This window comes from Malus domestica, chromosome 15 (genome assembly GCF_042453785.1).
Source record: "Malus domestica chromosome 15, GDT2T_hap1".
Classification (NCBI taxonomy): Eukaryota; Viridiplantae; Streptophyta; class Magnoliopsida; order Rosales; family Rosaceae; genus Malus; species Malus domestica.
Window position 1 is genome coordinate 40,617,518 of NC_091675.1, and position 72,089 is coordinate 40,689,606.

General features: G+C 37.1%; 4 protein-coding genes and 1 long non-coding RNA gene across 11 annotated transcripts; 1 reads left to right on the forward strand and 4 right to left on the reverse strand.

Annotated features, from left to right (window-relative positions):
• Positions 1 to 23,006: 23,006 nt before the first annotated feature.
• Positions 23,007 to 27,721, reverse strand: LOC139192523 (uncharacterized). 6 transcript variants are annotated; one of them, XR_011576724.1, is made up of 7 exons: positions 26,005 to 27,721; positions 25,341 to 25,396; positions 24,631 to 24,890; positions 24,290 to 24,526; positions 23,825 to 23,944; positions 23,575 to 23,703; positions 23,007 to 23,433 (listed from the first exon to the last, which is right to left on the reverse strand). XR_011576724.1 is itself a non-coding variant. In XM_070814740.1 (7 exons), exons 1-7 carry the CDS (start codon positions 27,719 to 27,721, stop codon positions 23,413 to 23,415), a joined length of 2,454 nt encoding a protein of 817 aa, XP_070670841.1. In that variant the 3' UTR covers positions 23,007 to 23,412. The 6 variants fall into 6 exon arrangements, 3 of the variants coding, with proteins under 3 accessions (XP_070670841.1, XP_070670840.1, XP_070670839.1); XR_011576723.1 differs by having other exon boundaries at positions 24,290 to 24,440; positions 24,621 to 24,890; XR_011576722.1 differs by having other exon boundaries at positions 24,290 to 24,446; positions 24,621 to 24,890.
• On the forward strand, positions 27,696 to 30,266 carry LOC139192525 (uncharacterized). 2 transcript variants are annotated; one of them, XM_070814743.1, is made up of 5 exons: positions 27,696 to 27,920; positions 28,285 to 28,446; positions 28,550 to 28,601; positions 29,658 to 29,724; positions 29,981 to 30,266. In XM_070814743.1, exons 1-5 carry the CDS (start codon positions 27,696 to 27,698, stop codon positions 30,069 to 30,071), a joined length of 597 nt encoding a protein of 198 aa, XP_070670844.1. In that variant the 3' UTR covers positions 30,072 to 30,266. The 2 variants fall into 2 exon arrangements, with proteins under 2 accessions (XP_070670844.1, XP_070670845.1); XM_070814744.1 differs by having other exon boundaries at positions 27,785 to 27,920; positions 28,281 to 28,446.
• Positions 30,267 to 31,356: 1,090 nt separating this feature from the next.
• LOC139192524 (amino acid permease 3-like) lies at positions 31,357 to 33,843 on the reverse strand. The gene is made up of 6 exons (XM_070814741.1): positions 33,605 to 33,843; positions 33,273 to 33,511; positions 33,072 to 33,166; positions 32,764 to 32,978; positions 32,322 to 32,461; positions 31,357 to 32,234 (listed from the first exon to the last, which is right to left on the reverse strand). The coding sequence occupies exons 1-6, from the start codon at positions 33,726 to 33,728 to the stop codon at positions 31,974 to 31,976; spliced, it is 1,074 nt and encodes a 357-aa protein (XP_070670842.1). The 5' UTR covers positions 33,729 to 33,843; the 3' UTR covers positions 31,357 to 31,973.
• Positions 33,844 to 35,099: 1,256 nt separating this feature from the next.
• Positions 35,100 to 37,329, reverse strand: LOC103401733 (probable receptor-like protein kinase At1g11050). The gene has a single exon (XM_008340456.4). The coding sequence runs from the start codon at positions 37,224 to 37,226 to the stop codon at positions 35,388 to 35,390; it is 1,839 nt and encodes a 612-aa protein (XP_008338678.3). The 5' UTR covers positions 37,227 to 37,329; the 3' UTR covers positions 35,100 to 35,387.
• Positions 37,330 to 49,540: 12,211 nt separating this feature from the next.
• Positions 49,541 to 51,059, reverse strand: LOC139192526 (uncharacterized). Its single transcript, XR_011576725.1, has 4 exons — positions 50,935 to 51,059; positions 50,462 to 50,766; positions 49,930 to 50,072; positions 49,541 to 49,797 (listed from the first exon to the last, which is right to left on the reverse strand). It is a non-coding gene; the product is annotated as an uncharacterized lncRNA (long non-coding RNA).
• Positions 51,060 to 72,089: the final 21,030 nt, after the last annotated feature.

Below are 72,089 nucleotides of genomic sequence, written 5' to 3' on the forward strand. Positions count from 1 at the left end.
ATAAGTTGATTACTTCCAGTTATCGTTGCATAAGTCGTGAATACAATTTGCTTAACCGTTTGATTTAGAACTTGTTCTTGTATGTTGATTGAGAGTGCACGCTTAATTTGCATGCTTGACTTTGGTGCTAGGATATAAGTTTGTTTCACCTAATCGTTATGAATTTATATTCACAAGTAGTGAAGGTCGCTAGTCACAATCATGTTAAGTAGATTCCTGGCAAGAGTATCATGTTTTTCATAGTTACAATTGCCTTGTCGATGCTTATGATTTCCAAGGAACGTAATGATTCTAACTTGTTTCTTTATCATGCTGTTCATATAGAGAACTTGTTAGGAATAATTTGTTTGCGATGCATATTCATCCAATTCAATGATTCTAGTGAAATCTGAAGGTTAATTTAAGCGGACCTAATTAACTTGGAGTGTCGAGGTTCACAACTTATTAAATTGATAACTGGAAATTGATTTACGTTGCATATATTTCATGTGTGGAGAAGAACCCCTTAGCTATTCCATCATCCATTGATTCATCACAATTTTGTCTTACAATCTGTTTTCTTTTCAATCTGCCCATTTAATTATTTTCGTCCAAAATCAATCCCACCTCATTTCTTTAAGTCATATTAACTAGAAGTTGTCTTAGAATATGTTTTTAGGTGTTTTAGGTCATTAGAAAACCAAAATTCGTCCAAGTTGTGTTAGAGTCCCAAAACTGCCCAGAAAATGGTTTTTAGGCAGTTTTGAGTGTTTGTTTGCTGTTTTGAGTCTTTTGGTTTGTTTTAGTGTTTTAGATTTTAGTTTTGCATTCTTTGAGTCTAGTTTAGTATTTTAAACTTTGTTTTACAGATTTGAGTCAGTTTAGAGTGTTTTAGCAATCCCTCCTAATCCCTGGTTTAAGAACGATCCCTACTTATCCATACTACAATTGTCAACAAGAGGGTTAATTTGTGTGTTTAGTTATTTTACGCATCAACTCACCTATGAATGGATGGTGCACTCACATAACCTACCAGCAATTGAATGGATGATGTACTCACCTAACCTACCAGAAATTGAATGGAATGTGCACTCACCTAACTCACCTAATCCATCATCCCCCTATAAATACCCATTGCCGTGCATCTCAATGGGGGGAGACCCATCCACCCTTCACCATAACTCACCTACATCCATCCACCACCACAATTCACCACTCATCCATCATCACAACCCAATTTGTGCCGCAACTTTGGAGAAGAAGATACTCTTTCCGTGCATTCCATTGGAGAAACAGGAACTTGTGCACATGCCACATGCATCCGTGGGAGTTCTAAGAGTTCTTTCTTCCCTCGTTTTAGTTTCAATATTTATTTCAGTTTGTTTTTCAATTGCTATGAACATGTGTAACTAAGTTTTTCTTGGAGGTGAATTCGAAGCCATGAACATATTTGCAATATGAATTGATTAATTCCAATTGTGATTTCATAAAGTGTGGATGCAATTTGCTTAACTATTTTATTCAAAACTGATTCTTGTATGTTGATTAAGGATGCATACTTAGTTTTCATGCATGAATTTGATGCTAGAATATAAGGGAGTTTCACATAATCGTTACAAACTTATTTTCACAAGTAGTGAAGGTTGCTAGTCACAATCGCATTAATTGAATTCTTGGCAAACGTATCATGCATTCATAGTTACAAATGTCTCGTCAACACTTATGATTTTAATGGAACGTAATGATCTCTGATTGTATCTCTATTATGCATTCATGTAGGGGACCTTTGGAGAATGATTTGGGTTGTCACATGCATTCATCGAATTCAATGAGTAAATCTGAGGGTTAATTAGTGCATCACGGTTAATCTGGGGTGTTGAGATTCATAATTTATTGAAAAGCAATTGGAGATTGATTTGTATGCAAGTGTGTCATGTTTGGAGAAGGACCCTCTAGCTAGCCCATAATCCATTCAAATCACCAATTCGTACCAAACTTTATTTAGTTTAGTTTCTGTCTTGTTTTAGTTCAAATTCATCAAAACCAAAACCCCCCTTTGTTTTAAGTGTTAATTAGGTTAGAATATGTCTTAGTTTGTGTTTTTAAGTGTTTTGAGTCAAGTTAAAAATCAATTTTCGTCCAAAGTCATTCCTAGTGTCTAGTTTGAGTCTATTTAGTTGTTTTTAGCTGTTTTGAGTCTTTTAAGTTTGTTTTGAGTCATTAGAGTCTAGTTAAGTGTTTTTAAGTTTATTTTTGTGTTTTTGAGTCAGTTTAGAGTAGATTAGCAATCCCTCCTAATCCCCGGTTTAGAACGATCCCTACCTATCCATACTACAATTGTCAACAAGAGGGTTTAATTTGTGTGTTAAGTTAATTTTTGCATCAGAGTTTTGGTCCAAAATGCAGATAAGGTTTAAGTTGTGTGATAACTAAAACAAAATGAGCAAATTAACCTAATTAACTAAGTGTGGCCGGCCATAAAGAGAAATGATGGTGTTGGTGGACTTATTCCAAGTTTGCCACTCATTTGGAATGACTTTAAAAGCAACTTTATAACTCCATCCCTTATTAGGGTTTCTTTCAGGAAAGATGAGCGAACATTTTGCTCTTTTTTCTCTCTAGAAGGTCAGTCACATAGGAGGGATTTAGCTAGCAATCTCCTTCCTATATGTCACTCATCTTCTTCCTTCATCATCCTTGGTGTCGGAACATAAAGGCCTCCAAATTGGAGACTTTTGGAGAATCCATTCATCCATCCTTCTCCAAGAAATCCATGGAGCAAAGAAGTAAGGAATGAAGACCCTCTCTTTTGGATGATTAGCCTTTGCTCATGCAAAAAGGATTCATCAAAGGTATAATGTGTCCTGGAAGCAAAAACTGTCTATGCGGATCAGCCAACTTGATGAAATAAACTGTGCTTGCTCAGAAGGAACTAGTTGTTCTACCTTATTCCATTGGAAATATATGGATGTTAGCTTTAAGAGGAATTTTACGGATTGTGATTTCAAGTTTTCTAGACGATGTTTTGATGATTTTCGTACAGGACGCTAGTCAGCCAAGTCTACTCGGAAATCGTAAAGTCTGTTGGGATAATTCAGTTGAAGCCAAAGCCCAAGATCGAATGTGTTCAGTTGACTTTAATCCTCTTTCAAATGGGTCTGAAGTAATTACTTGGGAAGTTTACTCGCCACATCATCAATCGTGCAACACAAATGATGAAAGGATATCACAGGAACTAATTATGATAGGATTTGTCTATTATATAAAGTAGAGGTTTTTGGAGAGACCAAAGGGGGGTGTGTTTTGAAGAGGATAAGCAGCAACTATAGACCATCGCTCGATTCTTCTATATTTCAATATCGTTCATAAGTTTTCGTACACTATGAATAACTAAACCCTTTTCTAGGGCTAGGATGATGCCCTAGCATGAATCTTTATGGTTTTCAATGACTATTTGATGGATATTTAGTTTTATTGGATGAATTCTTATTCGCTACAAGAATCGAATGCTTTGTGTTGAAGTGCTTTGATTGATCACCTTAGGGCTTTGCATATAGTAATTTGAAGACGGATTTGAGGTGTAATTGCAATATAATTTGAACTAGCTTCTTGTGAATAAGGGTTGTGAATTACATAGATGTTGTAACAAGATTTATGGTTGCATGATTCTCTAGTTCTCTTGTATGTAATGACTTCTACATGTTAAATTGATGCCCTAACTGGATAAACCGCATGTTAGGATATACGACCTCTGCCCTAACCGGAGAGAATCATATACTTAAGGAGAACTATGGTCTATAGTGCCTTAACCGGACTTAGATACGGGAATTGTCATCTAAGAGACGAAATATTCCATTGAATGCATTGAACCTGAATCAGATTGCTTATGGTTCATTCTGAATCCCTAGATTTTCATTACTTACCTTAAAACTCAACTTTTTATTCTCTTTAATCTTAGTTTTAGTTTTATGTTCTGTTTTTGTTCACTTATAAAATTATCACAACAAACTCTTCACGTTCTTTGATTGAATTATTAATGAAGATCGAGTCTAGTTTGTTGTTTGGGTTTATATTTTTGTGTTTGCATGTTTTTAATATAATTAGATTTAATTTAGTTTATCAAATTGGAGGTTGAACTAGAATTCTCATGGGAACGATACTTGTACTTGCAAAACGCTATATTACGACTATCTTGTGCACTTGCAAGTTTACACCAACATGATCTTCGCAGATGGTTTTCCTATCGATCCTAAAAGGTTGCAACACTTGAAAATTGGGAGCATTCACAATATGTTATGGAGATATGAAGTTTCCTTGGCCTTGTTGGCTACTATCGGTGCTTTGTGAATGATTTCTCAGCCATAGCCTTACGTTCACAAAGTTAACCCAAAAAGGAGTCAAAGTTGATTTGGAAGATGAATGTGATCAGATTTCCAACAGCTGAAGTACTGTCTCACTCAAGCCTATATCCTTGCACTTCTTGACAACAACGGTAATTTCAAAATCTAGATGATGCTTCACTGAATTGTCTAGGCTACATGCTGATGCAGCATGGTAGAGTCATTGCCTATGCCTCCCGTTAGTGACTACGACTATACCATCAAGTACGACCCTGGTTGTGCTAATGTAGTGGCAGATGCCCTTAATAGAAAACCCTTTGAAAGAGTGAACACTTTTCAAGCTAGTCAGTTTCCAATTCCAATAGAACTCTGGAATATAAATTTGGCGTTGGATATTGATCATTAGGGAGCTATACTGACCAATTTTCATATTTGACTAGTCCAAGTGGATCATGTCTAAACTTTTCAGTTTAGCGATCCGAAGTGCTTAGAATTGATGCAGGCTTTGATGAACGAAAAAAGAAGGGACTTGAGACTACGAAGAACAGATGGACTACTCATGCAGGGTAATCAGATGCATGTGCTGCATAGTGATAAGCTAAAAAGATCCTTGACGAGGCACACATCTCAGCTTATACTATGCATTCATGTAACATGAAAAAGGTACCATACCATCCGACCTTTCTACTATTGTCTTAGGATGAAAAGGGAGATCGCCGAGTACGTAAGAAAATGCCTAATTTGTTAGCAGATCAAGGCAGAGAGGAAGAAATTCAGGTTACTTTGGTCACTTCATGTACCTGAGTGAATATGGGAATATATTACCATGAAATTCCTATAAAAGTTACCTTGTAAACTAAAGGATATAATGGTATTTGGGTAATTTTTCTGACTCACCAAATCTACACATTTTCAGCTCGTCTGCGAAAACTACACCCTAGATTGCTTGGCAAAGCTTTTCATTACTAAGTTTGTCAAATACCATGGTGTTTCAGTCAACATCATCCTTGATCATGACCCTAGGTTTACTTCTAAGTTTTGGAAAGCCCTTCACAAAGCCTTGGGCTTACACCTACTTTACACTATTGTTTACCATCCTTAGACAGACGAATAGTACAAGAGAACTATTTAAATGCTTGAAGATGTGCTCTTATCCTTACTCATCCAATTTATCGATCAATGGCACAAACACTACCTATGATTGAGTTTGCCAACAACAACTTCCATTCGAGCATTGGTATGACATTGTTTGAGGTGCAGTATGGTAAACCTTGCTAAACACCTTTATGTTGGTCGAAAGTCGGTGAAAGAGCTCTAGTAGGTCCAGAGTTGGTGGACGTTATGACACCGAACATTCAGGCAATCATGATGAATCTAAAGGCTGCCCAGGATAGACAGAGGAGCATCGCAGTTGGTCATTGACTATTTCTAAAGTTATCATCGTGAAGAGGCGTTGTGCACTTCGGCAATAAGGGAAAGTTAAATTCCTGATACATCAGTTCTTACTAAATCATTGAACGAGTCAAAGATGTAGTCTACTGACTCGACTTCCCTCCGTAGTTATCAAAAGTGCAAAATGTCTTCCACGTGTCCATGCTTCGGAGATACACATCGGATCCTTCCCACGTCATTCTACTATAGCCACTAGATCAATGCGAACTTGACGTGCAATGAAAGACCAACGAATATCCTAGGTTGGAAGGAGAATACTCTGAAGAACAAGACTATCACTTTGGTGAAGGTATTGTGGGGAAACCATTTAGTTAAAGAGGCGACATGGGAGACTGAGAAAAGCATGAAAGCCATCTACTCCCATTTGTTCTTTATTTGAATCTTGTTGTTGAATTTTGAGGATGAATCTTTTTAAGGGATCTAGATTGTGATGTCCTGTCCCAAATTTTATTTTATTTTATTCTAGAAGCAATGAAATTACAAAAATTCCCTTAAATGCCACGTGGAATTCCTACGTGTACAGTTATTTTCATTACATAATTTACCATTTTATCATCCTATTTAATTAGTACTCATCAATACAAACACATGTGCACAAACATGATGTAATTTAGATGTACGAACAAGTTATGCACATTTTAAGATGAAGGATAAAAACATTATTTTACACCCTCCGGAAATTTCAAAAGTGTTTTCGAGTTATGCGCATTTTATGAGGAATTAACCCACACAAACCGAACCCCTCTCACTTTCTCCTTCCCCCGAGCTCTGTTTGCACACTCTCTCTATTGCATTGTGCAACATCGAGACCGTCCCCACCACCCATCTTGCTATCTATGGCGAAACAACCATCGCCAAATAACCATCACTCTATCCTTCTCTATGCCCCGAACACAGGAACATCAAACAAACACTCGAGTTCGCACGTAAACCCGAGAACCCAACGAGTTCTATTTGCATCCGAGAGCTCCGGTGAGATTCCCGACGACTCCGCCCAAGGTGTCACATCCCAACACGGGGTGGATCGCTTCCCAGGCCCGCTCCACCACCGTAGCATAATAATGTCCGCTTTGGGATTACCATTCCCTCACGGTTTTGTTTTTGGGAACTCACGAGTAACTTCCCAGTGGGTTACCCATCCTGGGAATGCTCTGGCCTCCTTCTCGCTTAACTTCGGAGTTCCTACAGATCCTGAAGCCAGTAAGCTCCCAAAATGCCTCATGCTAGGTAAGGATGGGAATATACATTTAAGGATCACTCCTCCGGGCGATGTGGGATGTTACAGAGGTTATTCTTCAGCATAATCCAACCAAATCTCATCGATTTGTTCAAGGTTTAGACGGCCTCCTCACAACTCCCACGACCCAGATTCAAACTTGCATGCTCGAATATGGCTTTATTCCAACAAAACCAAATTGGGCCGAGCCTTTCCAGCTAATTTTTTAGCATCTCTGACTAGTTTTTGGTGAAATTCCAACTAGCGAACGGCGATTGACTCAACGAGGAAGAAAAAGGTGACATATTATGTCCATCTTAACAGAATGTTCCTAACGGCATTAACGACTTCAACATATAACTTGAACCGAAGGAGAAGCTATCCGGAGGAATTTCATGGGAAAGCTAGGCAAGACGGTGATGCGAAAATTGTTGGAAATATACCCTGAAAGTCAATCTTTGGAAAAAAACCTTTCAGGACAATAAATGGATGTATAGATGACTCTTATACATCAAATGGCAAAGATACTATTTAGGACTATCTCTATAAACGATATATGTCCTAAATGGTGAATCCATGGACAATGGATCGATTAAAGAAGTAATCTAATGAAGTTAGACTACAAAGACCTTCTTCACATAACCATCATGTCCAAAAGGTTCCTGGTCATAGGATTGTCGGAGGGATACTGACAATGCATAGACCGGTACATACTATGTCCGCTTCAATTAGAAGGATGGAAAGTCTCATCCCATTCGTGTAGTGACACTAAGACAAGTATGTAGGTGCTCATTAAGAGAATGAGTTCACTGAACACAATCGAACGAGAGTACTTGCATGGAGGTCTACTCACATGTCAAGCAAATAACTCTAATAGTTGGAATAATGTAAGTAGTCCTTTGACCTGAGGCATCATCATTGTCTTGTGGTTAAGTACTTGATCTTTGATTATGTCAAAGTCACTCCATCCGCGGGTGTCCACAGCATAGTCGGGGTTAAGCCACTTAGTCATGAAGGCAAGTGAATGTGCAACAAGGAATCTCTAATCCTCGTTAAGAGAGGATGAATACTCTAAGATATGATTCTGGAATCTTCGGCCGAAGTATCGAGCGTAATAAAGGAAAGCGTTCCTATACGACTCAATTGAATCATATAAGAAGGAATAATCACATTAGGGGTTTGACATAATATATCCATACCCTAGTGATGTGATTGAGAGTATTGTTTTAGAGAAGGATCGAATTGCATTGTAATTCCAACTGAATAGGTTCTCCGAACAACTTCTACATTAGCTTGGGTAGCCATGATATATGGTTAGATGTCACTCATGGCTTGTGAGTTCTTCTAGATGATTAAATGTAGTCGTCAAAGAAGAAGGTGAATTAAAAGTAAGTTTTAATTCACTAAGTGATTGGATTAAATATAATCAATTGGATTGGTGCCAATCACCTCGCTGCCTTGCTAATTAGAACCTAAAACGATTGTTCACCAATACACTCTTGTAGTGAGTAACTAATGGATGATGGAAATAATTAATTGGATTAATTAAGTGTTGTGATTAATTAGAAAGTCTAAAGAAATCTTAAAAGCGATATAAGATCGTTTTGGGCTTAAAGAAACGTTCGGGTTTAATTGGGCCCATTGGGCCTAAACCCATTGGGCTTTTATTCAAGCATTGGATGACTTGAAATAAATAAAAGCCCAAAGCCCAAACAACACAAAGGGGCCAGCCAAAGGAGGGAGAGAAAGGTCAAATGTTGACTTGTTTCTTTTTGGCTATGAAAGGAACTTGATAGCAAATGTTTCATTAGGGTTTTTTGAAGTGTTAAAAGAACAAAAGAGAAAAAGAAAAATATCTCTCTAACACTCAAAGGGCCGGCCACCATAGGGGGATTTTAGTTAATCATCTTTTCACCCCTTTGGTTATTCCTTCATCCTTCTCACTACACTAGTGGGTGAGGATCTTTAGAGGTTTTCAATTTTGAAAACTTGAAGAGAACCTAGGAGCACTCATACTAAACAAAGTGGAGGAGGCAAGGAAGGAGGCTAGGCTCAAGGAGTTCAAGGAGCAAAGGGCTTGGAGGTGGTCCATCCTTGGTCTAAGATCTAGATCAAGAGGTATAAAACTACTCCTAAACTTTGTTCTTATATAAATTTGTTTTTGATGCATCTTACATAAACCTATGCATCTTGAAGGGGATTTACATGACTAGAGCTTTGATATTATTTGATAACATGCTTCCGTTGCTTTCGTATATAAATCTTGAATTGTATATGCATGCTAGTCACTAGAAATCCCACATGAAATCTCATAGTTTTCCCTTCAAAAATTAACTTAACACACAAATTTAACATTCTTTTGACAACTGTAATATAAGTATAAGTAGGGATCGTTCTGGACCGGGGATTGGGAGGGCTTGCTAATAACCTCTAAACTGACTCAAAAACATAAAACTAAACTTAAAAATACTTAACAAGACTCACATGACTCAAAGCAAACTTAAAATACTCAAAACAGCTTAAAACAACTAAATAAACTTAAAATAGACACTAGGAATGACTTTGGACGAAAATTGACTTTTACTTGAATCAAAACATTTAAAAACACAAATTAAAACAGATTCTAACTAATTAGACACACTAAAGTAAAGGGGGATTGAGTTTTGGACGAAGTTGAAACAAACAAACAAGTATGAAAAGCTAGACAGATTGTAAAACAAATTTGAGAAATAAGATGATAGATGGGATAGCTAGAGGCTTTTTCTCCACACTTGATATGTAAGCAAACAACTTGATTTCCAGTTACTACTTCATTGAATTATGAACGACAATGCTCCAAATTAACCGTGACATCACTAGTTAACTCTCAGATTTTCCTTGTTTTATTGGATTGGATGATATCATTCGACAACCCAAAACATTCTTCTAAAGTTCCCTACATGACATCATAATAGAGATACAATCAAAGATCATTATGTTTAATGAAAATCATAAGCATTGACAAAGCACTTGCAACTATGACATCATGTCACTCATGCTAGGAATTGAACTTAACGCGATCGTTTATAAGCGACCTTCACTACATGTGAATATAAGTTTGTAACGATTATGTGAAACTTCCTTATATTCTAGCAACGGATTTATGCATGCCAATTAAGTGTCGACCCTTAATTATCAAATACAAATAAGTTATCAATCAAATAGTTAAGCCAATTGCATTCACGATTCAAGAGTTCATAACTGGAATTTATCAAATTATATTGCACACATAATCATGGCTTTGAAATCACCCCTAGCCAAGAGGGGTTTAGCCACTCATATTTACAACAAAACGAAAGGAAATGAATTTAAACATTAGAAACAAAAGAAAGAAAACACCTAAACGCTCCAACGATCCAAGTTGGACAGCAAGCACGTCCAAGCACTTTCCTTCCCTTCCTTTGCTACGGCACAAGGTGTTGGTGAGTGTTTGAAGGTTTATTTGTATAGAGGAATGGATGTGAAGATGAATGGATGTGTTTGGATGAAGGTTGTGTTGAAATGGGAGTGAATGATCTAACCAAGTATGTACTCAATTTATGTTACACACACTTCCTTTTATAGAGGAAGTGCATGGCAATGGAGGGGAACATGGAGTGGTGTAGCAATTGAGTGCAATGATTCAATGTAATGATGCATGAAATCTGAAATGATGGAGGGAACAAGGAATGGTGTAGCAATTAAGTGCAATGAGTGGTGTTTGAAATGATTCAAAGGTGAAAGTGAAGTGATGATGCAAAGCATGGGGGTAAAATAGAGTGGTGTTACAGCTAGGGAACATGAATGATTGTGCACATGGTATAGAAAGGAAAGGGAGGTGGAATGATGCAACAAATGAGTCAATGGAGGGAACATGGATGATGATGCACGGCATAGGAATCCAAAGGGAGTGCAATGGTGGTGCACGGCAATGATGGAAAGGTGAATGGTGGAGTGACACCCCTTTGTGGCTGAGCTCTTTGTCCTTTTTACATTAATTCTTCTTTCTCTTTAACACATTCCTAGCCTCTTTAGTCTTCAATTTCGTCCACCACCTTGCTCCATGCATGTGCTATTCATTCCAAGCCCAAAACTGCTCCAAAATGCACCAAAATGCATCTTATTGCTTCATAAGGCCTATGGACCTACAAACACACAAAAATAGCTTAAAATACATAATTAACTAAGAAATAACAACATAAATACCTGAGAACAAGCTAACTCAGTCGCATAAGGCCTATCAGACGGCTACGACACTGCGGCTTACTAGGGGGTGGGTATTTTCTTTCAAAAGTATTATTATATTATAGTTTACCTACTTATGAGTGTGACCTATAAATGGGTCGGTTTTACTGGGTTTGGGTCGAGTTCAACCTGACCCGTTAATTTAATGGGTCATCTGAACCCAACCCGTTAAGCTAACGAGTGACCCGAACCCAACTCGTTAAGTTAATGGGTCATCTGTTTCAACCCGTTAACCCTTTTTTTTTCGTAACATTTCATCCAAATTAATTACAGGCTTACAGCTTCGTTCGTGAGCATCCTCATAGATTTCCTTAAGCTTGAGGCATTCTTTGGTCTGTGCATTCGAGATAACCATGTCGGAGACGATGGGGAGCAAACCTGGCATTTTGTTTTGCTTCGGCAGGATTGTGGGCTTCAAGAGCCTCCAAAATTAGCAAAAAACAAGGATCAAAACCCCAAATTGATGACATGGGTAAGCATTAATTTTTGTGTGAAATGGGTGATTTAATTGGTAATTAATGGATTAATTATGAATAAATCCATTAATTAGCCAATTAACTCAATTTATATGGAATGTTTTGAAGGTTATGAAATAATTACCTTGTGGAAAATATAGGATGAGGATGGATGAAATAACTTTGAATTTGTTACCTATTTTGGGCATTTTTGACTTGATTAAATAATGGTTGTCCACTGCTCATGCGTAGGAATCCCGATGTGCATCAAGGGTAATTTTGTCCTTTTAACCCCAAAAATCCACGTGTCGCCTCTTGATTATTTTTGGCTCCACAAATGCCCCCACACCTGTTGGGCTGCTCGCAAGAAAGGGCAGCAGGTGTAGAGATCTTCTTGCTTGAGGAGACATAAGATTGTTTCCTATTTTGATGTAGATTCCCTTTTTAATTGGAAATTAGATCCTTCTAGGAAAGGGAAATAAATTTCTCTCAAAGCCTATTTAAGTCCATCTTAAGTGGGTTATTAAATTAACTTTGGAGAGCAATTTATTCTACCCTACAAGAGAGATAGAGCTTAGAGGATATTTGTTCCCTCTCCTCTAGCAATCTTTTACATCTTGCCCGTGCAAATGACCGTCTTTTGTTGCTTTCTTCATCTTCTCCACATCACACCGAAGTAAGAAAAATTTAATTTTCCTTGTTTTCTTCTTGGATAGTGCTGTCACGGGGCAGCCATCGAGGTGGTGCGGCAGGTCGGCTGGCAAAGGCTAGGAGTCAGCTCGGCATGGGCCAATGAGGTGTTATGGCAGGGACCACTGCTTGGGCCTCTTGGCATGGCTAGTCTCAAAGGCAGCTTGTGCTGCTGGGCTGCGGATTGAGGCACTGGGGTGCAATGCTAGGTGAGTCGCATAGTTCTTTTTGGGCTCTTGGTCCTGATGCGGGCTAGGCCAGTTAATGAGAGAAATGAAAAGGTTGCAGGCTTCATGGGCTGCTAGGATGATGAACATGCAGGCTTCATGCCTGCTGGTCCGAGAGAAAAAATGAGGGAAAAGCCAGTATGGGTTGAGCTTCCCTGTTGAGTACCATGAATGATGTTGACTACTTAGTTCTCTTCATCGGGAAAAAGGTGGGCTGCTCCCGAGAGAAAAGGTAAAGTGGTTCGAAACGGATGCATTGGCTCGTCTGATCGCTGTCGTGGAGCCTATTATGAATGAAGGTGGAAAGAAAAGATCTTCCTCACCTGCTCAAGAGATGCTAGTTGAGAAAAATGAAAACTTCATCCGCTTCTTGTGAGGGTCCGCCTGTTGCCAAAAGTCCTATGATTGACATGACTTATTCCAATAGGAAGAAAAATAAAGCTGCTAGATCTGAGCATGTTGTTGGAAATGTGCCCTAAAACCAATCATATGATGATACTTTACGTTCATTTCACATGTTAAACTAATCTAGTTTAATATCAAGGGCAAAGATTATTGTTTTAAGCCGTCTCATATAAATGTTATATGCTTAAATGATAAGTCCAAGGAATATGTAATTAGGAGAATGTAATTTAAAGAAGTTAGATTCATGAGACCATTCTCTTTCGTATACATATCCTAAACGTTCCTGATCATAGGATTGCCAATTAGGCATTGACAGTCCGTTAAGATCAGTACGTGCTGTGTTTTCTCTCAGGGAAAGTGACTGGTCTCGAGTCATTGGTGTGATTGACACCAAGACAAGCATGTAGGTGATCAATAGAGAATGAGTCAACTGAACACGATCAACGAAGAGTTTTCATACTCATGTCACATGAGAACTTATGGTTGGGATAATGCAAAGTAGTCATTTGACCTGAGGCATCATAGTTGTCTTGTGGTTAAGTCCTGGATCTTTGACTATGTCAAAGTCACTCTGTCAGATGGTGTCCACGACATAGTTGGGGTTAAGCCACTTAGCCATGGAGGCAAGTGAATGCGCAACAAGGGATCTCTAACCTTCAAACCGCTTGAGGGAGAATACTCTATGATATGATTAAGAATCTCTGGCCAGAGTATGAATGAGATTTAGGAAGTCGTTCCATATCACATTCAAAGTAATCATATAAGTAAATGAATCACATTGGATAGTAGACATGAATAAACTATCAAACCAAACAATGTGGTCAAGAGTATTGTATTAGAGAAAGACCGTATTGCATTGTAATCCTAAACTAAATAGGTTCTCCACCTCTTCTGATTAGCTTGGGTAACCATGACATACTGCTAGGTGTCACTCATGGTTTGTGGAAGCCCATTGACTTAAGTTGTATGACAACTTAATGACTAAATATTCACAAAAGCCCAAACAGCCCAATAACACCCTATGGCCGGCCATATTGATGAAGGAGTGGGTTTTGGACTTATTACAAGTTTGCCACTCCAATGAAGGTAGGTATAAACATGACTTTATAGCCTTTTCTTTATTAGGGTTTCTTTTAGAGAAAAGATGAGAACACAATGTCTCTCCCTTTCTCTCTAAGAGGTCGGCCCCCTTGGAGAAGATAAGCTAGCAATCTCTCATCCTCCAAGGTCACTCATCTCTTCTTCAAGTCCTTCCTTGGTGTGGAAAAATTAGAGGTTCTCAATTTTGGGAACTTGGAGAATCCTTTCAACCATCCTCATCCAAGAAATCCCATGGATCTAAGACGCAAGGAATGAAGGCCCTCTCCTTGGGTGATTAGCCTTTGCTTATGCAAAGAGGAATCAACAAAAGTATAAAATCTCTCAACTCACTTTGTTCTTGAGTTGAGTCTTGGTTCACCTTTCTACTAGGCTTTGAATTTCATGGGTACTGTTTTGTTTTGAGTGCATACAAGCATGATTCCGCCTTTAAATGTTAATTGCATGCCATAGATGTTGCTCAAATGAACATGTTTTTCACAAAATTTCCTTCACATGTGGCGCCTGCCATGTCGATAATGGCATGTATGATTGTTAATAGTATTGTTCAGTATAGAGGTCTTGTCATGCCCCCCGTGCCGAAGTCTGTGCCAAGACATCCGTTGGGAGCAAAGTCTGATTCGCATTCGGAAAGGCTTGTTATTATAAAGAGCGATAAGGTTGACTCTGCTGCTAAAGTGATGCTAAGGCCCACTTCCTCTGCTGCTAAGACTGATTCGCCTGCTGGGGAGGAGGAGACTGCTCGCGTAGGTAGTTGTGAGAAATCCAATAAGCCTGCTTCTGGGAAGGCTGCTAAGATCTGTGTTCTCTTGAAACCAGATATGCTGTGAGAAATCCACCAAGTTTGTTAATGGTGTTTAGAAAAGTTTCTTTGCCCAATATAGAATGACTACTCTGCTTGCTATGATGCAGATAAAGCAAGGTTGCTAAAGAGGTGGCGAAGACTATGGCAGCTAAAGCTTATTCCTCGACCGATGAGATCAAGAGGTTGGGTTCCAAGCTCGTTGTTTTGAAGGGGTCTAATATTTCTGCCCCAATTTCTCTGTAGCTTGAGACCACTCGCCAAGATATTATTGACTTGAAGACTAAGCTTGACGCGATCCAAGTTAAGTATGAAAGTGTGGAGAATGAGATTGGATGTTTATGAAAGTGTAGATAATGAGATTGGATGTTACATACTGTTGATGCACAAAACCAGAGGTCTTAGAACAACGTAAATCCGACCGTGAATCTGCAAGTAATATAAATAACACAAGGTATATCGTGGTTCACCCCAAGGTTTGGGCTACGTCCACATTGATTATATTTCTGAGGGAGAGAGAGAGAGCTCTGAGAGTGAGAGCTTGAAGAGGGGTTAGGAGCCTTAGGAATTGGCATCCTCTAATTGTGAGGGTGAGGGGTCCTTTTATAGAATAAGGACTCCTCACTTATTACATATTTGCCCCTTTCTTTATCACATAATTACATTTAAGTCCCCCGAGTATTTGTACGAGATCTAAATATGAGGCCCTAAACATGGTATAAACAGTAGTCCCCCAAGTCTTCAGTCAAGAGAGTCTTTTAGTTGGAGACTTGAAATTCAGTCTATGTGTGGGCCGAAGTAACTAGATGTTGTCTTGAACTGATGCTCAACTAGAAGTAGCACATGCTGCGAGGCTACTCGGCTCATGGCTTATGTTGCCTTGGTTGGCTCGACTTGTGGCGTTGAAGGTGAGGGAATCCCTTTTATAGAATAAGGGCTCGCTCCTCAATACATGAATGATAGGCTAGAGTTGATGTTCATGAATGTTTATGTATGAATGACATAAGTAATGCTCATGTATAATTTGGAGTACTGGGTGTACTTTTGATCACCTAGTTGGTGGCATGAAGGAGAGTACGAGTTGTACATTTCATCACCTGGTTGGTGGCATGAATGGCTAGTTGCCAAAAGATTCTCTTGACTGAAGACTTGGGGGACTACTGTTTATACCATATTTAGGGCCTCGTATTTAGATCTCATACAAATACTCGGAGGACTTAAATGTAATTATGTGATAAAAGAAGGGGAAAATATGTAAAAGTGAGGAGTCATTATTCTATAAAAAAACCCCTCACCCTCACAATTAGAGGAAGCCAATTCCTAAGGCTCCTAACCCCCCCTCAAGCTCTCACTCTCAAAGGTCTCTCTCTCTCCTTCAGAAATATAATTAGTGTGGACGTAGCCCAAACCTTGGGGTGAACCACGATATACCTTGTGTTATTTACATTAGTTGCAGATTCATGGTCAGATTTACGTTGTTTCAAGACCTCTGGTTTTGTGCATCAACAACACCCATGAGCATCACTCATGTCAACATCCATAAGCATCACTCAACATAAACATTCATGAGTATCACTCATGTCAATCAGCTTCAAAAGCTTCATTTACAAAAGCTCTAGCTTCAAAAGCTTCATTTACAGAGCTCTAGCTTCAAAAGCTTCATTTACAAATCTCTAGCTTCAAAAGCTTCATTTATAGAGCTCCAGTTTCAAAGCTTCACTTGCAAAGCTTTACCTACAAAGCTTCAATGCAGGGTATACAAATACCGCCTCCGAACAACCGCCACTTCGACCCATACATGGATTCAATTTGAAGTCTCCAGCCAACAGACTCTATTATCCGAAGACTTGGGGGACTACATTATGTACCATATATTGGGCCTCAACTGGGCCTTATGGAAAATACTTGGGGGACTTAGCCCATTATCTATGTACTGAGGAGCGAGCCCTTATTCTATAAAAGGCACTCCCTCACCTTCGTTAGAGAGCATCGCTACCAGCTGAGCAACCGCCTCACCACGAGCATCACTGATGCGATGAAAGTTAAGCACTCAAATTAAACCCTCTTTTGACAATTGTAGTGTATGTATAAGTAGGGATCGTTCTGGGTCGGGGATTAGGAGGGATTGCTAATCTAAACTAAACTGACTTACAAAAAGAAACTTAAAAACACTTAACTAGACTCTATAGACTCAAAACACTTAAAAACACAAACTAAAACAGATTCTAACTAATTAGACACACTAAAGTAAAGGGGGATTGGGTTTTGGACGAAAATAAAGTAAAACAAAACAGAAACTAGAACTAAATAGATTTGCACGAAATTGGTTGTTTTGGATGGATGATGGGCTAGCTAGAAGGTCTTTCTCCACACATGACACACTTGCATACAAATCAATCTCCAATTGCTTTTCAATAAACTATGATGCTCAACACCCTAGATTAACCGTGATGCACAAATTAACCCTCAGATTTTCCTTTACTAATTGAATTGGATGAATGCATGCGACAACCCAAATCATTCTCTAAAAGTCCCTTATATGAATGCATAATAGAGATACAATTAAAGATCATTATGTTCCATGAAAATCATAAGCGTTGACGAGGCAATTGTAACTATGAATGCATGATACGTTTGCCAAGAATTCAATTAACGCGATTGTGACAAGCAACCTTCACTACTCATGAATATAAACTTGTAACGATTAGGTGAAACTTATTTATATCCTAGCATCAAATTCATGCATGAAAGCTAAGTATGCATCCTTAATAACCATACACAAATCAGTTATGAATAAAATAGATAATTGAATTGCAATCACAACTTATCAAATCACAATTGGAAGAAATCAATTCAAATTGCAAATATATTCATGGTTTCGAATTCTCCTCTAGCCAAAAGAGGTTTAGTTCCTCATAGTTGCAATTAAACAGAAACAATTGAAATTAAACATTGAAAACCAAAGTAGAATACACCTGGAATGCTCCAACAATCCAAATTGAATGACTAGCACAACTCCAAGCAATCCTCCTTCCTTGCAAATATACGGCACCAAGGTGTGAGTGGTGAATGGATGGTCTCTTGTGGTGGTGGATGGATATAGGTGAGTTATGGTGAAGGGTGGAGAGTTGTGTAGATGATGTGGTGTCTTTGGATGATGGCTAGATGAATGGATGGAGGTCATGGCAAGGAAAGGGATGAAAGTGTTTGTGAATGTAGCTTCTTTGGATGATGGCCCCCAAATTATGGTGAAGGGTGGATGTATTTATAGGCTAGGGAGATGAGTGTATGGAGTTGTAATGAGTGGATGTGATGGGTGTAGTGGGTGAGTGTTGTGGTAATGAGTGGATGTAATGGGTGTAGTGGGTGGATGTTTGGTAATGAGTGGATGTAATGGGTGTAATGGATGAATGTTTGTAATGAGTGGATGTAATGGGTGTAGTGGGTGAGTGTTATGGTAATGAATGGATGTAATGGGTGTAGTGGGTGGATGTTTGGTAATGAGTGGATGTAATGGGTGTAGTGGATGAGTGTTTGGTAATGAGTGGATGTAATGGGTGTAGTGGGTGGATGTTTGGTAATGAGTGGATGTAATGGGTGTAATGGATGGATGTTTGGAGTTGTAGGTCTACACACTTGCACACACACATGTTGATTTCTAGCCCTCAAATCCGTCCATCCTCATGTCTCCATGCTTGCACTATCCAATCTTGGCTCAGAAATGTTCTAAAATGCTCCAAAATGCACTTTCTTGCCAACTTTGTTATTATGACCTATAAACACACGAAAATAGCTTAAAATACATAATTAACTAAGAAATAACAACACAAATGCACAAGAACAAGCTAACTAAGTCGCATAAATATGCTCCTATCAATCACTCCTAACCCATTATTCATGTACTGAGGAGCGAGCCCTTATTTTATAAAAGGGACTCCCTCACCATCATTAGAGAGCATCAACTCTAGCCCATCATTCATGTATTGAGAAGCGAGCCCTTATTATATAAAAGGGACTCCCTCGCCTTCAACGCCGCAAGTCGAGCCAACCAAGGCAACATAAGTCACGAGCCGAGCAGCCTCGCAGCATGTGTTACTTCTAGTTGAGCATCAGTTCAAGATAACATCTAGTTACTTCGGCCCACACATGGACTGAATTTCAAGTCTCTAGCCAAAAGACTCTCTTGACTGAAGACTTGGGGGACTACTGTTTATACCATATTTAGGGCCTCGTATTTAGATCTCGTACAAATACTCGGAGGACTTAAATGTAATTATGTGATAAAGGAATGGGCAAATATGTAATAAGTGAGGAGTCCTTATTCTATAAAAGGACCCCTCACCCTCACAATTAGAGGAGGCCAATTCTTAAGGCTCTTAACCCCCCTCAAGCTCTCATTCTCAGAGCTCTCTCTCTCTCCCTCAGAAATATAATCAGTGTGGACGTAGCCCAAACCTTGGGGTGAACCACGATATACCTTGTGTTATTTACATTACTTGCAGATTCACGGTCGGATTTACGTTGTTCCAAGACCTCCGGTTTTGTGCATCAACAACATTAAAGACTCAAGAAACAATAATTGGATGTAATCAATTCATATAAAGCATATAATCATGGTTTCGAATTCACCTCTAACTAAAAAGAAATTAGTTCCTCATGTTCGCAATTAAACAAAGATAACTTAAATTAGACATTGAAAATAAAAGATAGAAAACAGCTAAGAGCTCTCCAAACAATCCAACGTCTTGAATGGCAAACACGGCTCCAGGTGGCTCCTTCTTCTCTTTCCTTGCACAGCTACAGCACAATGGGATGAATTTGTGGTGGATGGTGTGGTGATCTGATGGTAGAGGGTGGTGGTTTGAATTGTGGCAGAAAATATGTATTTATAGGCTAGGGTTTTGTTCAAAGTAGTGGAGGAGAAGGATTACACAATCCTAGAGGAATAGGACTAGGAAATTCAACACAAAGCTTCTAGAAAGGGATTAAATTCGTCAGATTTCTAGGGGAAAATGATCAGGTTATTTGCATTGTTTCAAGGCTTCTAGAATCAGATATTATGTATTCTAATGTGATAAGGAGTCCCCCTCGTAGCTGGAATTAAGGTAGGATAGGATTAGGATATGATAAGATAAGATAATGTTAGTTTGGATGAGATAAGGTTGGATAAGGTTTTGGATAAGATAAGCCAGTTTTGATAATATCTCCTTCTTTTGAGCTGATTCCTTATTTTCAATGTCTTAAATAAATTTCTTTAAATTCGTCCATTCCTTGTGCTCCATATGTAAGCTATCCATTCCAGCTCAAAACTGCTCTAAAATGCTCCAAAATGCACTTTCTTGCCAACTTTATCATTTGGACCTATAAACACACGAAAATAGCTTAAAACACTATAATAAGTAGAAACTAGCTATGAAAATGCAAGAAAACAAGCTAACTAAGTCGCATAAATATGCTCCTATTAGCTAGAGAGGGATATTCCCTTGAAACCTAGAGAATAAGCCTTTACGTACATAAGGAGGGAGAGAAGCCATTAGAAGGGGATTCAGATTAACATAGGAGGAGATAGAGAAAATGTAGTGAGAGAGAACCACCCAGGAAGAAGCCCAGAAAGGTCTATTTTAGTCCAGAAGCATACTCCAAGTCTCAGACATCACCATTCATGCAACCTTGACAATTTCCACAAGCCTTCTATCAAACATCTCAACCATTCATGCAACCATGCCAACCTCCTCTCTCTCATGTAAACTATTAATCTTCTAACTTCCACACCACGCTTCACTTGAGCAAGTCATTATCTTGATTTTTCATGCTATCTTCGAGCTGTTGATGTTACTCGAGTATTTCCTAAGACAAGCTAACTCTTTCAAGATATCCTGGAACTTGTGATGCGATTTATATAAGCACACAAATTAAACCCTCTTTTTGACAATTGTAGTATAGATGTAAGTAGGGTATCGTTCTAAACCGGGGATTAGGAGGGCTTGCTAAAACCTCTAAACTGACTCAAAAACAAAAAGAAACAAAGTTAAAAATGTAAACAAAAGACTTTTTTAAAACAAGAAAGTAAAAGGGGGATTTGGGTTTGGTGAAGTTGAAAGTAAAACAAATAAACTAAAACTTAAATAGATTTTTAAGTAGGCAGATTATAAAACGAATTTGAGAAATAAGATGATGGATGGATTAGTTAGAGGTCCGTTCTTCACACATGACACACTTGTACATGAATCGATTTCCAATTGCTTTTCAATAAACTATGATGCTCAACACCCCAGATTGACCGTGATGCACAAATTAACCCTCAGATTTTCCTTTACTTATTGAATTGGATGAATGCATGCGACAATCCAAATTATTCTCTAAAAGTCCCCTATATGAATGCATAATAGAGATACAATCAGAGATCATTACGTTCAATGAAAATCATAAGTGTTGACGAGGCAATTGTAACTATGAATGCATGATACGTTTGTCAAGAATTCAATTAACGCGATTGTGACAAGCAACCTTCACTACTCATGAATATAAACTTGTAACAATTAGGTGAAACTCATTTATAGTCTAGCATCTAATTCATGTATGAAAACTAAGTATGCATCCTTAATAAACATACAAGAATCAGTTATGAAGAAAATAGTAATTGAATTGCAATCACAACTTATCAAATCACAATTGGAAGAAATCAATTCATATCACAAGCATGTTCATGGCTTCAAACTTCCCCCTAACTAAATAGGGGTTTAGTTCCTCATGTTCACAAAACAAAGATAAATAGAATTATACATTGAAAATAAAAGAAAGAAAACACCTAAACGTTCCAACGATCCATGTTGGATAGCAAGCACGTACAAGAACTTTCCTCTTCTTCTTTGTTGCAACACAAGGTTGGAGTGATGTTTTGAAGGGTTGGTTATGTGGAGGAATGGATGGGAAGGAGTTTAGATATGTAGGGAGAGGCAAGGCAAGGCTTAGAGAATGGTTAATTTCTGGATGATTTGAATGAGGTTGCTGCCATGGTATTTATAGGAAAAGGATGGACTTGTTTAACACAAAATTCTGGTGGAATTGAGTAGGTGAGCATGGCAAGAGTGGGAATTGTTGGTGGGTTAGGTATTGAGTCATCCATTCACATGTCATGGTGAGTTAAGCATTGCATCATCCACTCACATGTCATGGTGATTTAAGCATTGCATCATCCACTCACATGTCATGGTGATTTAAGCATTGCATCATCACTCAAATTTCTGGTGAAAGTGAATCAATGCCCACGGCATTGAAGAATTTCTTGGTTTTGAGTGAAGTTTTGGTCAATCCTTCTAGAAATTTATCCCTTCTTGCAACTTGTATTTGTTTCACCAGATTTTTAGCATGTTCATAGCCTCTTTTGTCTTCAAATTCGTCCCTCCTCATGCCTCCATGCTTGCACAATCCAATCTTGGCCCAAAAATGCTCTAGAATGTTCCAAATTGCTCCTTTTTGCATACTTTGACAATAAAACCTGAAATTGCACGAAAATGACTTTAAACACTAAACTAACTAAGGAAAAATAACATAAATGCATGAGAACAAGCCAATTAAGTCGCATAAAAATGCTCCTATCAACTTGTTACGAAACCGTACCTAAGGAGATAAGAGGACATTCTCAAAGCTCAAGTCCACCTTAACCTAAAAGTCCCCCAACAATAGCCAAATCTGTAAAAAAAAAAAAAAAAAAAAAAAAAAAAAAAAAAAAAAAAAACATATTTTAGTTCAAGTTGGTGGGTTTTAGGCCTCAAATTGTATGCTTGAACATATAAACAATTTGAGATCAGACGTTAGTGTAATTGCATTGGTTAAAGCACACATGCTCCCTTATATAATTATATTCGAATCTCATCACTACGATTTAAATTGGTTCAGTATAGTATAGAATATGAATTCAGTCTCAAATTGAACTGATATACAAAACCACCAAATTGGTTCGGGTTGACCGGTTTGCACGGTTGTTTTGGATGTCGACCCAGCCCTAATTCTTAACGGGACGTCAGGAATTTCTTACATGTCCATCGTTTAATCATGTAGGTAAACAAGGTGCAATACTTCAGGCAAAACACGCATCGTTACGACTCGTATTAGTATGTACAATCATCATTTCTTCTTATCAGAAAACTATACATATATAATCATATTTGTATCAAATGTTTCTCTGTCGTGAACTCTTGTATCGTATTTATATGACCAACATTTTGACAAATATATTGTGTCACGCTCTACACGAAATTGTGTATCTGCTGGACTGCTAGGGTGCAAAGCTGCAAACATTCTTAGTAGCACAATGCTTGTATATGACTCCATGCCACTCTCTGAGTGGGACTTTAAACTTGTACCATCGAGGATACACAAATCCGGTGTTAGATTTCCTGGCTCAACAAGCACTTGGCATTGGCTATGGCTAAGCTTTCCACAGACGAAAACAAACCCAGCACGACAGCATACCCATGGTTGGTCATTTACCATAGTAAGATACCTGTAGCAACCAAATTAAGATATCCAATTTACCGTGTCATAAATAAAAAGGGAATGGAACATAATCATCGTTGAAAAAGAAGTGATAAGAAGAGAGTATATTGTGTAACTGGTTACCGCAATGGAAAAATATGAAACATACCACGATATTCCTATTAGCACATCCAACAAAAATCTTTCCTTGCCAACCTAACAAAGTTGTTATGACAGAATCACAGGGGATGGATCCAATAAGCCTCGAATCTATTTGAAACTCGTCGCCAGACAATTCCTGTGACACGCAAATGAATTTGCATGAGTTCAAAAGTTTGATAACATAGCAAACCAGCTTCATCACATAAAAATACTGGAAATAAAATAAAATAGGATGAAACCATATTTTGCACGTGTACCTGTACATTGACAGTTTTATCCAACCCTCCTGTGAAAAGCCATTTTCCCTCAATGCCAGAAGCAAATACCGCACCGTTGTGCATTTTAATGGATTTCATGAACACATCATTCCTCCAGACCTGAAGAGATCCGAAAAAGAAAAGGCAATTTAAAAGAAAAGTTCATCAGAATGACAATGGTCAGGTTGATTAGTCCATTCTACAATGCCAACTTGAAAACTTGAATGCTACGGCGATCAAAACCTTAGGGACAAAACTTAGTATATAACCTTAACTGGTTTTAGGGTCCTGAATGGATTCATGTATGTTCATCCTCAGCATGGAATTTACCCCATACAGCAGGAGTCATATCTTAACTATACGTGGTAGGATATCAAAAGACTGACTTGAGATGTGATCCTTAAATGCCCAAATGAACACATAATTCTAGCCCGGATCAAGTAAGAATAGGGGTAAAAAGAACACCTTTACACATCCATTGTCATGAGTTGCAATAAGCATGTGCCTGTCAACAGCAAGAGATAAGACAGAGGCCACGGTTCCTGATGTGTCTTCGCCTAGTACTGTCAAAGGACTGTGATCGCTTAGACTCCATAATCTGATGGTTCCATCCCAACTGCCGCTATAAAGAACACCATCACAAACTGCAAGCGTTGAAACTACTGATCTATGACCAGACATAGTGCATGACAAGGTGCCATCCTGAATTTTTTTCAAAAGAGAGTTTCTTCCACATAAAAAAGAGATGCATGCCAGTAGAAAATAACAGACAACATAAAGAATGCAAACCCCTCACCCGCACTGACCATGCCTTTACTGTTCTATCTCCGCTGCCAGTATAGACATATCCATTTCGGCAGGCCAAGGCATGAATGCCACTAAAGCGCCAATCTTTATCCTCGTGGAATGTCTTTAAAGGCTCTTGCCGGAGAGGGGTACATGTGCCCCAGACAAATATACCACCTCCACTGTCACCACTAATGCACAAGGGTTGCTCTTCATCTACATAAATTAGAGCCTTGATGGTATGTTCATGACCTTTAAATGTATGTACATGAGAGAAGTCCTACATGAAAGTTGCACCGACAAAACTTAGCGAAAGGGAAACATGGAGAAAATTAAATTGATATAAACCACCAAATTCAAACTATATGAAGTCCAACTTATTCTCTGGAGAGGCCAAACTCCAAAAGGTTGGCTTCTTGTGTGAATATTAGGAAGACACAAACAACATAATCAACAGTGCCCGCTCGTCAAATCATTTATGATATCAAGCATGCAATAAACAGATTAATCGAAACAAAGCTGCATTTATAAGTTATGACATCAGAAGAAATTATATGGTAGATGTGGTAGCAGGCACTCATGTTTGTGCATTTCAAACAAAATTATTATTAGCAACAGTGAAGGTAAAATGCTAATACACTCATCCATGTGCTCTCACGTGCACACGCACACACACAATTAATTACATGAAAAGACTAACTCCATAAAAGACAACCATTTCAGTCTGTACCTGCAACGACCATACGTGGATAGTTTTATCGAATGAGGAGCTAAATAGAAAGTCCCCTACAAAAAGAAGTAAAATCCATATTAAATCTCACATACTTAATGTATAGAAAAAAGTATGCATTGAGCATGACTAATGTTCAGTTTACATATTCTTCTCTTGGCTGTCGGAGAGTTATGCACCATTGGAAAAGGAAGATGCCAAACTGAGGGGATGTTTGTTGTTTCACACAAATCACTTAACACATCTTAACGTAAGTTCTAAGATGCTTTAGGCTTGTTTAATCATCTTAAGATGTTTTTTAGATAAAAAGATATATACATACACGCACACACACATTTTGTTTGCTTTTGTTAAAATTTAATTGTTTGATAAGTTTATTGAACATTTTAGTCTCAAACCTGCCCTTCCATCATTCTTCGTTTTACAAGTCATATCCACAAATTCTTTCTTCCCTAATCGAACAACGCCCCCTCCACCTTACTGGTTGATATTTCCCTCACCTTGTGTCACCCAAAAAGGGAATGCTTCTATTTTAGTTTCAGCCGTCTGTTGGAATTCTTAGAACCTAATAAACAAAATGGGCAGACTCTACTGCAGCATAAACACTGCTTAACCAAAACAACATGAGATGTGCTATCTAAAAAGTACTGTGTAATGATTATACCTCCAACAGCTAACGCTGTAATAGCGTCGCGATGACCCTGCAGAATTTTAAACTTGACCTTTCCCCCTGCTAGGCCATCAACAAAATCACTGTCAGCCCTCTCATCCCCAACTTGATCAAAATCTGATCCTCCACTGATTTCACTTCCTTGCAGTCCATTTTCTTTCGGTGTTTCTAATATTTCCTTGCTTGTCCCACAGAGTTGCCCCAGAATCAAGCAAAAGCTTCTACTATCTTCCTTAATCACCCCCTCCAAACTGGCCATGATATCACATTGAGGCTTAATAATCAGTTCCCTGATGCATTTCATCAGGTCCATCACAAGTGGGCGACTTGCTGGATCATAATTCAAACATTTGCAGAGGTTTTCCCTTAGGGATGCATATTCCTGACCCAATCTCCCTTCGATCAAAGCACGGACTCTTTCAATCCAGCTTGCATAAGTTACATGGTCAAAAAAAGAGATTCCACAATTCTTCACAAGCTCTTCATCAAACTCTTTTCCAAGTAACAGTCTTAGAAACACACAGGCTAATGACCAAACATCCGAGCCACATCCAACCGGATATCTCGAGCTATCACATTCTACTGCAAAGCCCTGTTTCTGCAACAGCTCAATCAGCACCTCCGGGCTAACAAAATCACCATCTTTAAACAAATTCCAAAATGCCAGTTTCAATACTTCAGCATCAGTTGATTCAGTTCCTATTCCACCAGAAACAGAATCTACAACACTTCTCCATACCTTCCTTCCTGTCACTAACACCTCATTCAAATCCACCTCAACGTGACCAAAATCATCGAAACTAAAGCACGAAAAACCAAAACATCCAGCAACAAACCCCTCTGAATTCAAACCAGACACCACCTCACACACCTCCATAGCAATCATTGCAAATGCAGGCAACCCATCTTTAGTAAAACCATCCTCCCCAGCTCCCAACTTCCCCGAAAAACTCCGATTTCGCCTCTCACACCCCAAATACAGAAACCCATCTTCCAAATTTCCCCAAAAGCCATAAACTTTACACACTCTCCTACAATGCCTCAAAGAAACTCTCAGCAGCAATCCCATTTCGTTCCTCTCTTCCTCTCTCATTCCACTCAAACACTTCAAAACCCTTGCAGTGTAACTGAATTCAAACCCAGAACTATCCGAACCCGGTAACGAACCGACCCGAAAAAGGCTGACACTCTCTTCCTCTCTAAACCAAACCCGACCCGACCCGAAACCAGAACCAGTTCTTCCTTTCAACACAGTACAAAGCTCATCTCTCGTTCCATCATCAACCTCGGTTTCCACCGAAACGGCGTCGCTTGGAAGCACCCAGTCCTTCCACTTGATGTAAAACTCGTCGGACCAAATGCACGGCAAGAAACTACCAACTCCATCGGCCGATTGTTTATGGGGTGTTTGGGAAATACCGGAATTAGGGTTAGGGTGTAGTGAGAGGGAGAAAGAGAGGAGGTCGATGTTCTTGGGCAGAGCTGTGGGTCCCTGCGGAGGGTACTTGACGAGCTGGGTGCACGCCGGGCAGCGAATCGTCTCGGGGTACCGCTCGGGCAGCCTGACCAAGCAGGCCTCGCACGCCGAGTGGCCGCACGCGAGTACGCGCGGAATTGTGGACTCGCTGTCGTAGTTCTGCAAACACACCGGACACTCCGGCAACTCCGGCGACTCCATCGACTCCATGTCTCCTCCACAAGCCAACGACATCGTTTCGAGATTATTACACGTTTGGATTTTTCTTTTTGTTGGACCTTTTATTCATCTAGTTTTGTCATATTATCGAAACTACCCTTCACACATCTATAAATATCCCTCTCCGCACAAACTAGTGTCTGCTGTTCGCGTCGTGACGGAAGGGGGATCTAAAGAGCTCAGCAGTAGCTACGCTTTTGTAAGGAAGTCCGAGGTACGTTTTCTGTTTGGTTGCCGAGAAAATTTAATTCGCGCCCAAATGAGCGTTGATTATTTATTTCTTTTTCTTTTTTTCAACTTCTGGTGGATCACATCGGAAATTCTGACATACTTTAGAAATCTGTACTCAAATTATTGTTTTGGGATCGAAAATTCAGTAATTTTATTCGATTTTAACGGTGAAGATTTGATCCTTAAGTATACAAAGCAAAGAGATCTGGTGGGTTGCAAACCCTTTTTCCCTTTCTTTTGAATTATGTGAATTTTTTTTTTCATTTATTTATTTATATTTCTGCAATTGAGCATTTCTGGGGTTTTTGTTGGTGGTGCTGTTGATATTGTTTCATGTGGTCAGCTAGGAGGCCATGGCGGGGTCCGGCAGTTCCATGCTGTATTCCATCCTTCTGTTTACTGTGATTCTATCACTTCAACAGATGTACAGAGGGAAGTTAGCATCAACGGAGTTGTTTACCATTCTTGGGGGTTTCATTAGTTCTCTCCTATTTCTTGCGCTGCTCACCGTAAGTTCTAAACCTCATCGTTTCAAAGAGATTGTATGATTTGTTCTCTTATATGTCAAGTTTATACAGTTATACTTATCGGCGTTGGTTTCTGCTATTGCAGTTCATTGGCAATTTCCAAGAAACAAGTGGTATAAGGACTGGCTGGGGTGCCGGTGAGTGTCTGTTCATTTCGTTTTTATTTATTTAATTCTTTGAGAGTCGATGTGAACTGGAATCTTCTGAAATTCTGTACATGTCAAGGAAGATTCATGCTTGCAGTTTGTTGGATTTGACAACATATCTAAAGTTGTTGAAACACATTGAATTTTTTATGTAAATGAGCCACCGGGGACACACAGAACTTTGCGCACAACCTAGGTTTCTGCGTCTTGGTAACCTATTTGTCAACTCTCATAATGGCTTGCTCCATGACATCTCTAGGTTGCCAAGCCTCTAGGATTAGTACTTGACAATATAAAACCTGAAAGAACAAGAACAAGAAATACACTCTTATCTCTTTTATTTTCTCTGGGTACTCCTTGAGTGGCATACAACTTATTGTTTTGCTTCAATACAACTTATAGACATAATTAAGGTCGTCTTCATTAAGGAATACTCATCCTAATTGGAATTTAGTTATGATCATTCTCCAATTGAGAAACCAAGACCAATTAGGAAAACCCCAATTGGAAAAACAAGTTAATTCTCTAACACTATAAATCCTAATACACTTAGGACAACTCATCATAGGGTCGAAAACCCAACACTTATTACATGTTTCTTTGAAGTTTGTAGGACGAAGGAAAAAGAAAAAGGATTTTCTAGTGTTTGGGAAAATTAAAATCAAAATTACAGCGATAATGCAACTCTTTTATTCTAGGAACCTATTATACCAATTTTCTAGTGTTTGGCTTTCGTTGTGAGGAAGGAAAAAGGAGATAGATGAAACATAAAGCTGCATCAAAGTTTCTTGCAAGACTCAAAATGTTTCATATTGAAGTTTTGTAAATGATTTTTGTTGTAATGATCATAAATAATCTGACCTCGCTTCAGTTGGTTGTGCAAGCGTAGCACGTATGAGTATTAAAGTTTTCAAACTCAATCTTTGCGTTATTTCTATTTAATGTATTTGTAGTAGCTTCTGAGAAGTGTATCTGTGCATGAATCTCAGTGCCCGAGTTTCTAATCAGAATGTATTCACCAAAATTATTTATTTTTCCTTTCTGCAGTCATTATAGCAGAAGTAATTGCTCTTATTGCTGCTGGCACTGTGCATCGAGTTTGCATCACAACATGGTAAGGGCATGTAATCAAGTATTCTGTGAAAAATATTCTTGCGTCTTGTACTCCTGATCCTGAGTGCATTTTCAAACCAAAAAAAAAACAAAAAGAAAGAGGGGGGATTTGAATTCAAAATATTTGACACCAAAGCCAACGTGCAATATGATTGACCGCACAACTTTTTTGAGTGTCTAGACTCTTGGACATGCCGTTAAGTTGTCTTGGAGATGTATATTGACGACAATGCTAACGATCCAATTTTACCATGCAGTTTCTTGTTTTCTGCCGGCTTACTCTATGAGGTCAACAAGCTTTCAGGGATAATGCTAACCAAAAGTGAATCTAAAACGAAAAGGTACTAAGCGGAATTCTACAGTTTAGGATATGATGATCTGCCGTTCTGGAATTTTGTTGTTTACTTTCCTAATGAGGTATAATTTTGAGAGAGCAAAAAGGAGTATCATTTTGATATGTTTCAGATATTTTTCTACCTTACAAACCCGAAAGATGTTATCTGTTGCTTAGCTGCTTGTTACAGGATCATCCACCTACCATCACTTCCTTGCTTAGTTACTTTTCTGCTTTATGCCTTATGGTTTCTTCGTCGAATTACATAAGCTAGTGTTCCATATATTTCTCGTAGTTTTATCTGTCTGCATGTTGTCAACAAAAAAATTTCAAACAAGCATGTGTTTTTCACTTTTCAGTAGGGATGGTTTAATCATCTCACAATTGTGCAATTGTGCAATTGTGTGAAACCCTAAGACCATCTAGTTTCTCAACAACAGACAGCAAACACTTGCTGCATGAAAATTCACCAATACTTTGACGTGTGCATGCTCGGTACAAACTGCTTCAACTTCATGTACTTCCAGACTTTATGAAAGACACTAAATACCTCCTCAGTCTCCTGGGGTAAACCTTTAGAATTCGTATCGTTTGAGACCCTATGGACGTTCTTGAACTTGTTAGCCTTACAAAAAGCGTCGATCAAGGCATTGTACACAACCACATTAGCCCTGATTCCATTCCTTCCATCTTCAAGAATGCATCAACAGCATCTTCACCCTCCCTGCCTTGAAAAGAACTTCAACCACGATACCATAAGTTACTATATCATGATTACAATCCACATCAACCTTTTCTCTAAAAACCTCCCTCGCCTTAGGCAAGTTCGGATCCCTCCCCCATCCGTCAATCAATATACTTCAAGTCTTTGTGTCTGGCTCAAACCGATCCTTCATCTTATCAGAAACCTCCTGAGCGTTCTCACATTCTTAGACTTACACAAAGCACTCAGCAAGCCATTAAAAGCGGCTGCTAAATTCGGAGCAGAGTCGTACTTTTTCCATCACATTAAACGTATAAAGCGCTAAGCAAACGTACTTTGAAAGTTGTGTAAGTTGCTTGGAAGTAGTGTAGATGTCGGCGTTTTGGCGGGACAGCTCCAGGCACTGCGAGTTGAGTGCTGGCTTCCAGGCGCTGTGAGTATTTCTCAGCTTCTCGACCTATGAAACGCGGCGTACGAACTGGATACTTGGATGTCGTTTGAGATAACCCCACATGCCATTTTGCCCCTGTTGCAAATTTGCGGTCTTGGAAGAATGTACATTAGTATTCAACTTGAATTTGCTCATTTACGAGAGAGAGAAGATGCATAAAACAGAAATGCGTGATGTCTCGATACAATAATGCAATACTGTGCAGAGGGGAATTTATTCGTAGCCTCCTGTAGTCTCATACAAGTGATAAACCTTAAAATCAGGGGATGCATCTATTACCCCTACGCCCTATACTGAAATGCATATATGCCTATGAGTACTCTGCATCCAACATATCCATCTCCATCTCCGTCCACAAATATTTCATCCATGTGAAGGAGAGTTGGAACGTAGTAGCTCCACATATTGAAAACAGGCAATCGACCGTTTATTCTAAAACTCTCTGTCCATTGGCGCCGTCTTCAGTCGCTTGGTGAGGTCATAGGACTTGAAGCTTTTGCCATAACTTAAACCCAGATCCAGCGGAGTTCTCCCGTCCTGGAATACACACAGCTATTTCGGTCGTCACTTTAACAGAAAAATCCTTGCTCCTTCTCTACTATATATGGAAGCAATCCGAAATGGAATTGTTTTCTTTTTCCATCAATTTTCCAGAAAGATGATAATCTCACTCAAATTTTGTTTCAAACTTTCAACATCCATTGCAGTGAACACAATTAGGGTTCTACAAGTTGTGTTTGGGAAACTTTTTGCTGCTGTTTTTTAGACTAACGCGAAAATGGGTTGGGCGAAAACTTGGTATGCACCAACAAGGTTGATCACAATGGCGGCGTTGGCTACGTCGATGAGCCACAATGGGTTAGATAAGCCTCTGTCAGTGAGGAGGTTTCCGGGAGCTATGTCTCCGAAAGCAGCGTAGCCCGTGCAGCCACATAGAATGTAGAAAATGGATGTCACTGCCAAACTAAACCGAGTGGCCTTCTTCATTGTCTTCATTTCAGATGGCGGGGATTTAACTGTGTCCTGTTACATTTATATGGTTGGATTAATTACACGAAATCATCACGAAAAGTTTAAACATTGATAATTTAATTTGAAGAAGATATAAACCTGAATTTCAATGAGGATGATTGAGTAAGAGTATGCAAAAGCTATGTTACCAAGTGCTTGGAAGGTCCTCCACATCTTCTGGGCAGGAGTCACGGCCCCAGTACTCATTCCAGTCATACTTCCCTTGATTTTTCCATTTTCTGGTACATGCACAAAAAATAAGACTGAACTAAATTTACAAGAACCATTTTAATCCTGAAAACCAAGTTCAAATTTTAAGGCATCGTTTGACATTCGAGTCTCATGTCGACCTAGAGTTTACGGCAACTCACATTTGAATTTGATATCAAGCAGGGAGAATAAATGGAGGCGATTTTAATGTATTAATCTCAACTATTGATATCAAATTTAAAAGTGAGTGACCATGCATTTCTTCATCACCTGGTGATGGCGAGAACATTTCTCCATTCAACGTAGCAGTAATAGAGGAAACTATGTGTACCAGCTACTTTAGCAACTCCAAGGGCTAGTCCAATTCCTGAGTAAGTGAAGGACATGACTGCAGCAACAATGGAGAACCAAGACAACTTATCAAAGTTTGGAATTTGAGACAATATAATTTCTGGGATTCCAAATGCTAGCATATAGGGATAGTAGCTGGCATGACATGGATCTTTTCCACCACTATTGTGGAAGCAATTAGACCTCTTTATTGCCCTGTTTAATCAACACGAAACTCATGAACCCAGCAAATATTATGTGATCAAACATTATCAATTTCTTAATTGAGTTTAAACACTCGAGACTTACACCATGCTTATAGAGGCTGTTACAGTATAGCCAATAGTAGCTCCAAAAAGGGTCAATTGCTGAATAAAGCCACACATTTTGACTCCCAAGTTTACCTGAGAAATTCAAATTAACACAAACAAAATGGGGATAAAGACCTTTGGAGAAAAGGAGGAAAAGAAAATCACTTGTTTCATATGTCCAAAAAAATCAAAGTATTACGCAAAATTCACCAAGGTGGGATCGAACAGCATCCGAGTAGGTGCAGTTTCTCTTCCCAGTGACGGGATCCCGATAGCAGGAAACGAGAAGAGTTGAAGTGTGGTTGGTGATGATGGAGAACATGACCATCACAACAGGACCAGCAATCCATCCTAGCTGAGCTATGGCCCAAGTCAAGGACAGAACTCCAGACCCAACCACAGCAGTGATTATGTGTGAACTTGCAGTCCAGACAGTTCCTTGTACCACAAACAACGCAAAATTAAAATGACTAACAATTCAACATGAACAAAAAAAGAAAAGAAAAAAACAACTAGAGAAGTGTAATTTACCGGTTCGTTTGGGACGGCCATCGTCATCGATGTAGTTGGAGCCTCCTTGCACATTGAGTGAGACATCAATAACTGGGTTGTGATGAAGCTGCAGCTGCTTCCTTGCGGCAGTGTTGTCACCCATAAAATTAAAATGCAATTATGCAAGTCTCAGTGCCAAACAATTCTTTAGTGTTATTCTTTAATGCATCCAAGTGTAGTTTAACGTTCAATGGCATTAGTATTCGTGATAAATTTGATACTAACCAATATATGCTATTTGTTCGCCTAAAAAAAATATGCTGTTTATTGACTACATTATCCATTACGTGAAAATATTTTGGCATGTCTCTTATACTGCCACGTGGTGTAATTATCTATTTATCCTGATTTATATGTATTTATATAGTTTAACTTCATGAATAGATACACACGCACAGATACAAATATGGTGTTTCCAAATTACACCATATTATCCATTGATGTTGGGATATTGCTTACCTCCTAAATCGCCTTATCCTTGGAAATAGGTCTACTAAGTACTTCAAGTTAGTAGACAAGTTGAACGGATTATCGCACGCTAAAATAATATTGACTTCTAATTTAGCGCATGGTTGTGCCTCATAAGCAATACTAGTATACTACTAGTAATTAAACATTTTCTTATTTAGATTAGATTAATTACATTTGCAGATCCATATATACATACCTATATGAGCAATACTAGTATACTACTAGTAATCTAACAGTACTCTGTACTGTCGTACAAAACCAAACAACTTCATCAGATTGCAGTACGCATTCAGTTAAATGCCAAAACCATGTAGCAATGATCAATGGCAGTTCAGTAAATGATGCCCTTTTAACTATCCAACTCAATCGCTTTAAAACCGAAAGATGCAGCCTACTTTTGCTTCTTAAAAACACCCGTTACACGAATAGAAGCATGAGAAGTTGCACTGTTATGCAGTAGCAGCTTATGTTGTAAGAGGTTGGAGCTCAGGTGTGGAGGACATGCACTGCCTGCAACATCTGACCGCACTGCTGCAACGGCTAAAATTCATGAATTTCACTTCCTCAGCTCGTCCTGACCAATTGGACTGAAAGTTCACTTCGCCTCCAGATCCCCCACTTTTTGGATATAGACTAATCTGTTACTTTTCAAGCAGCTCTCACATTTGAACCTAGAATTACCATCCCCCGTTCTACTTGAAACACTTCTTCTCGAACCATCAACATTTCGCTTATACAACAAAGACGAGTTTGAACTCTCTAACGGTTTCAGCTTATAGGCTTCATAAGGTTCATGCCTATGTGCCACAAAATTAAAGGCAACCCTAAATAGTCTTCCTAGGAACTAAAGGCAACTGGAAATTATCATGAAAAATCCGCATATTTCCTTTATTTCCATTATGAGCCTCAAAATTAAAGCGCAAACATGACACTGATCATATATGTCATTCCAAGTCGCTTTAGACACCAAATTAGCAATCAACAAAGGATTCGGATCAAGATGTTAATGTTTGTATTTGTATATATTCATTGTGTATGAGTGAGAAAGAATATGAACATTCCTCAGTGATTTACAGACGATGAAGCATTCAACCATTCTGAGAAAGACAAAACACAGTAACACAAGATAAAGGAGAGCTAAACCTGATTGGGAACCGACATAGCAGCCCAAAACCATCTGAGCCCTAGCTACTACAGACCCTCTAGAGATGCAAAATAGTTTTCACCGGCCATGAGCAGTGACTACTTGAGGAATTTGTAAGAGTCAAACTCCTAGTGCTCTACTCATTTGTTAGAAGTTCCCATCTTGATCTTTCACTTGGCAAGAACCTAGAAAACCAAAAGAAGTTTTATGTGACTCATTACCAAGTGTCATTGGTCTGTCTGGTAAATTGGGAATATCAATATCACCCTCCAACATCTTGAGGGCCTCAGAAATTGTGGGCCGAAAAGCGACCATGACATGAGCACAAAGAAGTCCAACAAGCACAAACCTCTCCATCACACCCTTTGGTCCACCCTCCCTTATTGCCTCATCAAAAATTTCATCCACATTCCCTGATTTCAGAACCATCCATGCCCAATCTGAGATCAAAATAAACGAAGAATTTGAATCAGAATTTGGTGAGTCCAGTACTTTCCTTCCACTCATGATTTCAAGAATCACAATGCCGAAGCTATAAACATCACTCTTCTCCGTCAGCTGTCCATAGAGGGCATATTCTGGTGCCAAATAGCCACGCGTGCCAGCAACCCTTGTTGTGACATGAGATTGTCCCTCTGAACTTTGTTTTGCCAATCCAAAGTCCGCAACTTTCGCCTTCATTTCCGAATCCAATAGTATGTTTGTGGCTTTTATGTCCCTGTGATAAATGGCAGGCTTGATCCCATAATGTAAGTAAGCAAGCCCCTTCGCCACATCTAGGATTATGTTCTTTCGTTGAGGCCAATTTAATCTCTGCTTGCTGCTCAATTGATCACTGAGATTCCCATTCGGCATAAGATCATACACCAAGAACCTTCTTTTGCCCTTCAAATCATCACTTGTTACACAACAGCCTCGAAGTGAAAGAAGATGCCGGTGCCTTATTTTACTTATGATTTCAACCTCATTCAAAAAATCTTCATCTCCTTTTGAGTCCAAATCAACAACATGCTTCACCGCAACAAAACTCCCATCAGAAAGTGTTCCCTTGTACACAACCCCATATCCACCTTGCCCAATCATGTTCTTTTGAGCAAATCCACCAGTGGCTCTTTCAAGCTCGGATACAGCAAACCATTTTGCTCCTAAATTGGGCAGATAGTTTGCTCTGAAAGTAGTTACATAATCCTCATGAAGTGCATTTTGCTTCTCCTTCTTATCCCATCTCTTGTACAGAACTATAATCCCAACGGAAACCAAAACACCAATGACAGCACCCGACACCCCAAAACCCCATATCATCAAACTCTTCCCGCTCATCTCATTCATCTCCTTTTCGCGCGCGGAGCCATAAAGCGGCAACCCGAGAATGCAAGTAGCCGTTCCGCGATCACTCGGCCCCAACTGGTTAACAATCCCAGCAGCATACAACACAATGAAGCCAAAGCATTTCTTGCCGTTTGGGTCGAGACCATGCAACTGCTCATCCACCAACTTGCCGGCCTCAACACAAGATTGACATTCTGTCAGTCCCTCCAAGTCTCCTTTGCAGGCAGTGTTCAGGGGGGTCAGTAGCCCGACCCTCGCTATCCAGTCCTGGACTGTTATTATCCCGGCACAATGAGAAGGGCTGCCCACAAACTGTGTTGAGTTAAAGCACATGGGGACTCGAGATGCAAGCGCGAGGGGTTCGAGTTTGGTCTGCAGATTCAAGAGGCAGGAGGATAAGGAGTTTGAGTTGGGGAGTTGGAAGAGTGAGGTTTCTCTGAGGTGTTGGGCAAGGCCTATGCCTAGGAAGCTTAGGAGGGTTTGGCAGCAGGATTTTCCGAGGGGATCTATGCACACTGAATGGTCCCACGGTAGAGTGTCAACGTAGCTGAAATCTATGGGACATGAAGAGGAGGAGGAGGAGGTGGAGGTGGAGGAGGAGGTGATGGGGATTATGAATAGGAGGAAGACTAGGGAATATGGGAAGGCCTTACTCATCTTGATTTCCTGTGATTTCTGATAATTGTGGTGTTGGGACAGTTGGATGTTTAATAACGGATTAAGTCAATTTACACCCGAGTTCGAATGTTATTTCGAGTAATTTAGAACAGATTAACGGGGGGTTGGTGAAACAAATAGAGTTTTTGGGGGTTTGAGTAACGCGTGGTCAAGAATGGCAGGCGATGGGTCAATGTGCAGACCAAACTCCTCATTTTAAGTAGACTAGTATTAGTCGACAACTCGACATGTTTTTCATATGTGGAAAGATACTAGAAAATTTTACCAGCACGTTGTTACGGATCGAAAATTCAACTTTAAATTATCTTGTAAACACAAACACACATATTCAAACATAGAGAAATTAAAATGGAGACTGCAAAGCGAGAGTAATGTCTAAATTTATACAATTTTATTGAAACCGGTTTGTATGGATGAGTTGTATGTATGAGTTGTCATCCTCACTTTAGCTAAGTCATAGGCTAAAGTCACTTTCCATAGCTTGTCATTCACCTTACATCAAACTTGCTTAGTTGCTTGTAAAAGCTTCTTTACTTGTAATTTGGTTTTTGATTTTCCACTTGTTAGGGCAGATTTTAGGGATTGTGTTTGTGTAGTTATCCTGCAATCTATTGTAGCTTTCTTTTGGCTCTCTATAAGAGTTGCCTTCACTCTCTTGTAACATTCATAATGCAATATACAACAAATATTGAAACCAAAACTCAACATGGTATCAGAGCAGGAACCATAGGGTCCTGACTCTGTTCTTTTTTTTTTTACTTCTTCATTTGCTCATCATCGATAAAGATGGCAGAAGAAAATGTGTCTAGTGCCGACAGTGCCTCATCCTCCTCTCCAAACTTAACCCAAGGGGTTGAGAACAATCCAAATCAACGACTCTGCTTGGTGCTACTGAACAAGTTCAACTACCTTCCTTGGTCAAAAGTTGTGTCACTTGCTCTAGGAGGAAGATCGAAGCTAGGGTTTATCAATGGAAGCTCTGAGCCCCCAGAATCCACTTCACCAACTTACGATGCATGGCATACTACTGATCAGCTGGCCATGTCCTGGTTACTTAACTCTATAGAGCCAAAACTGTCTGAGCTTTTCAGCTACTCAGAGTCTTCCTTTCTCTTATGGGAGTTTGTCAAAGACATGTATGGCAGCCAAAACAACTCAATTCGCATCTTTCAACTGAAGAAGAGTGTGGCTAGTTTAAAGCAAGGTGATCACTCATTTGTTCAGCACCTTGGAAGTATGAAATCCATGTGGAATGAACTCGATATGTATCATCCACACACGACTGATTCCGCTGTGCTATTGAAGAGGGCTGATGAAGACAAGGTTTTTCAAATCTTAGCAAGCTTGGGAGCGGAGTATGAAGACCTGCGTAGTCACTTGTTAATGACTCAAGAGTTGCCCTCCTTTACCACTGTGTGTCATGCAGTCCAAAGAGAAGAAATTCGACGAAGAATGATGAACGTTGAGCCCAAATCTAACTCTGAAGCTAGGGTTTTCACGACAAATCACAAAGCAACTGGTGATAGGGTGCTTGGCAAGAAAGCAGATTGGAAATGTTCTTATTGCAACATGAATGGACATTTGAGAGAAAAATGTTGGATTCTTCATCCGGAGTTAAAGCCTAATTTTGATAGGGAAGGCAGGATGATCAAAGGTGGGAAGGGTGGAGTCACTCCAAAAGTATTTCATTCAGCTTGTTCCTCAACTGATGGGATGGCCAATTTCTCAACAAATCATGTGTCCTTGATCAACTGCTTTTCTTCAAAAAAAGCAAGGAAGCACTGAACCTGATGAAATGACACCTGAAAACCCTATTACAATGCTAAGGAAATTTGCTGGATTCTTGGCTGACTTGGAGAACACATCGAAAGGCAATATTCCAGGTATTATCAGTGCCATTTCCACTGCTCTTAATGCAAATGCTACACTTGATTTTTGGATTATTGACTCTGGTGCCACTGATCATATAACTAATAAACCCTCTAGTCTCCACAATTTTCAAAGAACTGTTGATCCAATTCATGTATCTGTTGCAAATGGGAAAGGGGAACCTATTCTAGGGAAAGGAAAGATTAGATTGCTAAGTAAGCATACTGATTCCACTGCTCTCTATGTACCTTCTTTTCCTTTTCAGCTCTTGTCAATAGGAAAAATCACAAAAACCTTAGACTGTCTTGCCATATTTTTCCCTCACAATGTTGTGTTTCAGGACCGAGTTACTCAGAAGAAGATTGGTGAAGGGTTCTTCTTGAATGGACTCTATTATCTCTTAAAGGAGTCCAATTTTGTCAAAAAGCTCAGTGTCAACTTAAGTCAAGTTCAGGAACACCAACTCTGGCATCAACGCCTTGCCCATCCATCAGAACATGTGATGACCAAGTTGTCTCCATTTTTTTGTAAAAACACAATGAAGTGTGAAACTTGTCAAATGTCAAAAGCCACTAGACTTCCTTTTGTTTCCTCTAATTCTAGAACTAGTAAACTTTTTGAGCTTGTTCATTATGATATTTGGGGTCCTTCTCGTGTAGAATCCTTTGGTGGGTATATATATTATGTTACATTTATTGATGACTATTCTAGAGTAACCTGGTTGTATCTTTTAAAACTTAAAAGTGATTTGTTTGATGCTTTTAAGGACTTTCACAACCTAATCACCAATCAATTTTCATCTAAGTTATATATGTTAAGATCAGATAATGGTACCGAGTACACTTCCAATAACATGAGTAATTACTTGAGCAATCATGGCATTTTGCATCAAACTAGCTGTGTTGGTACACCAAAACAAAATGGTGTGGCGGAGAGAAAGAATCAAGACTTATTGGAGAAGACTCGATCACTTATGATTCAAATGAATATTCCTACGAAATTTTGGTCTCAAGCTCTACTCACTGCCACGTACATCATTAATAGACTGCCAACTCGGGTGTTGAATACTAAATCTCCTTTTGAAGTCATGAAGGGCATGTCTATAAGCTTGTCTCACCTCAGGACCTTTGGTTGTACTTGTTATGTGCACATTCAAGCTCTCAATCGTGACAAACTCGACCCTCGAGCTGTCAAATGTGTGTTTATGGGATACGTCAGTTCTCAAAAGGGTTACAAAGTGTACAACCCTAACACGGGGAAGCTGGCAGTCTCTAAAGATGTGCGATTTGATGAATATTCACCTTATTTCCACAAAAGGGTTGGAGACTAATGCTATAATGGAAGATCTTATAGACCTATTTCCACTACCTATTCCAGCAGAAATTCATGAAGTCACTCATGCTCATATCAGCACTGATAATTCTCAACTCACTGAGAGTGTAACTGATGCAGTGCCAAGCTCATCTGAACCATCAGAAGCTCAACCAAATTAGCAAGCTATAAGTGCACCAAGAAGAAATCCTACACGAGATAGACATCCACCAGTGAGGTTACAAGAGTATGTTACTTACACTGCAAGGCATCCTATCTCTGGAGCCATTTCTTATCACATATTCTCATCTTCTCATACTTCTTTCCTTAACAAAGTGTCCCACACTTTCGAACCAAGGAATTTTCATGAAGCCACATGCATGCCTGAGTGGCAAGATGCTATGACTAAAGAGCTTCAAGCTCTGAATGACAACCAGACATGGAGTGTGGTGGATCTTCCAAATGGCAAGAAGGTCGTGGGAAGTAGGTGGATATATAAGACCAAATTCAACTCCAATGGAAGCATTGAAAGACATAAGGCACGGTTAGTAGCTCAAGGCTTTACTCAAACCTATGGCATTGACTATAAGGAGACCTTTGCTCCTGTTACCAAAATGAACACGGTAAGGGTATTGTTGTCTATAGCAGTCAATAATGCATGGCCCTTATTCCAAATGGATGTGAAGAATGCATTTCTTCATGGGGATCTTGAAGAAGAAGTGTACATGAAGTTACCTCCTGGTCATCCAAGAGAAAATGAACCCAACAAGGTCTGCAGACTTCACAAAGCCATATATGGTCTCAAACAGTCCATTCGAGCTTGCTATTCGAAGCTTAGTTCAGTCCTTGAAGCTGCAGGGTTCAAAAGGAGTCATGCTGACTTTTCTTTGTTTGTTTGAAGTAGTATTGCTGGCAAATTGGTTGTGCTTATATATGTTGACGACCTAATTATTACAGGTGACAATATAAGTGAAATTAAGATGCTTAAGCAGTCACTTCACCAAAAATTTTCCATTAAAGACTTGGGGCCCTTGAAATACTTTCTTGGAATTGAGGTGGCTACCTCTTCAAAGGGATTGTTCTTGAATCAAAGAAAGTATGTTCTAGATCTTCTAGATGAAGCTAACATGATGGAATGTAAACCAGCTCGGACATCCTTAGCTAGCAAACTTCAGTGGCATGAAAAAGGTGAACCTCTCTCGGACCCTAGTGTTTATCAGTGAATGGTTGGGAAACTTATTTATCTCACAATTACTAGGCCTGATATCTCATATTCAGTTAGCCTAGCCAGTCAGTTCATGCACTCTCCTACTCTAGTTCACTGGGAAATCGTCAAGAGAATACTTCGATATCTCAAGGGCTCAGTAGGAAGGGGGATAATTATGAAGAACAATGGATCAAATCACATCTTGGCCTACACAGATGCTGACTGGGCTGGAAATGCCCTTCATCGAAAATCCACAACAGGTTTTTGTACATTTGTTGGAGGGAACCTTGTCACTTGGAAGAGCAAGAAACAAACTGTTATTGCTTGATCTAGTGCCAAAGCTGAGTATAGGGCTATGGCAACAACAGCCTGTGAACTCATATGGTTGAAAGGTCTTCTTTCCAAGCTCGAATTCACAAGCATGGCAACTATGTCCTTGTATTGTGATAACCAAGCTACCATGCACATTGCCTCTAATCCAGTATTCCATGAAAATACCAAACATATTGAAGTTGACTGCCATTATATTCGTGCTCAAGTTCAATCCAAGGTGATAGACACCGTGTTCACACGCAGCCACGATCAACTTGCTGATTTATTCACAAAAGCACTAGACTCTACTCAGTTTCAGCGTTTGTTATGCAAGCTTGGATCAATTAATCCCCTTGATCCAGCTTGAGGGGGTGTATTGAAACCGGTTTGTATGGATGGGTTGTATGTATGAGTTGTTATCTTCACTTTAGCTAGGTCACAGGCTAAAGTCACTTTCCATAGCTTGTCATTCATCTTACATCAACCTTTCCATAGCTTGTCATTCATCTTACATCAACCTTTCCATAGCTTGTCATTCACCTTACATCAACCTTGCTTAGTTGCTTGTAAAAGCTTCTTTACTTGTAATTTGGTTTTTGCTTTTCCACTTGTTAGGGCAGATTTTAGGGATTGTGTTTGTGTAGTTATCCTATAATCTATTGTAGCTTTCTTTTGGCTCTCTATAAGAGTTGCCTTCACTCTCTTGTAACATTCATAATGAAATATACAACAAATATTGAAACCAAAACTCAACAAATTTATACACATAACATTATCAAATGTCTTGCTATTTACATACAAAAATGGTCAGCCTGCTCTTTCCCATTGGTAAATATCCTAGTTTTTTATTGACACTACCACTTGCGGATAAAACATTTCAAAAGATGAGATTGTTTATATATACAAAAAAAATGGGGAATTGATGTTACGATGGGCTATTTAGACGCACAAAGTATGAAGGAACATTGTTCTTGTTTGTAAAATGGATGAGAATATTGTTCAGTACAGTACCAAATGTTTATTTCTCGGAGCAGTAGCTGTAGACAACAGAGTTTGTGTTATTGGAAAAAAAAAAGGGAATGTTAAGAGATATGGAATAAGTTTTGCATATGAATGGATTTACACTGCTGAAAAAATAAGAATACACTGCTAGAATAAGAACAAATTTACAAAATGATTTGCTTATTTTGGTAAGAGATTAACAAATCAAATATAATTTATGAGAGTAAATGTAAGAACGAATAAAACATTTTAAATAACCATAAGTTTTATAGAAAAGCTTTTCATTCCAACATCATCCAAAACTATGAAATAACAGAATATATACCAAGATTAAAAATAAAAAAAATCATATAAACCACCTAGGTATAAAGAAATAAAAAGTAGATGAAAATTAAGGATCGACTTGAGCTTGGAGTTAACATAATGGTTTTAAGAGTAGTAAATGTTGTGTTGGATTTGAGTTCCTTGTAATGAGATATCTACTCTGCACAAACATTACAATGGCAAAAATGGTAGTCTATTTAAAAAAATGAAACCAAATTAAATAAAGAGAAGGATGCTAAGATGAATGAAATTGAAACCCCGGACAACAAATTGATAGCTGGGAAGAAAGGAAAAAACGTGCATGAATAAATTTTTAATTTCTAACTGCCTCTAATTTATAATTAAGCTAAGCAAATAAACAACGAGCACAATACAATCATAACAATAAGAACTATAAAATAGCATCATATATTTATGAATTACTTTGCACAGAAATTTCAAAAATAGATAACTAACCTGTAATTTAGAAAGTTTGTCCTTCACTTGCTTACTGATTAAGAATCTAACTTCGGAAGAGAATTTCATGAGCTGCAAAATACAATGAAACAAAGAAAATCAAACAAACACAAAAGGAGAATTCCATAGTTAGTTATTTGTTGATTATTCGAACTGATTCTGTTTTTACAGAGTCGACCATAATGATATAATTATTTTCATATTTTTGTAGATAACTCAATGTATATAATATATATATATATATATTCATAGAGCTATATTATACTGGTTGTGTTCTTCTTGTAATTTCTATTTTCCCTTTAAAATTTCCAATCCCAAAAACAAATTATAATTTCAAAAACCACAAATACGCAAAACCAAATTAAATCTGCAAACCAGTTTAGAGTGATAAACAAAAAATTTATTAATCTCTTATATCTCACAAAGAAAAGGACATGCATGACCACTTAAGCTCTTAAAACTACAAGGAAATATCAAGGTTTCTTACCCAAATCCACCAATTTGAATCAAATCTCTGCAGCCCAGCTTGAAATCCGTTTGAAATCACCTTGATGAACACAAATCTTATACATGCAAAACATTTTAGATTAAGTTGTGAGAATGAGTGATCATGAAATTAAAGAAACAACCAAATTCCAAACAAAGTATTAATTGTTAAATGTACAGCATCAACAACAAAACTAAATTTTTACATATGCAACCCAAAGTTAACACTAATAAAAAAAGCACTTGAATCATATGCATAAACAAAAGAAGACGTTAAACATGAGAAAAATTACATGGAAAAGAAAACAATGTTAAATATCTTAGGTGTTCCATTTACAATTATTCTCTATTTCTATATATTTAAAATACCAATCATTGATTTGGTAGAAACTAACAAACAAATTAAACGGTATAAATTATGCAATCGTAGTATGAGTAAGTAGGGATCATTCTATTCCGGGGATTAGAAGGGTTGCTAACCAACACAAATTAAACTTATAAAACTAAAAACTAAGTTAAACTAACAACAAAACAGTGACTGGGGGGATTTTGGATGAATTTAATTTAAACAAAAGTAAAAGGCAGCAAGTAAATTAAGTTATGAATGAAATATGGAGGAAATGATAGCTAAAGGATTCTTCTTCACACATGAATCATATGCATACAAGTCGATTTCCAGTTATTCTTTCTATAAACCATCAATGTCAATGCCCCAAATCAACTGTGAACAACACTAATTAACTCTTAAATTTTCCTAAGTTCATTGAATTGGACTCAATGACGCAACCAAATTATTATTCTCAAGTTCCATAACTATGAAAAGCATGATAGAGATACATCTCAAAGAACATTAAGTTATGTGAAAATCATAAGCATTGACAAAGAATTCGTAACTATGAAAAACATGATACTCCTGCAAAGAATTTACTTAATTCAATTATGACTAGTGACTTTTACTACTTACAAATATAAGTTCATAACGATTAAGTGAAATTCCCTTATATTCTAGCATCAAATCCTTGCATGCAAACTAAGCATGCATCCTTAATAAACATACAAGAATACGTTTTCTATAAAGCAGAAGTAAATCACATTCATGTTTTATGAAACAATAACTGGATCGCATTCATGTTTTATGAAACAATAACTGGATGTAATCAATTTATATAAAACATATGATCATGGCTTCGAATTCACCTCTAGTTAAAAAGAACCTTATTTACATATGTTCATCATAACTAAAAAACAATCTAAAATAAACATTGAAACTTAAAACAAAGATAGTAAAAACTCTAAAAATTCCAACAACTTCAATGGATGAATGATAGGCGCGGCACCCCCTAAATCGCTGCAGGATTTCATATATATAGGGGGGAAACGACTGAATCTAAGGGGAAAAGGGATTAGGTGTTTTGAGTTATTTTAGGACTCTAAGAAACAGGTGGAAAATGCTGGAATGTGATTAGGATTCCTCCTTGCAGCTGGAGATAAGATAAGATAATGTTAGATAAGATAGGATAAGATAATATATGATAAGATAATGTTTCTCTCCAACTAGGATTCCTCTTTCTTGTGTAATTCCTTACCTTCCAAGCCTCAACTTTAATTTCTCCATATTTTAGCACATGTCTAACACCTTTTAAACACCAAAAACGTCGAGCCCATATGCTATCCAATCCAAGTCCAAAACTGCTCCAAATTGCTCCATTCAGTTATTTATTGTCATCTTTACCAACTTGACCTACAATAATAAGAAAATAACTTAAATTCATACAATAAATAGAAATTAACTACATAAATGCAAAGAAATAAGATAACAAGATCGCATAAATATGCTCTCATCAACCATCTGCATAAATATTTCATTTCCATGCAACAACCACAACTATATATAAAACGTACTTGATAGAGAATATAATTTCTTTAACTACTCATTATTAAAAAATTCAAAATGAAAGAACAACCAAAATCAATCTTCAGAACTGTATGCAGAATCTTTGTTCCATGCCTCGTAATACAACACCAACATCACTTTCAGCAAGGGAAGGTGGAGATATTTGCAACTTTTAGAAGCATATAAACATGGCATAACTGTACTATTTATAGTAATCAGCGGTAAATCTTTCTTCTCTAATTGGTGCTTCAAAACTTTCAAACCCCACTTGTACCTAAAAAATATCGATGAGAGTTCACATAATGCTTTTAAGAGTAGTAAATGTTCTATTGGATTGAGTTCTTTGTAATGAGATATCTCCTCTCTGCACAAACAACACAATGTCAAAAATGGTAGTCTATTTAAAAAAATGAAACCAGATTAAATACAGTGAATGATGCTAAGATGAATAAAACTAAAACCCCGGACAACAAATTGAATGATGGGAAGAAAGGAAAAAACATGCATGAATAAAATTTCTAATTTTTCTACCACCTCTAATTTATAATTAAGCTAAACAAATACATAGCAAGCACAAAACAATCACAATAATAAGAACTTTCAAATAATGTAAATCTATGAACTACTCTGCACAGGATTTTCAAAAATGGATAACTAACCTTTAATTTAGAAACTTATGTCGTCCACTTGCTTACTGATTAAGAGTCTAAGTTTGGGAAGAGTATTCCATGAGCTACAAAACATAGTGAAACAAAGAAAATCTAACAAAGATAAAAAGTAGTAGTTGAATAAATCATAATTTTGCCAAAATTTATGCCCATATAGTACAATTGGGGATTGTGGCAGCCATGGATATTGATATTGATCTCAAACCTCACAAATCATATATAATTCCTTAAGAACCATATGTAATTATCAACAAACAAATAGGTAAAAGCCAGACATGCAACTAATTATCTCACAAATAATGATTGTATGCATATCTAAGACAAAACTGAACCATATTTAAAGAATTGTACGGAGAGTTATTTCATAGCTTCCATACGGTCATCAATTAAGTTTTGCATAATTATGTCTCATACTTTTTAGCAATGAAAGAAACACATATAGCACTCATACTCTGAACTGAAAATATTCTTTAATTTCGTCATTAATAACGTTCTTAAGGGAGAGAATGAAACTAGAATTTTAGGGCCTGTTTGGTACTCTACTTGAATCAAACTTTTTAAACTCAAAAATAATTTTCAAGTTTTAGGTCTTAAAAACTTGTTTGGTAGGACTATTTTCAAAAACTGGACTCAAAACTAACTCAAAAATATAGTCTATTCTCTAAAAACATAAAAAGTGAGTTTTTAGAGTTTTTAAACTTAAACTCACTCATTTCTTTTCTCTTCCTTCTCCCAACTCACTCCAAATCTATCTCTCTTTTCTTCTTCTCTCTCTTTTTTTTTTAACCTTTTTCATCTTTCCTTCAATCTGCTCTCTTCATTTTCTCGGTTTTTTTTCTCACTCATCTTCCTCTCTATCTCATCCGATCCTCTCTCTTCTTTCTCTTTCCTTCAATTATCCCTTACTTTCTTTCCTCCTCTCTCCTCTTTCTCCGTCTCTTGCAACCCCCCTCTTCTTAGACCTCTTTGTCTAGTTTAAGTTATAAGATTTAAAAAATTTAAATCGCAAACCAATCAAATTTTTTTGTCTTAAAAAAAATTGTTTTCAAGAAATGGTCTTAAGAAATGATAAAAATTTTCAAATAGAATACCAAACAGACCTTTAAAATTTTCAAGAGTGCATTAAAATTCTTGCTTACATCATGAAAATCCTTGCTCTATCTTCGTCTCTATCTATCTCCCTATTCCGAGAGAACTCAGGAACCATCAACCTTTCCCCACCGACCCAACCCCGTGAGTCGCCGGAAATGGGTCTCAATCAGAGACTGAGAGAGAAAAATGAGAGCCCACGCCGATCCCCATTTTCTATGAGTAACGTCAAAACAGTAAAACCCCTATTTTCTTTTTGGCCCATGATTTTCTCAGCAACCAAACAGAAATGAGGAAGATAGGGAAAATGAAGAAACTAACCTTTGGAAGAAAATTCAAATGTTAAGAGAGAATTTTGGAACTGGATTAAAGGTCAATAGTGAAGGGATGCAAATTCTAAGCCCATGGAGAAATTAACCATGCCAAAGATTCAAGAGAATTCAAATTCAAATTACAAAAATTATTTCTGAATCTAAACCAAAAACCCACTTGAAATTCACCAAGAATAGAAGAAATAAAAAATTGGGCTAGCTATGCATTAATGGAGAAAGAGAAAATGGGAAGAAAACCATGGAATTGAAATTTCCAGAAGAAAAAAATGATAAAATTTAAGAAATGAGCATTAACCATGGTGACCCAGATCTAGAAAACTAGTTGTTTACAAAAAAATTGGAAATGATTTTACCTTTCGGTGATTGAGCTTTGTGTCTCCTCTCCTCTTTTGCTTTCTCTCCTTTCTGGGTTTTGGCGATTTGAAGAAATTGCGATGGGAAAGAAACAAAGAAAGAAAACAAGACAAGCAAGCTTTCCCTTCCCACAAGTTTTCTCTCTCGGTCTCCGATCGGGAACCCATTTCCAGCGGCTCACGGGATTAGGTTGGTGGGGAAAGGTTAGAGCCTGTTTGGTACTCTACTTGAATCCAACTTTTTAAACTAAAAAACAATTTTCAAGTTTTAGGCCTTAAAAATTTGTTTGGTAGGACTATTTAAAAAAACAGAACCCAAGACTAACTCAAAAATATAGTCTATTATCTAAAAACACAAAAAGTGAGTTTTTAGAGTTTTTAAACTTAAACTCACTCATTTCTTTTCTCTCCCTCCTCCCCTCTCACTCCAAATCTATCTCTCTTTTCTTCTTTCTCTCTCCCTCTTCTCTTTTTTATTTTACCTTTTTCGTCTTTTCTCCAATCCGCTCTCTTCATTCTCTCGGTTCTTTCTCTCACTCATTTTCCTCTCTATCTCCTCCGATCTTCTCACTTCTTTCTCTTTCCTCCAATCATCTTTTATTTTCTTTCCTTCTCTCTCCTCTTTCTCTCTCGACCCCCTTTTTATGGATCTTTTTGTCCAGTTTAAGTTGTAAGATTTAAAAATTTTAAATTGCATAGCAAACAAGTTTTTGAATCTTAAAGAAAATTGTTTTCAAGAAAAATTCTTAAGAAATGTTTTGAGAAATTATAAAAAATTTCAAATAGGATACCAAATAAGCCCTTATATTTTGGAGATTTTAGTGCACACATACATACCACATGTGCACGGAAAGCAGACTGAATTCAAATTGCAACTATATCCTTAATTGGCAATACAAGATTTTACCATCTGTAAAAGTAGACTTTTGCTGATTTATGCAGTTTAAAGTTTTATGAGCTGAAATCCTTGTCAAAAAATGTAATGACAGGTGAGGAATTACAATTTCATTCCAACATATGTCTTAAAATGTTACATATAAAAATTCTGAGTTCAAGGAACCCAAAAGCTGAATTCGCAGCTTACAAAAAGATGCAAATTTTTGCTATACTATTAAAAGCCAAGCTCATGACACATAATCTCTAAGCAGACAAAGAAGAAAAAAACTAAAAGCTAAGATATTGTATGTACATTTCAACTACCTTAGGTAAAGCAATGAAATAGGCCTAATGTTCCAATGATGCAAAACCTGCAAAATTGGGCAATAGAAAAATCAATTCTTTTGGTTATAAATATTCAATTAAATGCATTTTAAATAAGAACCAAACAAAAAATACACATAAAAGCAAGTTATGAAGATTGAGAGAGAAATGAAATAGACCTCAGCAAGAGTAGTAGTACTGCAGTTTGTAGAAGGTGCCTAATCCTTGGTCTCTTCAATTAGATTCATTCTAAATAGGATCCGCTGCAACTATTTTTTCGATGTAGGACAATCGGGTCCTAACGTTTTCCTAGTAGAAAACTCTAAAATATGATTATATATCAGAATTCATAAACAAAATCAGAGGAAACATTATGATTATTGAGCTAGTATTGAATAATGGGTACAAAACTGAAACTTTTGGATGCTCAGCCTTGTTTCTAGATGAAATTAAGCATCCCAAAAAACCAAAACAAATCAATTTAACATAAAAGTTATTACTCACCTCAAATCGGCCGAAGAACTCATAATGAAATTTCTACCCCACAATTTTTCCATAACCTTTTCCATCTTAGTATTTCTCAATAGGACATGGATTCTATAACATTAGTTTAAAAAAAAATTATCTATACTACAAATATGCAAATCAATTCCAGATAAATTAAGATCAAATCAAGGTATGGAATATATCAATTTAGGGTTGAAAAATCACCTTGAAATTTCTGTCGACTGAGAGTGAGCAAGAGAGCCGAGAGACGGAAACACTTGGAGAGATGGAAGAGAGAGAAGTGATTTGAGAGATGAGAAAGTGAGAGATGCAGAGTCTCAGAGCTTGGTTCCCTAATCAGAATTTATCCCAATCAAGTCCAATCCATATTGATTTGAGAGAAGAGAAAGTGAGAGATGCAGAAAAAACGATGACCACTTCTTCCTAAAATTAAAAAAGAACCAAATCATATAGACCCAGAAAGGGCTTGCAAGCTCGCACAATAAAACCCATTAGAAGATGAATGTTTCCTGCACCAAAAAAATGAAATCAGACGAAACAACCACATGCAAAGCACGAAAAAAAAAATAATAAGGGAAACACTTAGCAAAAGGTGAAGTGTCGAATTTTTCAACAACCAATTCAAAAAATTTCTTGCTAACCAAACAGAAAATAAAGCAATCTATGAACAAACACACCTAAACTGCAAAAAACAGCGAGAAAAACAGGCCAAACACCATTCCACACGATCCGATCGGAATCGAAACTGAAAGACAGACGGAGAAATAGAGATAAACAGAAAGACACAGAGAAGAAAAGAAGAGGAAAGTGAAAATGGAGGAAAACGCAATAGCCAGCAAGGTCAAAAATGCCATTTTACTGTATAAAACACACAAAAACCTAAATTTACAGAGCAACTGAAGAGCAAAAAAGGAATCACAGACAAAGCAACAGTGTTTCACTTGAGTTTCTCTTTTAGTATGTATATAATTTTTACGTTCATATGTAGACAAATATTTTTACGCGGCTATATAAATCATGACATGCTAGCATCACTGTTCAATTGTTCATGTAGTTAATTCTGTGTAACATTGACATTTAAGTTTTTTTCATTAATGTGAGTTGTAACAAAAACCATATTATTGTATATGTTATGATACCCTAATGGACTTGTATTATTAATGCACTTAAAATGTGTTTTAGTCATGATAAAACTAAAAGGGAAGTCACTAGCCGCACAAAATCAAGAGGATGAGTTGGCTACAAACTCTCCTCATCGTGACATAACTGCAACCACGATGGGTGAAGCAGTTATGCTTTTATGCGATCAAAACTGCTGCATGGTCTCTATTCTCGGACACCAGTTCATTATATACAATCCCTATCAATTGTAGAACCTCACAAGCCCTAGAGAAGAGAAGAACACAGCCTTCATCCTAACCATTTTTCTGCTGTAAACTCATTACTGCAAACCCTAGTACTGATAGTTTTTGATTGCTTGCTTCTGGTTCACTATGGCGAACTCTGCAAGTATCATGTGTTCTTAATGGCTTATATCTATATATAATTATGCATTTGCATATCACTGGTATGTAGTCCAATTATCTAGTTGATTAAATTCATAGCCACATATAAAGGTTTACATGTGGTATCAGAGCCACTCAACTCAATTTTGGACTCATATAAGATCATCTGTACATTTGTTCTTTCCGCTGCATCATTTGACAATCTTTGAATCATGTTTATACAAATATCTAATAAGCCATCGTTTCGTTTATTTTCGTTTCACTGACTGTACTAATACAAGCATTGGTACATACTGTCAAAATTTATTCCTTTTAAATTTGACACTTGAGACCATATCAATTAAAGGAAGAACTTTACAAGCTGCTATTCTTTTTGTATACTGCGTTATCATATAACTATTTATTACTTGAATAATCACATAAAATAATAATTAGAGATCACCAAAGTGATTGGACTACAATTTTGATTTTATGAGATTCAATAAGGGAGAGTAATAAGCAATCTATCAGCATCAAGAAGTAGATATTTTTCCAAAGAAATCATTTACTGGGATTAGCTATAAGTTGATGTATAGTGAGTTATGGAACCATGTACACACACACACACACACACTCCGTACTGTCCAAAGACATCAATTTATATGTATTCTGGTGTCTATATACTTGGCTATGCAAATGTGTAAGATTCATATTTTGTATATATATGGACAATCTCTTGCTCAAAAAGTCTGATTGGATCCATAGTTTTAGAGTGACAAAGAGCTTACGGTTTCATTCTTTTGTCATAAGTTTTTGTGAATCTTTACACCATTCCATGTTGACAGGGTTTAACATGCGTAATCTTATGAACATAAGTTTTTGTGCATCTTGGCATGCTGGAATTCATCATTGCATTCTCTCAAATTCAGCCACCTGAATTAACAGACACAACTCCAGCTTCTGAGAGAGACATTTTTGCCAAGTGCGAGAGGGCTAATCAGATGTCATTGCTGATCATGCAAAATTCAATGGAAGAACACATTAGGGTGGCATTCAAAAGTGTGACTTAGCAAAGCAGTACATGGCCAAGATTGATGAAAAATATAAAAGATCTGATAAGGTTGAGACTGGCAGACTTGATCCATGCCAAGTTTGATGGTGTAGGGAGTGTCCGAAGGATCTACTTAAGGTTGTCAATCTGTCTAACAAGCTTAATGCAATGGATGTAGCTATTGTAGACCAATTCCTTGTTCATTTGACTTTGTACTCTCTGCCAAATGAATATGAACAGATCAAAGTGAGTTACAATACTCAAAAAGAGACATGGGATATCAATGAGTTGATTTCTAATTGCTGTCAAGAGGAAGAGAGAATGAAAAAAAGCAAGAATGAAGTTGTGAATCTGGTGCAGTATGGAAAAGGAAAGGCCAAAGCTTTTGAACCAACCAAAACTACCACTTTCAAAATTGGCAAAGCTGCATTAACTAAGTCAGGTTCTTCTTATCTTGGCACCAAGAAACATGCTCCATTACTGCCATAGCTGTCAAAACTAATCTTGCCTCCACTAGCACTGGCCTTAGAATTGACAAAGTTGACATTAAAAAGTGTTATCATTGTGGTTCCACTGAGCATTTGAGAAAGAAGTGTGCTATTTTTAAAGCTTGGCTTATTAAGAAAGGGATTTCAAAACCTGAAGGACCTAAGTAAGGAGCATTACAATGTCTAAGTTGGAAATGGAAAAAAAAAGTCAATGTTGGTCAGTTGGTCAAGTCATGTTATAACTCTCTTTTATTTATGTTTTAGTGTTAAATAATATCCTTTATGTACCTTCCATGAGAACAAACTTACTTTTCAGCTTCAACGTTTGTAAGGGATGGTTTTTCTTTCATTGGTGATGACAATTGTATTCGTTTTTTCCTTTAAAACAAGTAAGAAAATTTGCTTGGTTATGCATCATTCAATGGAGATCTCTGGCAGTTACAATGTTCTTATTTTCATGAATGTCTCTATGTGGAAACCTTAGCTCCTAAGAGATTGGTCACTAATAATGATTCTTCCATGTTATGACATCAAAGATTAGGACACATCTCAAAGAAAACGATGCTGAGATTAATGAAAATGGGACTACCGCAACACTTAAATTTTGATGATTTTGAAACTTGTATCGACTGTTTTAAAGGGCAAACCACTACATCTGTTAAAAAGACTAGTTCCACTAGAAGTCAAGGTCTATTAGAAGTCATTTACACAGATGCTTGTGCTCCATTTCCAATGAGGACAATTTGTGGCAATTGTTCCTTTGTGCTCTTCATAGATGACTACTCTAGGTAAACTAATTTGTATTTAATCTCTGAAAAATCTCAAGTGCTCAATTATTTTAAAATTTATAAATTAGAAGTGGAAACCTGGGAAACAAATTAAAGTAGTAAGATCAGATAAGGGAGGTGAATATTTTGGAATGTATCCAAAAATGGGACAACAAAAGGGGACCCTTTGCTTTGTTCTTGCAGCAAGAAGGGAACATAGCACAGTTTACAACACCAGGAACACCATCTCAAAATGGTGTTGCTGAAAAAAGAAACCGCACCCTTAAAGACATGGTCAGAAGCATGCTTTCACAATCACAACTTCCAGAATTCTTGTGGGGTGAAGCAATTAAAACTGCAAAATATATTCTCAATAGGATGCCAAGTAAAGCAATCACTTCCACACCCTTTGAAATATGGATAGGAAGAAGACCAAATCTTGCACATTTACACAGCTGGGGATGCATATGTGAAGCATGGTTATATAATCCAATGGATGGAAAGTTGGATCTTAGAACTACAAGTTGTTATTTTGTAGGCTATCCTGAAAAATCCAAGGGTTTTAAATTTTAGTGTCCACACTCTCACTCAAGATTGGTTAAGACCAACAATGCAAAATTTGTGGGGGATTGTAGTTCATTTCATTCTCACCCAAAGAACAGCTATGCATTTGAAGAAATGAAGCGATCTGGTAACAATGGCATAACAAATTTGTCCTTGTCAACAACCATTCTCTCTAACATTTCATTTACTTAGCAATCTCAACAAGTGCTCAGAACATTGATCAACCAATTCCATCACAGAACACTACACTTATCCCAATTATTGAAGCTTCTACATCACAACAGCATACTTCAAACCAAAATGTTGTAGGCTCATACATGTACCTTCCACCACTGAATTGAGGAAAATCATAGAAAACAAGAAAACCTGCATTATCAAGTGATTCTGTGACTTATCTTAATGAAGTGGAATAAGATTTTGGTGATGATGATGACCACACAACCTTTACTGAAGCTATGAATAGTTCACATGCCTCATTATGGTATGCTGCAATGGAAGAAGAATTGAATTCAATGGCACAACATGCAATTTGGAGTTTGATTGAAGGAGCCAATGACATGAAACCAATTAGGAATAAGTGGGTTTTTAAGACCAAAAGAGATTCCAAAGGAAATATTGAAAGGCACAAAGCTCGATTAGTAGCCAAGAGATTTACACAGAATGAAAATTTGGATTACACATAAACATTTTCACCAGTCTCAACCAAGGATTCTTTGAGGATAATCATTGCCCTTACATCTCATTTTAACCTTGAGCTGCATCAGATGGATGTTAAGGCTGCCTTCTTGAATTGCAGTCTTGATGAAACAATTTACATGAAACAACCACAAGGATTCATTGAAAGGGGGAATGAAGGTTTTGTATGCAAGCTTAACACGTCTATATATAGGCTTAAACAAGCTTCTAGCAATGGTACAATAAGTTTGATCAAGTGGTAACTTCATTTGGCTTCAGTGAAAACAAAATTGACAATTGTATTTATCTGAAGTCAACAAGATCAGGGTTTATTTTCATGGTATTGTATGTGATGACATACTCTTGGAAAGTTACTGTGTTCAACTTTTTGTTGAAACCAAGAGCATGCTTTCAAATAGTTTTGACATGAAGGATTTAGGGAGGTAGACTTTGTTTTAGGGACTGAAATCGTGAGAGATCGATCTAGAGGCACTATTGTTCTTTCAAAGAACTACATTGACAAGGTACTCAAAAGGTTTAACATGTCCAATTGTGGTAGTGGAGATGTCCTTATAGCTAAGGGAGACAAACTTTCTTTGGCTCAGTGTCCAGTGACAGACTTCGAAGTGGAAGCCATGAAGAACAAACCTTATGCTTCACTTGTAGGCAGTACAATGTATGCACAGGTATGCACTAGGCTAGACTTGGTTTTTGCATTGTGTACTTCGAAGGTTTCAATCGAATCTTGGTGTAGCACATTGGAATGCAAGACAAAAAGTGCTGAGATGCTTGAAGAAAACTCGAGCATATGTGCTAGGGTTCATCATGTGGAGAATTTATTAGTATGTTACACTAATGCTGATTTGGGAGGCTGTGTAGTGTTGGAAATATGCCCTGAAAGTCAATCTTTGAAAGAAACATTTCAGGACAATAAATGCATGTATAGATGACTCTTATACATCAAATGGCAAAGATACTATTTAGGACTATCTCTATGAACGATATATGTCCTAAATGGTGAATCCATGGACAATGGATCGATTGAAGAAGTAATCTAATGAAGTTAGACTACAGAGACCTTCTTCACATAACCATCATGTCCAAAAGGTTCCTGATCATAGGATTATCGGAGGGATACTGACAATGCATAGACCGGTACATACTATGTCCGCTTCAATTAGAAGGATGGAAAGTCTCATCCCATTCGTGTAGTGACACTAAGACAAGTATGTAGGTGCTCATTAAGGGAATGAGTTCACTGAACACAATCGAACGAGAGTACTTGCATGGAGGTCTACTCACATGTCAAGCAAGTAACTCTAATAGTTGGAATAATGTAAGTAGTCCTTTGACCTGAGGCATCATCGTTGTCTTGTGGTTAAGTACTTGATCTTTGATTATGTCAAAGTCACTCCATCCGCGGGTGTCCACAGCATAGTCGGGGTTAAGCCACTTAGTCATGAAGGCAAGTGAATGCGCAACAAGGAATCTCTAATCCTCGTTAAGAGAGGATGAATACTCTAAGATATGATTCTGGAATCTTCGGCCGAAATATCGAGCGTAATAAAGGAAAGCGTTCCTATACGACTCAATTGAATCATATAAGAAGGAATAATCACATTAGGGGTTTGACATAATATATCCATACCCTAGTGATGTGATTGAGAGTATTGTTTTAGAGAATGATCGAATTTCATTGTAATTCCAACTGAATAGGTTCTCCGAACAACTTCTACATTAGCTTGGGTAGCCATGATATATGGTTAGATGTCACTCATGGCTTGTGAGTTCTTCTAGATGATTAAATGTAGTCGTCAAAGAAGAAGGTGAATTAAAAGTAAGTTTTAATTCGCTAAGTGATTGGATTAAATATAATCAATTGGATTGGTGCCAATCACCTCACTGCCTTGCTAATTAGAACCTAAAACGATTGTTCACCAATACACTCTTGTAGTGAGTAACTAATGGATGATGGAAATAATTAATTGGATTAATTAAGTGTTGTGATTAATTAGAAAGTCTAAAGAAATCATAAAAGCGATATAAGATTGTTTTAGGCTTAAAGAAACGTTCGGGTTTAATTGGGCCCATTGGGCCTAAACCCATTGAGGTTTTATTCAAGCATTGGATGACTTGAAATAAATAGAAGCCCAAAGCCTAAACAACACAAAGGGGGCCGGCCAAAGGAGGGAGAGAAAGGTCAAATGTTGACTTGTTTCTTTTTGGCTATAAAAGGAACTTTATAGCAAATGTTTCATTAGGGTTTTTTGAAGTGTTAAAAGAACAAAAGAGAAAAAGAAAAATATCTCTCTAACACTCAAAGGGCCGGCCACCATAGGGGGATTTAGCTAATCATCTTTTCACCCCTTTGGTTATTCCTTCATCCTTCTTACTACACTAGTGGGTGAGGATCTTTAGAGGTTTTCAATTTTGGAAACTTGAAGAGAACCTAGGAGCACTCATACTAAACAAAGTGGAGGAGGCAAGGAAGGAGGCTAGGCTCAAGGAGTTCAAGGAGCAAAGGGCTTGGAGGTGGTCCATCCTTGGTCTAAGATCTAGATCAAGAGGTATAAAACTACTCCTAAACTTTTTTCTTATATAAATTTGTTTTTGATGCATCTTACATAAACCTATGCATCTTGAAGGGGATTTACATGACTAAAGCTTTGATAATATATGTTGAAATGCTTCCGTTGCTTTCGTATATAAATTTTGAATTGTATATGCATGCTAGTCACTAGAAATCCCACATGAAATCTCATAGTTTTCCCTTCAAGTGGTATCAGAGCCAAAAGTTTATGTTTGATGTGTCCTTTTGGATTTTATGCATATGGGTTTTAATTTTATGTATGACATATTATTGCTTCATTCAAAGTATGTTTATCTTTTGTTTTTCAATTGTTGAAAAATGTAAATCAATAGTTGAGAAAGATATGTATGCAAAAAGTGTTTTGGATGCATGAATGAAGAATGAGTTTAGAACTAATTTTGGGGTTTTGAGTCATAGGGAGGGCACGGCAAAAAAAGGGGTTTTTGGCTAAGTGTTTGTGTTTTTATTTTGAATCACACACACACACTTTAAAGCTAGAAAGTAGAAATCTTGTCACTTTTGTTTTTGGGTTTGAAAAATCACCAAGAATATACAAATCTTGAAAATGTGTTCATGGTTTTGTTCTTGGTGTTCATGGTTTGGTTTTTGGTGAAAATGGTTTTACTTGTATTTCATGCATTGTTTTGTGGTTTTGGATGATGTACGTACCATCCATAGCCATCTCAAAATTTAATAAAACCTAGACTTGTCTAGTTAAATTTCCATCACCCTTTTCACTAAAGTCCTTAAAGCAAAACCAAGTGACAAACAAAATTTAATTTTTTTCTACTTTATGTTGGTTCAATGCATGATGGGTGAGACTTCCCATCTCACCTTAATGTGGCCGGCCACCCTAGTGGATCACCCACTTGTGGGGCTATTTTGTAATTTTTGAAAAGTTGATATTTACTTTCAAGTATTTACGGTTTGATCCTTAACTTTTCATATTTGCATAATAGGCCCCATCTATCTAAAAAGTTAAAATATTTGATTTTAATTTTGTTAGTTGATTAAACTCATAATATTATTATGCCCATATGCACTAAATCTAATTGTTTATGTTGCATTACCATTGATTATTTAATGTGATTAAGTAGTAAGAAAAATGGGTGACTATGGACTTATGCCTTAAACGATAATTGAGCTATGAGATAAGGCGCTAAACTCAAATTGTTTGAACCTTGGGAATGTGTTTTAATTATTGTTTCAATTGGACCTTGTCACGTTGGACATTAATCTATCTCTCCCTCTTAGTATGTGTAATTTGTAGGAATTTGTACAAATCGGTTTGTAATTCTTATTACTTCTTAATCTCTTTTAGTTAGTTGATTCCCTCTAGTGCTAGACTAGAGTTACTTTAACTATTGGTAAGGTGACATGATTAAAAGAGGGTTTTGACATGAGATTAAAGATTAAATGGGTCCAACGCCCTAATTAGCAATGAATGATCGTCTTTCATTTCTAATGGCTCAATGAAAATGTTTTAATTGGATTGAAAAGCACGTAATTAAATTGACACAACCTCCCCGAGTTCTTATTCAACAATGTTGGCTCGTTGTTGCAATAACCTAATAAGTCCATGGTCATCCAAGAGCCTAAGATAACTATAAAGTCCAAATTCAAAGGAATGCGAAAACCGTAGTAGTAGTAGTTACTTCCAATATTTGAAAAATTCGTTTTTGATATTGATTTGTTTTTCTTAAAACAAATAGTGGGAGTATCATACGCTACTAAACTATAATGAATACAATTAGTAGTGATATATATCTCCAATATTTTGAAAAATGTTTTGATATTGATTTGTTTTATGAAAACGAATAGTGGGGATATCATATGCTACTAATTTCATAAACTTTGGACTAGTAGTTATAATAGGACACAATTTATTTGAATGTGATTAAATAAATAAAATTGATGAGACCTTAAAATCCCTCAACCAACATACAATATTAAGTTGAAAGCGTAAGAGTGCTTTGAACACTTTTTCGTGGCATTCCACCGTGGTAGGCTCCAATCGTTTATGACTTGTACACCGCCTTCACCCTATCATGGGGGAGTGCAAAGTGCATGCTTATACTCAGGAGGAGTTTATTTAAAACATTTGATGAGGTGAAGGTAGGCAACGAGTGTGGCCAACATCGTATCATCGTGAGGTCATACTTGAACCCCTATCTAAACCGGCATGGTGGGTCGAAACTTAACTAAGAGAAATGGTGCCAACATCGTATCATCGTGAGGCATTGTTCTCTAGAGGCCAAATAGATGGGTAATCACAAGAGGTTGTTGTGAATGGGTAAGTGTACCCTTTCATTATTATTTTTGCTAGCCAACATCGTATCATCGTGAGGTGGGCTTGGTAATAGTGAGCCTCTCGTAACCCGCTAGGAGCTTTCTTTGAAATCTCCCGGATTCCATCTTGAGGGATATGGAATTTGCCAAAAATGGTGGGTGGTGTCATTCGGTTTAAAGACCCGAATCGTTTGACTTAATCAACAATCAAACTAATTATTTTATTGTTTATGTATTTAGATATGGTTGGAAGCACACTCGCGAAAATACTCGACAAACATTGCCTAGAGGGGCACAATTTCCCATCATGGTATTGTAATGTCAAGATTCTCCTAACATTGGAGAAGATTGTTTATGTGCTAGACAAGGCCCCACCTCACATACCTCTCGGCCCTGAGGCCACTGAGGATGAACGTGCTAAGTATGACAAGCACGTTGAGGATGATACACAAGCCAAGTGCTATCTGTTGGCTTCCATGAATGAGGAGCTACAGAGACAGCACGAGGGCATGGACAGTGCATCTTCCATCATACTCCATCTTACGGAGTTATATGATGAAGGGACGCGCAACCGTCGCTTTAGCACTGTCAGTGAACTTGTGAAGACCAAGATGGTCAAGGGGGCTCCAGTGCATCAACATGTACTGAAGATGATAGGACTCATTGAACAATTGGAGAACCTAGGTACTCCACTTGACGGGGAATTGGCCCAGGACTTCATATTGGCTTCTCTTTCTGATTCATTCTCGCAGTTCGTAATGAACTACAATATGAATAAGATGGATAGTACTCTCTCTGAGTTACTAAACATGTTAGTAACTGCCGAGAAGACTATGAAGAAAGAGAACGTTGTAGGGACTGCTGCAGTAGCCTACAACAAGCCATCCTCTTCCAAGGCCAAGCTGCAAGGCAAAGGCAAAGGGAAGGAGAAGAAGTCTCCCACTCCTAAGCCGAAAGGAGGAGTGAGGAAAAAGAAGGCAAAGGAGCCCAAGGGGACTTGCCACCACTATGGAAAGGAGGGGCATTGGAAGAGGAATTGCAGGTTATACCTTGCAACTCTTAAGGACAAGCCACAAGGTATGGTTTATGTTCTTATTGTCAATTCTAATTGTTAGATCTTCTAAAATTTATATTTGATATAAAGGGCTAATCACTTGTATAATTGTATATAGGTGGAGGAGCCAAGTAGAAGAGGAACAAGCAAAGAAAAGTGGGGAGAAGGGTTCGGCCACCATGTTTTTGCTTACTACTTAGGAAGTTTGTTAGGCATTTAAAGATAGTCTTTAAACTTTCTTATTTTGTTAAGAACTTATTAAGTGGCTTCATATGATGGAAGACCACTATTAGTGCCTAAATGTATGAAGGTATTTAATTAGTCTCTAAATGTATAGAGCTAATTCTTTTTGTATTAAACATTATGAATGTTTGAATAATCATATTAATGTAATGTGATGAATGCCTTCTAATATATTATTTCCTTACAGTAGTGTTATGAATTGAATATTGTCTTGTTGTATCCTAGTAGAGATACAAGATTTAAATATATCACTTTAGTAATGTGATAACCAAAGTTTAGACTTATCAATTATGGATAGATCTCACATGTTGGACATAGAAGGATACAATGAATCTTTAGATTTGGTTCCAATTGTCTACCTAAGAGTTCTATATGAATTGACAAAAGTCTAGAGATTCCTTTCTTGAAGAAAAGGAAGATCACATTATAATGATATAAGTGATAAGAAAAATGTTTCTTATATGGTTATCACTTAAACACAATCATCAGGATCACTCTTGATTCAATTAGTAGTTTTTGAACAACCAATTGGGCATTCTTTAAATTGTTTTAAAATGTCAATTGTGTTAGTGATTAAACCAAGAAAGAAGTGTCTAAATCTATAAAATGTTTAAAGACTTTAGTCACTTAATAACAAGACATTAACTTAGTGAAGATTGAAACAAACGAGCTTGAAAGGTTTTAAAGCTACTACACAATGTCCTCTACCCGTATACTCCACGTTTATACATTTTGAATGTATGAAGTGATTTCTCATTAAAGTCATGAGAAATAGTGGGAGGTGTGAAAATGGATATAAACTTAAATATGATTGGTTTATAGTTGTCTAAAAAATAATAGTACTTGACTATTATTAAGAGTTTGTAATTTTAATTGTTAAAGGACTCAAGCTCTTCAAACGTTAAAATTCTATGTTGTGTAACATTCTAAAGAATAGTCTTTGAATGTTGGTTTCGTCAACCTAACATAAAATGGTTATATGTTGGGAGTTGTCCATCATTCTCTTTTATGAGAACAAGCTAATAACAAAGCCCATGGACACGTTTGATGAAACAAAAGGGAATAGTTTCAAAATGAGTCACAACATATAGTTTAACAACAAGACAATCCAAATTCGACATCTTATGTAACTATAACGCTCTATGTAGTTTTGATAAAGAATTATATCAACCACCTAGAAGGAATGGTTGAGTTTCTATATCCTTAGTAGGAGCCATGCTTCCACTAAAGACTTGGATAATTCATATATGACTACATTAAAGGTCTTAGTATGACTAAAACTTGTAGTATGGTGTATGACACCATATAATTTAAATGAATAGACTTGACAAAGCAAGTCACACATTTCAAAAGGAATTACTTGAGAAGGAATTCTTTTGTGTATGATTCGTTTAAATAACTTGTGTTAGCTAGAGTTGTTGATAGTCTCAAAATAGTTGAGACATCATCAATAAGCTAATGGATCTTAATGATTGTCAATAGATCTAAGACAAGTTAGTGGGAGCAATATGCATTCAAATCAAGAAAATATAATTGTTAAGTTTTTGAATGAATGCTAAGTTACAACAAGGCCAGTGGGAGTGATATCATAATTTGAGCAACAAGATATGAATAAAGTCTATTTGATAGACTTGATAAAACATAGATGTTACTCAAAAATGACAAAATTGTGACACGGTTAATTTTGAAGTATAGACTTGAAATTGGACTTAATGATATAGCAAGGCTATCTCAAGAATGTTTAAATGGGGAAATTAAATCTCAAATGTTGAAGATTTAAGAAAGCATTTTCCTATATGATAGAAAATCACTTTCGTAACCCTTATAATGAATGTGTCACAAAATCACAAAAGGGACACATGTATGGACTTGTGAGTAGATATCCAAAAGTGAAGAACCACAGGGGTTGTCACTTTAAGATATTACTATATCCCAGGATCAGAACCAAAGTAACTGATAGAGTATTATTGTCTTTAAGAAAGGAACATCAGAGTGGGACTCTGGAAGCGTGAATTCACTTAGGTTATAAACCAAAGTGAAAATAAGCCATTTTAACAAATGGAACTTCATAATGGATGAAGTACTAATCATATGAATGGATTGTAAGTATTGTACTACAATGGTCTCAAGGTTGGAGCAAAGTTTGTATAAAGTATACAAAGGAAATATTACGATATATTGTTTTAGAAACTACTTCAAAAGGTGTTTTGAATGGAAGGGGTTCTTTTAGAACCAATGATTGAATCCAAGCCATAAGGTCGTTAGTAGGACACTACAACGTAATGGGGCGATAGCTCAAGCCATGGAATCAAGGTCTCATTAAAGTATTCGAACACAAGAAAGAGACATCATCAAATGTTTTGGAAACATTTGATAAGTGAATCCCTTTTAAATAAAAAGGATTAATACATAACCAAGTTAACCTACGAGCATAAGCTCTCTCAACTAGCATGTATAAGATACACTAGTGATTGACTTTAGTGCAAGTGGGAGACTGTTGGAAATATGCCCTGAAAGTCAATCTTTGGAAGAAACCTTTCAGGACAATAAATGGATGTATAGATGACTCTTATACATCAAATGGCAAAGATACTATTTAGGACTATCTCTATAAACGATATATGTCCTAAATGGTGAATCCATGGACAATGGATCGATTGAAGAAGTAATCTAATGAAGTTAGACTACAGAGACCTTCTTCACATAACCATCATGTCCAAAAGGTTCCTGGTTATAGGATTGTCGAAGGGATACTGACAATGCATAGACCGGTACATACTATGTCCGCTTCAATTAGAAGGATGGAAAGTCTCATCCCATTCGTGTAGTGACACTAAGACAAGTATGTAGGTGCTCATTAAGGGAATGAGTTCACTGAACACAATCGAACGAGAGTACTTGCATGGAGGTCTACTCACATGTCAAGCAAGTAACTCTAATAGTTGGAATAATGTAAGTAGTCCTTTGACCTGAGGCATCATCGTTGTCTTGTGGTTAAGTACTTGATCTTTGATTATGTCAAAGTCACTCCATCCGCGGGTGTCCACAGCATAGTCGGGGTTAAGCCACTTAGTCATGAAGCCAAGTGAATGCGCAACAAGGAATCTCTAATCCTCGTTAAGAGAGGATGAATACTCTAAGATATGATTCTGGGATCTTCGGCCGAAATATCGAGCGTAATAAAGGAAAGCGTTCCTATACGACTCAATTGAATCATATAAGAAGGAATAATCACATTAGGGGTTTGACATAATATATCCATACCCTAGTGATGTGATTGAGAGTATTGTTTTAGAGAATGATCGAATTTCATTGTAATTCCAACTGAATAGGTTCTCCGAACAACTTCTACATTAGCTTGGGTAGCCATGATATATGGTTAGATGTCACTCGTGGCTTGTGAGTTCTTCTAGATGATTAAATGTAGTCGTCAAAGAAGAAGGTGAATTAAAAGTAAGTTTTAATTCGCTAAGTGATTTGATTAAATATAATCAATTGGATTGGTGCCAATCACCTCACTGCCTTGCTAATTAGAACCTAAAACGATTGTTCACCAATACACTCTTGTAGTGAGTAACTAATGGATGATGGAAATAATTAATTGGATTAATTAAGTGTTTTGATTAATTAGAAAGTCTAAAGAAATCATAAAAGCGATATAAGATTGTTTTAGGCTTAAAGAAACGTTCGGGTTTAATTGGGCCCATTGGGCCTAAACCCATTGAGGTTTTATTCAAGCATTGGATGACTTGAAATAAATAGAAGCCCAAAGCCCAAACAACACAAAGGGGGCCGGCCAAAGGAGGGAGAGAAAGGTCAAATGTTGACTTGTTTCTTTTTGGCTATAAAAGGAACTTTATAGCAAATGTTTCATTAGGGTTTTTTGAAGTGTTAAAAGAACAAAAGAGAAAAAGAAAAATATCTCTCTAACACTCAAAGGGCCGGCCACCATAGGGGGATTTAGCTAATCATCTTTTCACCCCTTTGGTTATTCCTTCATCCTTCTCACTACACTAGTGGGTGAGGATCTTTAGAGGTTTTCAATTTTGGAAACTTGAAGAGAACCTAGGAGCACTCATACTAAACAAAGTGGAGGAGGCAAGGAAGGAGGCTAGGCTCAAGGAGTTCAAGGAGCAAAGGGCTTGGAGGTGGTCCATACTTATACCACTTGATCCCGAGTTTTTTAAGTATATGAACTAACCCCAATCCATAAACATCCCAGAACTCTCCTTTTGTTAGTCATCTTGCCTAAACTCTTCGTCTCTAGTCCCAAATTACCCTAAAAGAACTGTGCACTGTGGGCTAGCCTGAGACCTGGTACCTACTAAGAGTTTGGCTCAACTACACAAAAGTTAATAGTCACTACCTTAGATTCCCGAATTTCTTTCCGACAATCCAACTTTACTCCCCACATCATGGATAATTATCTAAGTTTCATTTCTTTTTCCATACAACCAAGATAATCATAAATCCACCCTCTGGCTAAATTACATTTCGAACATTTATACTCAAGTAACCTTCAAAAACAATATTCATATTTAAAATTGCATTCAATAAATATCAAACTTGTATGTGTACTTAAGTAAGCAGTAATTAGATTAATATATATCTATATGATGAAAACATCATGCAACAAGACAGTATTCTTGGGTTATTTTACCCAGAATATAAAGCATTAACATAATATATATATTGGACCAGTGGTTAAGGAAAACTATATTATAATTAGCTACATAAACTATGCACTATAGTCAATAACATTGATGTTGTTAGGTACATAAACCATGCACTATAGTCAATAACATTCATCTAAGTTTTGTCCGACAAGGAACTTGGTTTATGTTAATCTTACATATATTAAAATAAATGGGTAAATGGTTATCCGTTTATAACAGTCAGTGGTTAATATTCATAGCCACCCATTTAAATTTCAAGGGTAAACGTTTATACCCATAACCGTTTATTGATCTAAACGGTTACTCATAACCGTAACAGTAAATTTTAAATGGACGGGTAACCATGGTTACCCATAACCATTAGTATTTTGCCCAACCCTAGTTTCAGGGGCAAAGTGGACCGAACTTTAAGTTTTAGGGAGTAAAGTGGCGACTTTTGAGCTACAAAAAACAAAGTGAGATTAAAATCGAGTTCCAAATAAGCCTCAAACTAACATGATAATACTTTTATTTGTGAACTTACATTGTGTAAAGACCAACAGTGTTGCTGGAAAAATAAAATCAAGACATTACACTGTATCTAAAAAAAAAAAACCAAAACATAACACTGTGTCTAAAAACAGAGTAAAAAACCAACACTAGATCCAACAAACTATGTGATTGTTTGGTAACTTTGTAGAAAATAGTGGCACATATTACAATTTGGATCCACAAACAATTTGATTTGTCTAAAAACCAACACCGTTTCTGAAAAAGAAACCAAAATTGAACACTGTATCTGAACAATTGAACCAAAACTGAACACTGTTTCTTGAGCAATTAACAAAAAAACTAAAATTGTGTTTGGAAAACTAAACCACAAACTAACACTGAAAGAAGTACATTGGTATAAACAAAAAATTATATAATCTGAAAAATCAATTGAAAACACAAAAGCAATCTCCAAAGATTCAAATATGTTACATATGACGAATAGCTCCCATCTAATAAAACAAAACAAACAAAAAAATTCAACCGTCTTGGATAACAATTTTACATGAAACCTTATTATGTCTCGAACCTCCACATCTGCTACAAGTCACAATCTTCTTAGTCCCACTAATTTCACCAGCAGATTTAATCCTAATCTTCTTTGGTCTTCCTGACAGAATCTTAGTAATAGGAGAGCCTCACACCATTCGTAAAATTATTAACATTAGGTTTATCCAAATCTGTAACTGGATTCATGACAAACTGGTATGTTTCTCGATTAAAAGTTGCCTTCCAGTAATCTTCAACATACTTAAATGTATCACGATTATCATGTTACAACACCTGCAATGCATGAGAACATGGAAAAAGATTATCCTACCATTGAACACAAGAGCATGTCCTATCATTTAGACGAACAACAAAATGATTCCACTCCGTCCTAACTTCAAAAACATCCATGTCAGAACGACTAATCCTCCAATGCATGCCCTTTTTCAACAGCAGCTTCAACTCATTTTCTTTCTTTGGACACAAAATCGTATGAATGTTCTGATCGAATAATTTCTTCTCAGCCATACTAACCATCAACCAAACTCTAATGTCTTCAAGAATATCCATAAGTAGCATACAACGGCTATTCGACACTATGACATTAAAAGACTCTGAAAATGTATTACTCATTGATCCCCATCTCTTACCAGGAAAGTGAGTAATAGCATAGTTCTCTTTAGGAAAATCAGCTAAAAATACTTCACATGCCTTTTCCCGTTATCCATAAATTCAGTAATGCAATCATCAAAATCAGATGCAGTGCATGCATAAGCACAGTTTGCTAAAAAATTCTTCTTCTTCTTTAGTCCCTCACTCGCACCTTTGAAAATAAACTACTAACATTCTGTTTTAAATGAACAATACAATATGAATGTGGAGATTCAGGGAAAAATTCAGGAATACACCTTAAAATACCGTCATGTCTATCCGACATAAATATGATCACCATCTCTTGAGGCCTCAATATACAAGATCATATTGACAAAAATCCTCTCCAATTTGTTACTATTTCTGAATCAACAATAGCATAAGAAACCTCGAAAATCTCTACAAAAACAGAAAAGGAATAAAATACTATCAGGTGTAAATTGTTTCTGTTACTGTAATTAAATTGTTTATGTAATTGTCATTGAATTGTTTATGTAGCCTAAAATATGATACAATTGTTTATGAAACTTTTATGTATTTCTGTTTACATAAAAATATAACATCAAATATAAAGTCAAACTATTAACCCACCATCATTGTAATTTTTTGCACATCAGGATAGAAGTGTGCCTTGTATTTGCTTTTGATAAAAGTACCATCAATGAATAACGTTGGGCGACAAAAAATGAATCCTTTGATCCATGCATCGTAAGCGATGAACAATTGAAGAAACTTGTTGGACTCTGGTACAACTTCAAGCTTAAATACATATCCAGGATTGCTTGCAAGGGTAGATTCTATATACCAAGGCAACAACTTGTAAGAATTAACATCGCCGCTGTTTAGCTCAGAAATTGCCTTCTCTTTACCAAAGTATGCAATAGAATGATCAATGTCGAGTCCGTACAACTGTTTTAGGTTTGAAATGATTTCCTTCGGTTTGATAAGTGGATTTGACTGAACCTTGTCCTTAATGAGAGAAGAAACAAACTTTCGACCAACAACATTGTTTTTATTCTTTCGGATCATTCCTTTACATGTATGCACATTGTGTAATTTTTGAATAACAAAAAGAATCATTAATCGAACACTTGGATGCTCATAAGCACAACCGTTAGATTGTTGCCTAGAACACTCAGTGCTAATCCGACTCTTATCATTCTTCAAATATTTCAACTCAAACCCATACTCAACAGAGAACTTCTTCAACATATCACGAAAATTGGCACAACTTCCTAAAAAAACTTGATCCACGGATTCAATATAGCTTTTCTATTCAAAAGACATGTAGCTATGATTACCATGAAGACCATACTTCCCTAAATGATAATTTTCACTAACAAGCGTTGTAGAAACTGATGTGTAGCACGAAGAAGATACACTATCCATAGGTAACTCAACTAGAGCACTTGCAAATTTATCAAAAACCAATATTTCTACCAGAGGTTTTCCAACAACACCACAAACTAACAATATGTTAACATCGGCATCACAATCCAATAGACAAGTAAAACCTTCACTTAAAGAATATCTCAACTCAAAACAACCTAGGCTCAAACCTTTAAACCTAGAGCAAAGATCAACACAAATCTAATCGAATGTATATGTTGATGAAATAGAACTAATGACGGATAAACCACCATAAGTAAACTGAGCTAGTTTACCATTCTCCATAACTATATAACACAAAAGAAAACAAAAACAGAACCAATACACAAATATTAAATGAACATATATAACAATAGCCTACAACAAAATGTAAAGACTACAAAAAACAAACATTGTCTGTGAAAATGAACAAAAAAATAACATTGTTTCTTGAAAAGTGAACCAACAACTCACACTGTTTTTGAAAAATAAACAAAAAGCTAACACCGTCTAAAAAAATGAACAACAATCTAACACTATTTATGAAAAACTAAACTAAATCCAAACTATTTCTAGAAACCTGAACAAAAACCAAACTGTTTAACCAACAACTAACACTATATCTGAAAAATGAACAAAAAAACTAACATTATCTTTGAAAAAATGAACAACAAACTAATGATGTTTATGGAGAAATTGAACAAAAACCAAACTGTTTTTGAAAAAATCGAACCAAAAGATAACAGTGTTTTTGGAAAACTAAACAAAAACTAAAACTGTTTATGAAAAAATGAGCAAAAACAACACTGTATCTGGAAAAACTAAACCAAAAGCTAACATTATTTCATTATAAAAGTGAACCAAAAGCTAACAATGTATCTGCAAAATGAGAAAAAACCTTCTGCAACTCATATACAATTATCAACGAAATAATACGAAATTGAATAACATGCAAATCTCAAAATTTAATAAGAAACACAAATTGAATAGCATGCAAATCTCAAATTTATCTTTTTTTTCTTATTTTTTTTATTTTTATTTTTTTTTTATGGAGAAACAAATGATGAACTCCACTGACGATAAAAAATTGAAAAATAGTACCTCGAATACACTATGAATAATGACGACAATCACGTTTCAATGAAATAATACAAAACATAAATTAAATAGCATGGGGATCTAATTTTTTTTTTTCAAAGAAAAAGAAGAAAATCTGCAAAACAGCGATGAACACCATTAACGACAAAAATCTAGAAAAAATACCTCGGATATAGTATGAATGATGACAGACGATCTGAAAAGCAATGATCACATTCAATTTGATCAGCACTTCAAAAGTTGAAACGAAGATCATGTTCAAATGGATAAGAATTCCAAAGTCTGGTTCTCAAAGCTTTCAACCAACTCCGGCAAAAAAAAGCTAAACCTTGAAGAAAATCTAACTGAACAAATTTAAAACAACTCAACCTAAAAAGTTAGGGGTAAAATTGACAAATCATAGTTTATTATAGCTGGGCCATTTTTAGTAGCACTGCTCTAATATGGGCCTTGTACTAACTATTAAACAAACTTATAACATGGTTTTTGGTTAAAAGTAAAACTTTTCAAGCACTTTTCATTAGTTTTCATTTTATATTATTCTCTCAATTTTCTTAATTTGGCCCGAAGTCCAATAAAACAATAAATAGTTAATTAATTTAATTAATTAGACCTAAGGTTCTACATATTTAATATTACAATATTTACATTAAATTATGGTTATTGTATTTCATAGTAAATTTTTTTAGTAGTTTAAAAAATTAAAATCATCAAAATAACTTTTTTTAACGTGTTAAAATGGGTTACCCGCGTGTCACCCTCGTATAAACTTGTTAAGGACCCGTTCTTAACAGGTACTTTTCGTGTGACCCAATAAGTTATTGTGTTGACCTGAAATTCGTTATTTACATGTCATGTACGTGTCGTGTTAACAGGTTGTGTAAGAAATCATCAAGTCTAATATATGCGTCTTTGATCGTGTCGTCTATGTGCCGATTACTCCGTCCTTATGTACTAAAATGGATCCTCAGAGAAGGATGGAATTTATGTCAGTTATGATTCTCCTTCTATCCTTTGTTACTTAGAACCTTTGACAGGCAATCTCTTTACCGCTCGTTTCGTGGATTGTTGCTTCTATAAAACGGTATTCTTGTCGTTAGGGGGAGATAAGAACGTCAATGTTCCAAACGAACGATGCGAGTTATTATGGACACTCCCATTTAGATCCCCGCACCGCTTAGTCTGAGACTGAAGTGCGATGCATCCTAGATCCTCAAAGCATTACTTAGAGCAAGCGAGGTGCTTTCACCGATCTAGCGAGAGTGACGAGATCACATATACCAGATGCAAATGTGCCTACAAAGATGGATGTACTAAATGTATGACGGACCTTCATCCCGGAAGGTTGGAACACCACTATGGCAGACTCTCATACATCGGTGGCTAGCCAATCATCAGCTCCAACCTAGACTCGTGGCAGACTTATTGGTTTAAAGGATTCACAACCCCAGAAAAGGAAAACCACGAAACAGGCCAATGAGCCTACCATAAACCCGACCATCGCTTATTTAATTTTATTCTACACATGAGAAAATTCTAGAATATGGAAGTGTCCTAGGAGAGGCGAATACACATCCTGAGAATAGAGAGATTTCGGTCCATTATGCTGGCTTGGATGATGTTTGGAATAGAAGTGAGATCATAATTGATGATCCATTGATGATGTTAGGGATATGTGAACAATGAACTATGCCCTTGCATGTTTATTAAGAAGTCACATTTCGGATTTGCGATCGTTGTAGTTGATGTGGACGACATGAATTTCATTGGGACTCTTGAAGAGCTTGGGAAAACTGCCACGTACCTAAAGGTGT

What these genes read in the sequence shown, in the direction of transcription:
- LOC139192525 (XM_070814743.1), top strand. Translation starts at nt 27,696, where the DNA reads ATGTCTCCTCCACAAGCCAACGACATCGTTTCGAGATTATTACACGTT. An exon ending in CTTTTGTAAGGAAGTCCGAG is followed by an intron (nt 27,921 to 28,284) that starts GTACGTTTTCTG and finishes GTGGTCAGCTAG; the next exon opens with GAGGCCATGGCGGGGTCCGG. An exon ending in AAGGACTGGCTGGGGTGCCG is followed by an intron (nt 28,602 to 29,657) that starts GTGAGTGTCTGT and finishes TCCTTTCTGCAG; the next exon opens with TCATTATAGCAGAAGTAATT.
- LOC139192523 (XM_070814738.1), bottom strand. Translation starts at nt 27,721, where the DNA reads ATGTCGTTGGCTTGTGGAGGAGACATGGAGTCGATGGAGTCGCCGGAG. An exon ending in ATAAAACTGTCAATGTACAG is followed by an intron (nt 23,704 to 23,824) that starts GTACACGTGCAA and finishes TGCGTGTCACAG; the next exon opens with GAATTGTCTGGCGACGAGTT. An exon ending in GTGCTAATAGGAATATCGTG is followed by an intron (nt 23,434 to 23,574) that starts GTATGTTTCATA and finishes TGGTTGCTACAG; the next exon opens with GTATCTTACTATGGTAAATG.
- LOC139192524 (XM_070814741.1), bottom strand. Translation starts at nt 33,728, where the DNA reads ATGGGTGACAACACTGCCGCAAGGAAGCAGCTGCAGCTTCATCACAAC. An exon ending in TGGAGTTGCTAAAGTAGCTG is followed by an intron (nt 32,462 to 32,763) that starts GTACACATAGTT and finishes TGCATGTACCAG; the next exon opens with AAAATGGAAAAATCAAGGGA. An exon ending in TCATCCTCATTGAAATTCAG is followed by an intron (nt 32,235 to 32,321) that starts GTTTATATCTTC and finishes TAAATGTAACAG; the next exon opens with GACACAGTTAAATCCCCGCC.
- LOC103401733 (XM_008340456.4), bottom strand. Translation starts at nt 37,226, where the DNA reads ATGAGTAAGGCCTTCCCATATTCCCTAGTCTTCCTCCTATTCATAATC.